The sequence below is a fragment of the Motacilla alba genome, chromosome 1, assembly GCF_015832195.1.
Source record: "Motacilla alba alba isolate MOTALB_02 chromosome 1, Motacilla_alba_V1.0_pri, whole genome shotgun sequence".
NCBI classification, from domain to species: Eukaryota; Metazoa; Chordata; class Aves; order Passeriformes; family Motacillidae; genus Motacilla; species Motacilla alba.
The window spans coordinates 34085568-34149086 of NC_052016.1; the positions used below are offsets into that span (position 1 = coordinate 34085568).

The window sequence follows — 63519 nt, forward strand, 5'->3', positions numbered from 1 at the left end:
AGGAGGAGAGCAAAACATCCCCCTCCAACCTATTAGGCCTCTGAATCAGCTGATTAGCCAAAGTAGAAAGCAGATTAACCCCAATTAGGTGAAAATGTATCAACAATTATATTCAGTAAAGCTCTGTGGATAGGCTTCCTAGGAGTCTGGCTTTGAACATGCATCGCAGGGACCTTCCATAGCTTACACTCACAGCTTCTTACTCCATCACCTCCTAAATTGTACCACTGCTTAGAGCCCCTTCTGTGTTCTCCCACAGCTCACTGCTGCAGGCTTGCTCAGATCCTGCCTGCACTTGCTTCAGATGTTGCTTTGTTCCTCTACCTCTCCTCTCCTCCAGTCTCTGCAGCCCTTCTTCTCTTTCCCCATCACTCCATGTGCCATCCCAAGGGCCTCTGGACTCCTGAGCTTTGCTGATGAAAAGTATGGCAGAAGGTCCATGTCTGTGGAAAGTTTTTACTTCCCATATGGAAGGATAGAAATCCCTCTCATTACACTCATCTTTGCTCCCATGAGATCATCTATCTCCCTGCTTCTTCCATCTGGCTTTCCAAGCACAGTAACTTCTTCACTTGCATGAACCTTTAAGCTCTCTGACTCTTCAGAAGGCTGGAAAGAAAATATGGCTGATTTGCCCAGCTCTGATAGCAGCTGTACAGTCTCGTATTTATGTGCTTCCTTTCACTTTAGGAGGCCCCACACTTTCCTGCATGGTACACAAAACTTTCCCTCTGCCTCTGGGAGGCTTATGCTGCTGTCCGGCAAAGCGCCAGTTCAAACAGCCCAGCGGGGAGATCTGATCAGGAAGAAGATACTGAAAACCCTCCAGTGAAATGCCACCAGAACTTTCCAACTATAGCTGGAAAACAGCTGTGCTTCCTAAGCATGACTGGGGAGGTTGGTGTCACCTCTCAGAGGTTTGCCTAGCCAGCACCCCCATGTCCTATGTGCTCACTTAACTGGATCCCTGATGCGCTGAAATAAGCCAGAAAGTGGTTAGAAAATTGTCAGCCATGAGGAATGGGAAACCTCTCCAGAGGCAGAGCAGCTCAGCTTTTCTCTTTACTGTGGCAGTGGACACTGAATAGCCAGCAGAAGAAAACCTCACAGCTGTTTTTTAAATGTTAAAGGGTAAAAAAAAGGGATTCTTGACAGTGTGTCACATTCATGGACTGGGACCACAGCTGACAGGAATCAGGGCTAAAAATAGACATCAGTGCTAATGGGCTCAGAGCAGCCTTCGGCAAACGAGTCCCAAGGTGAATTATGAAATCTAACACGCGTTCTGTCCCTAACAAGTGTGGTTTCTATTGAGGCTTATTTACTTTGGTCTTCATACCTGCTGGACATAGGATACGAGGGTCAGGTTTCACAACTAAATGGAGCTGGGCCTGATGGGGAGACAGCCAAGAAGCCAACAGTAGCACTGTTGTGGAGGATGCAGCTCCACACAACTCAGCAACAACACTGGCCAAAGGAGTTCTGGTGGTGACCCTTGCCCAGACGAACTGACCCAGCTCAGTTGTGACTCCCCTTGGTGACTTGGCTTCACACAACCTCCTGACACCCTTCATACCTACAACACCTGCCAGTCTATCCACACGTATCTTTGGTGACAGGTATTCTGTGGTGACAATCTGATAGTTTTCATCCAACCAATGCCCTGCATTACCCATCCCTATAAATCTGGGCTGGCTGAGGCATGGTGACAGGGATCCTTTCTGTTGAATAAACATTGTGTAGTGCTCTTCACAGCTTTGTCCCATGTGTGGGAGAATGAGCAGCACCTGACCCAGAGAAAAAAACAGAGCAGCACAGGCATGAAGCTTGGCTGTGCAAGAACTATTGTCTCAAAAACTCAGAAAGTATTTTGAACCAACAAGTTTATACTTATCTGCCCTGTGTATGGCATGGCTGGGGTGTGTTTGATCTGATGGCAGGTTTACCACATTGTCAAGCTACAACCTGAAATGATTGAGAATAGTCTTTCCACAGCTCCGTGCTGCCCCAGCAGGCAAAGCTGGGCCCACGGGCAGAGGAGAAGGGAAAGGGAGTGCTCCGCAGACAGCTGGGCTTTTTCTTTCCAGTTAGGGTATTTTCTGCTGTTTTTAAAAGTTGTATCTACAGCTAATCAGGGACATTTTTCTGTTTCTTTTTAATATTTTTACCCTTTTACAAAATACTTTCTAAAAGCAAGTCTGTACCACAGCCAGTCTGAAACATGGCTGTCTCCAGCCTATCCTTATCACACGTGCTTGCCTGCATGCTCTTACTTCTCTGCTCTCACAGGTTTTTTTTAGGAGGCAATTAATCCCCAGAGAGATTAAAATAGAAATGAAGGGAGTTTTTCCTTGGAGCGAACATTTCCGAGTGACCTTCCTTCTCCTCCACAGTGAAAATTGACCATCTTGGACAAATCATTCCCAAAGCAACAGATACTACTTGAAGGCTTCCGGCAAAGCCTTCTAATTACCATAGGCCAGGGGTCAGGAACAGCTCAGCTGCACTGCTGGCAGTTGGAGAAAAGCTACTGGGAACAGTGTGATCACCTGGAAATAATGAAGGTATGATAGGAAAGAAAATTTAATACTGAGATGACCACCCTCAGGATCTGCTGGGGAAAGTCTATTTTGGTCACAGGCAGAGCAGTCAGGGCAGAGTCCTCACTACCTCCTCTGGAAGCAGTCACATAGCTACAGTTTGCCCAAGCCTTCCTCTTTTTCATTCTGGATTTCAGTGTGGTTTTTGTAATCAGCTGCCTGAACTCATCCACATCTTTAAACCCCCACGCATCATTACTGGAATCAAGGAACTTGCACTGGTGTCAGCAGGGTCATGCCATGGGTGAGACCCCCAAATTACAACCAAATTTGGAAGAAGCACCCAGAACCTCTTCCTGCCTTCGTTGCCTTATCCATGAGTTACCCTGCACATGAAGCTCTCCACCCAGTGCTGCATGCATGTGGTTGCTGGATTCTCAGCCAACATCCAGGAACCCCTCTCCCCAGAACACACACACACACGTGGTGTGTAACAACCGTGTCAGGAGTTTTCTGTTTGTGTCGTCCTGAAGGACTGTCCTGTATTCACTCATATCAGTGGAATATTAACACCTGAACACTCAGGTAAGAACTAGCTGTTTAAGTACATGCCCACAGATGTCTTACAGCCACAGCTGTACAAATACAGCTACATAAATACTCTTTTACCTGACCACCTTTCAGGCTTGAATAGGCTTGTCCTGCTGTCTAGGGAGAGCTCAGCAATGCTATTGCTCCCAGGATGTCACTGGGGCTTGAGCCCCAGCAGCTCAGCATCCCAGCTGTGCCCTAAGGGAGATCAGGGATCTGGCTCTGGATACCCTCCAGCAGCAGTCTGGGAAAGGGTGCAGCAGTCCCCTGGGTCAGGGACATTGTATGTCCAACAACACAGGGAGAGACATGTATTCTACTCAGGGTTCCACAGAAATTGACTGAATTGCCAGCAGATCTGAGCAGCAGTTTAGGACATGCCTTGTTGGGCCATAAGTACGTGATAGATCACAAAGGGTGGAGAAGCAAAGCCTCCCAAGCCAGTCTTGAGAAAGATGCCCAGATACAGTCCAGCTTGAGAAAGGAAGGAGTAAATAAAATCCTTTTCTTTCACAGCTTCATGCCTATCAAATCTTGAGTACAAAAAGGGAGGTCAGTCCCTCTTTGAATTTCAGGCTAACATTAGTGATTCCACCCTAACAAGGCCTGTCCCACCTTACTGGGGAACAAAAGTCTCTTCAAATGCCATGTGTGTGCTAATGTTAGAAAAACAGCTCTTCACTCATCTGTGGCATGAGCTTCTGCACCCACTGAGTGTGCTGGTGACACAGCTCTCCAGTCCTGCAGAGGTGAGGGGTAGGTTTGATGGAAGGAGATGTACCATGGGCAAGAGAAGAAAAGCCCTTGAGCTCCTGTGCAATGTGTCTCACCTCAGTCCATTGGTTCCCCTTGAAGCTGTTCTTCCTCCTGGTGCCTGTTCCTGACATTTGTGTAACCTGGACAGTCATGGTGTAGGCTGAGGCTGTTCAGCAACCCACAGCTCATATTCCCTTTCTTGCCAAAATAAGTGAGGAAGGGGATTTTTGTTTTGCTTCACTGTGAAGCACTTGGGAGCAGATAGATTTTGCCATAAATTGCAACCTTCTTCTGCTCTGTGGGGAAAGCTTGGCACAGGAGGACAGAGCTAGCCAAATTAGAGGTATTCCTCTGTACTCACATCATTCCCAGTTCCCCAGATCTCCCATCACCAGCCAAGGCCATGCATTAGGGAACACAGGTCAGGAGGGGAAGGGGTTCTTAGAAGAAGATCAAATCTCAGAACATCATATTTGCATTCATTAGGAAGCAGTAAAGAAGCTAGGCAAGCAGGGCAATTAGAGATAAGGGTGAGCAACACACTGTTCCCAGACCAATGTCCTGCCTGCTGGTAAAAGTGGGGGTGCAGTGCGATGCATTCTTCACATTTTGTTCTCCCAGCTGATGCCAGCCCAGTTCTTATCAGATATCTCCATGGCCAATGATTTTTCATAGTGGATAATACAACTGAGCTGCATAGAAAATAATCATAAACCTCTGTCCAGGCAGCTGAGCAGAATGTTCCCTTCCTGGCCTTCAAATATTTGTGGCTTTACCTTTTCCACTCTTCTTCACTTGATCTGTTTCCTGCCCTGCACATTCAAGGCTCTGACCCACACCCCGAGTTACATGAAGGTAATGAACTTCAGACGAGATCTTTCCTCCACTCCTTGGATCCAGTCTGATCTTCTCTTCCACAAACAACACAGTCTTATCTTTATCTTGAACACACTCTTTGGTGGTTCCCTGCTGGTCAAACAAACCTTAAATTGCAGGGACAGTACAGCCCAGCATGCAGACTTGGAGCTGGGGGAGAAGAGCACAGCCAGAGCAAGAGCAAGGCTGCCACCAGTGACAACCATGGCAACAGGAGAGGCCACGTTTTCCTTCTGACTTCCCAACCCTCTACAGCAAAAGAATGCCTCCATCCACCCTCTCTAGTGAGGAAAGCTATCTCCATGCTCAAGGATGCTCCCAGCTTGATACTTTCCGTGAGAAAAAATTCTACAGTCTTGGCAGTGCTGGATGAGGTGGAGGTGCATCCGCTGCCCACCGCCAGCATTTCAGACTCAGCGTGGAGATCATCTTGCAGCCAGAAGAGCCGCCTCTGACAGGAATCCGACCTTGAGCACGCTGGCCTGACCTCCCAGCAGCAGTGGCACCCGAAGTTCCCTCTCGGGCGATTTTGGCCAAGGCTCAAGGATGCTTTTGCTGCTATTCTTCCTTTATGCTGAACTTCGTGAAGCTGGGCTTGGTGTCACCACACTGTGCAAGAGTGCAAGAACCCTCCTTGTTCTGCTCTGTGTCCAACTCTCTGCTAAAGCAATATTTGGGGAGCTCAGTTATGTGTGCCAAAGCCAGGGGAGATGAGGATGCAATTCAACGGCTTCCCTTTAGATTCTGCACTCCAGGGTAAGGAAGCTTTCCTTCCAGTAAGCACTCCCACCCTGGTGATAACGGTGACAGAAGCACACTCCTGTCCAGGTTAACATGTGATGGTACTGTTAACTCAAGCAAGGTACTGCTCTGTCTTCCACATGTGCATACCACAGCTCAAGACTCTTTCAGAACTCCCTGGGATGAGTCCTACAGATTAGGCAACAAGGAGTATGTTAATTTTGGCCAGGAAGTGCTGGCTTCAACTTACCCTGGGCTGCTCTGCCCTTGGCTATGCGCCCCAGGGGCTCCCCTTTTGCAGTGCCCTCACTGCCAGGGCACAGAGCACACCCTGATGGGGCTGTCAGTGATCCTGGGGCTGTTCAGAGCCCAAGGCTCTTTGAAAGAGATTTCTGTGTGCCATACACACATGCATACATATGCAAACATACACATTTATACAGACATACATATATCGGCATCTGTATTTACACACATGACATTACTCTGTCACATCATAGTTGCCCTGCACTGGAAAGCTTCTTGGCACTGTGATAGCAGAGTTTCTGGGAGATGAGCTGTGTAGAATGTTTCTGAGCTAGTTTAGGTCCCTTTTTGGGGTCTTTTTCAGAATAAGAAGGATAATTTCCCATTTTGTCCATTCCTCCGTTTTACTGGCAATGATAGGCATCAGCAGCCATCAAACCAAGTCTCTTCTATGCTGCGTGCTCTACCACAGCCCCGCTGAACTGGAGCCAGTCTCATGCACTATCATATTAGGGCATCAGCTGTATCCAGCCATGTTCACATTTCTGTGGCTTGCGTGGCTTGTGCAGGGCCCACAGGTCTGTGTGCAGTCATCCTTTGTCCACACACTCTGCTCTGCAGTGGATTCCCAGTTCTACAAACAGTTTCAGGACACTATTCACCCAGGCACAGCCATGTTTTTAGGGGGGATGCACTGTGTTGCTTGGCACAGCCAGGGTTAGTTCTGGCTCTCCAGCAGTCCTTGTTTTCAGTTCCAGCCATGGGCTGGTCTCTTCTAAGGGAGCTGGCTATGCTCCTCTTTTCCTTTCTCCTCCCCTAAAACTACCAAACCTAACAAGCACATCAGAGCCAGCCAGTGTAAGAAATAGGACTATTTCTTGAGATCTTTTTATTTGCACAGATTTTGTGCAGGCACTGACTGAAGCAGTCTTTGACCTTCCTCTGCTGCTTCCCGTAGCCCCAGAGCTCCTCTGGAGCTTTAAGACCTCCAGCCTTCTGCTCTGATGTTTTCTTGGTATGTCTGGCACTTTGTGACCATCAGAGATTACTCAATAATTCAGTTATTAATTTGCAGGACAGAGGCCCGCCTGTGGTCAATAAGGAGGCACCTTTGTGTTTATTACAATGCTAGCTCTGCCCATTCTCTGTCCCAAGAAATCCTTCCCAGCACCTCTAACTGATGGGAACTTTTCCAAACAAAAGCCTGTAAGCACAGGAGTGCAGTTCCCAGCTCCTTGCAATAGCAGGACTGTATCTGCCAGATGAAATCCTGGGCAACCAAGTCACATTGGCACAATTCTTCCCTACCTGACCAGAGAAAGATTTTTTTTCCTGTCTTCAGTGTGGATACTGGTTTACCCTTGAATTCACAAACAAGAGAGATCCTTGAGAGGTTTCCCAGCTCAAGCTGTACGCATCTCAGCTCGTCTCTCTATCTGTGGCCAATCTCTAGAACTTCAGAGAGTCAGCCAGAACTGCCCTGATTTTACAGGAATATTCACCAATGGGAAGCAGTTAAGCAAGTGGTTTACAGACAAAGACGAAATCTAGGCCAACAGCATGCCTTCCTCTGGACCATGCAGACAGTATGTATATCTGTGATGGAGAGGAAACTTCAGAGAGTGATCTTCACACCTGGATAGCAGTTCAAGGGACAAGGGAAGCTGTAGCTCAGCACCTGCTTCTGTGCACCAAGTGTGCGCTGCTACAGGTGCCACAAGGACACTGGCAGTCACATGACCCTGTGACCTGTCCCCTCTCCCTCACTCCACCAGCTGCCTGGGGCCCTGCGAGTGGGAGCCACAGGATCAGGACTGCGTTTTTCAGCAGACAGGGGAAGGCACCCTTTTGCCCAGCGTGGATGGGTGGCAAGGGCAGGGACAGCTCACCTCAGTTAGCTCCTGCACATGGAGCTCCTGGCTGGCTCTTGTTCCAGGGGTTATCTGATGGCAACACAAGGTCATCAGCCAGCAACCAAGCGTCACTCCACAGCCTGGCTTCCTTGCTTGTGCTCCCTGCCAAGACCAGCCTCCAGCAGGGACTGGCTGTGGCCTCTCTCCCAGCCCCAGAGAAAACTTACTGGAAGACCCTGATCCAGTGTCTCGCCAAGATCCTGGCAGCCTGAAGGAGTGAGGTGCACTATCCCACTCATTTGGGTGGACATGACACAGCTGATGCACACCAGTGGTGGTTTCAGCGGTTAACATTGTTTGTTTCTCTGAGAGCTGTGTTGGAAAAACATTTGATCTTTCTAGCAAGATAAATACGCAGCTGTTTCCTCCAAAACAGGAGATAAATAGAAGGGAGAGGAGTGAAAGTGTGTGTGTGTGTGCATTTGTGGTGCTTGTGCTACAGAGAAAAAGGGAGAGGAAATGAGGCTTAGCGCAAAATACAGGAAGGGGAAGAAAAACAGCACAAAGCAAATGTTGCATCTATTGAACGGGATTTGAATTGGTATCTTGGCTGCTGTTTGACTAACTTATGGTATCACTAAATCCCATTCTCCTCACAGGGAGAGAAACCCTGCAACTGTGCATTGTCAGTGTGACAGAAGAAACAGCAGCAGCTGATGCTGGTTGGGTCAGTATTACCCTCGGGCTCACAGACCAGCCTTTGTTCCCAGCACGGTGACAAAGGGCTCCCTTCTTTCCTTTACCTCCTGCGAGTTGTTCATAGGCGTGTTGGGACAGGGCATGTTTTAAGACTCTATCAGCTATGGCTCTCATGCCTTGGCCAGCTCCCATCAGGACCTCAGCCACCCCTGCCCCGTGGGAAGTGTCCCTCTCGTGCACCTGAGCCCTCCACAGAGGGGGCAGCCAAAGGCTCATTGCCTTATCACTTGGTGGAGCTGTGTGCTCCCAAGGGTCTGTTGGTACTAAACATGACCACAAGCCCTGAGCCAGAGGGTCCACAGGATACCAGGAACACACATGGTGCTCCTATCACTTCCTTGCTCAGCTCTCTGGTTACCCTCAGCACTCCTTGACTTGTCCCTTGAGCACTCTGCTCCCCCATTTTCCTTGGCAGATGAGCACTGGGGAAAGGGAGCTGGTGTTGGTGAGTCTTAGCTGATGTTCATCAGGGTGACCTCTTTCTCCCTACATGTGGAAGAAGAGATTTTAGAAGGTTTTGCCAGTGCCTGAAAAGGGGCAAGTTCTGGCTGTTAGTGTAACCCCAGCTGTGGCACATCCTTTTTCTAAAAGAGGTAGCCTCTCAGCCAGTGATTTTTTGGCAAGTGGCTGTGCCCAACATCTGGCAGAAAAAAAGGATGCAAGGCATTGTGCAGGGTGGCAGAGCTCTCCCAGACAAGGAACTCAGCTGGAAAACACACTTCCCACATTCAGCTACCCTCTGACTGGTGGGCTCTCTGCCACCTCACTGCCAAAGTGTGAAGGTCTCCCCTCCCAGCATCTCTCTGTTGCAAAGGGAGAACATGCACAGTGGTGCAGTATCTGAAGACCTGAGATGTGATATTGTACTTGCAAGACCATTTGATGTGATTCCTGCATTCTCTATCTGTGCACTCTGAACAGTTCTAATCTGGGCTATGAGAATGGCAGGATTATTATTACTATTATCATTATATTATCATCATCATCATTATTATTATTATTATTATTGGTCACATTTCTCATGCTCTTTAACTTGACAGCATAAGGATTTTGCCCTCATTACCTTTCTCAGGTCCTTGGTACAGAGGGTTGAACCTGCACAGAGACACACAGAGATACAAAATAGGACCCATGCCCTGATGCACACAGGTCCTGCCATGCAAAAAGACATATTTAGAGGCTGATACTCAGACACCCGCTTGCAAACAGATTCTGTGATCTTGCATGGACATGCAGAATAGTACATGGAGATAATGACACAGGCAGACATCTTCTAGTGCTCTACTAGAAATCAGAAGTGTCACTGTCCCCAAAGGGAACCTGGAAAAGGCAGTATAGTACATTAGTTGAGAAGCTGATGTTTCGGTGTCTCCCTTTCAGAAAACAGGGAAATAATTTTCAACTTCTGAGAGCATCAAATAGCAGCATAAGGAGAAGTCAACATAGGAGCCACTGCTTCAGCTGTAGTTCTGGTGCAAGAAAAGACCTCAGCAGGAACACCACATGCTGGCCACTGTGCCTGCACACAGGTCCCACCACTGGGAGATGCCTGCAGTCAAGTGATTCCAAATGTTTTTTTGGAAGTTTTGTTTCCAGGTCACGTTTGTACAAGCTAGCACAACCACAAGGAGCAGTTCCTTAAACAAAAGAAGAACATTTCTGAGTGGCAGCTGAATAGGTAGAGTTGACCACATCAGTCATGCGGTTCAAGGGGTTTGTGACCAATGTTCTCCTCTATCCTTATGCTTCCTGGGAGCTTATTTCTCCCCTTAGGGCTGTGTCTGATGCCAAGCAACACAATTCTGTCATGAGGCCTCCACAGGCAGCCCAGAAACACAGCTCAGACTCTCCTCTGGGGTTTGGATCATGGAGTGCTGATTTTTGACTGTAGGGATGAGCCAGGTGACTCCATATATAAGTAATGTAAGTTCAGGAGAAAAATGAAAAGGTAAGATAAAGGTTCTTTAGGTGTGCAAGACATCCTGCTTAACCCATATGTGTTTATTTCCCTTACCCCATGTAATACTGCCTAGAGGAGCTGTGGTAACATCCCCACCTGTGTCAGGGACTGCTCAGTGGTGAAAGCTGTGCCAAATATGCACATTTTTGGGAAAGTCAGCACAGACGCTTCTTCTGTAGGCTAACAGGAGCCACCTAAGCATCCAAATCCCAGGAGCAATAAGACCAGGGACTGTACTTCATAACTCATGTGAAGCTGGGCAAAAAACCATGACCTTGAATCCATGATGTTTAAAGAGGAGGTGGGGATTGACCTGCAGCATGAATTATGAGTTGCCTACAGCTTGGCTTAGCTAACATTTCCCACAACAGAGCAAAGGGAAGGACTTGAGCTTGTTTGAGATTGTTTGAGGGAGAGAGAGCGCTTGTCTCCAGAGCTGATTTTTATGGCATACGAATGAAAACAGTTTACATGTGGCTAGAAGGAAGCCTCTTTGTTATTGTGGTTCAAATGACCTCCTAGTATCTAGCCTCTATTTTAAGCAGGTGATGCGTATGTGTTCTCATGCCAGTACTCTTCAGCCTTTCAGCTGAAATAGCAGCTCCCTTTCATTGGGATTTACCCATCTGATGTATTAATAGGCAGAAATCATATGCTCTCTTAACATTCCTTTTGCTAGGCTAAAAAAAGCAAAGACTGTCTAGACCTCTACCATCACCTCTCTTTTTGTCCAGAACACTCTAGTGCCATTCTTTCCGCTTGTCAGAAATTTCTCTCTCCTTTTCCAACTTTTTGGAAGGCATTTTTCCCTTTCTCGATATCAGCGATACTTCTTTGTTTTGTCTCTTCAGTTAATATTTACATTTCTTCTCCAAGGTCATCAGTGAAGATATGGAATGAGCTTGTGCCAAAACCACTCCCTAAGGAATTTCATTAGCCCACAACTTTATGTTTCAGGATCTCTTAATAAAGCAATTTGTTACTCTCTTTTGAGTTTAAGTGAGTATCCCTGCAATCCCCTGCTTTCACAACTTCCCAACCACCCTCTATGAAACCCACATATTTTTCATATACCACATAACCAGTGCTTTAAAAATTATTTATTCTCCTATCCAAATATAAAAATAATAAAAAATACTCTACCTTTCATACAGCCACATCATTTTTTGTCTGATTGTCTATGCACTTCCATGTCTTTAATTATTCCTCTTTTGTTGTAGGATAGAAAGAAAAGCTGTTCTAAGCTCTTGGGTCTGTAAGTAACTACCTCCCCTTTTTTGTTGCTTAATTAAATTCAGGTTAAATTGTTGATACTAGCAACTGTCTGGTCCCCATCCAACCTCCATCTGCACAGGCTGATTGTATATCAGTGCTACTGGATTTACCACTCGATCTGTCTCCAGGAACCTTCTGATCTGAACAAACCTTGCAAATTTTGCCTTGACCTCTGATAAGATTCTTTGTGTGTCCAGAAACTTTTAACCATCAACTTGTAATCCCCTTCTTCTGCACCATCTTTCCAGGAAAATGAAGCAAAACTTCTGTTTTCTGAAGCATGCCTTGATCTTATCTGCACTGCACAGAGGTCTGATGCCTTCCCTGTTCTTTTTACCTCTACAGAGAACTTAATTCAGCAACTCTGGCAGCTATATCTCACCTGGATTTCTGCTGACTGACGTGTCTCTTTCTCTAAACTTTGTGACCTCTGCAACATAGATTTCTTTGCTAACCACTCCCATTTTTCACTGAGGAATTTTTTTCCTCAGTCAGCCACATTTTCTATACAGTCTTCTCCTGCTCTTTGTTTGGGAAAGTAAGTCAGCTATTGCCATAGTGAGCCTGAATACCTTCCACGTACAAATACTTAAGAATTTTAACTCAAATTGCTTCATCACTTCAGTCTTATAACTTCTCTGACCATTAATGTTTGGAGGTTGAAAAATCTTAGCTGTGGCCCCACGATATTTACTCTTCCATTTAATTGAAACCGAATCAGCCTGTGCCCAGTCAAGGTTAAAAGTTATCTTCTGCCACATTGTTCTGCAGTGTCTCACTGGCTCTCAAGACCAGGTCAAGCACAACACCAGCTGTGCTTCATTTGCTGCCTCTTTACTGAAGGAATGTCAGGCAATGCATCCTAGAAATCCAAGGCCCAGACAATGTTAGTAGCAATTTTTTCTCCATGTATGAAGTTAAAACTTGTAGTAATGGCAATCCCTGGTTCTGCATATCATTCTAAAAACATAAGGGGCCATCATGAATATCCATACACAACCTTGGATAACAGCAGCAGAACTACAGCTGTCTTTCCTCAAGGTGATTTGAACCCAAACAAAATCTGTTTTATCACCTCTGCTCCAGCTTTTGCCTTCACACTCAACAATATCATGCATAGGCAATACTACCACATGCTCCACTGGCTTTGCTCCTCTGAGCAGCACAAATCTTTCAGTCTCAGAGGTCCAGCCATGCCAGTTGTCTATCCAGCTCCTGAAAAACCTGGCATACACAGTCTGCATATTGCTCATGAGGTCCTTGTCTTAGCATTCAGGAACTTCCATTGTTTCTCCTAGTTTCCCATATACATTGGTTATATAATCTTGGATAGAGTATTGGTTTCCTGCTCAAATTAGGATTACACTCCTGCTCTCATATGTTCCTTTAGTCATCATTTTATCTTAATATCTATGCTCTTCCTTCCACTAAACATGAAAAGCCAGGATGGAAACCACACAAGTCTCACCTAAAAAGCCCAGACAAAATCCCAAGCCGTCCTCCTTATGTCTTAGTCTAAAGCCTGTCTCGGGTGTCTTGCTCCCAGCAGGCTGTGTTCTTCCACATGCACATTCGAGCTGCCAAGGAGGGTCCTCTTTCTCTGGATGACTTCAAAGAGAAAACACACTGCTGGCAGGAGTTCCCAAAGAATCTGTAATGTGTGAGCCATGGATTTGCCCTTCTTCTCTTAGGACATGGTTTACTGAGATATGTAAAGTGCCTTGAGCAGTATCTGCAGTCATCCTTCTTCCATTTCAGTGGGAATCTAGCTCCCTCATTTGTCTCAACATGAAAGGAATCAGTGGATTATTCTTTTTCCTGACAAGCACCTTTTCAATTCCAGATCCCCTTTGTTACAGGATTTGTCCTAAAGTGTTCCCACTCACATAGACCTGTTTTTCCTGGTGGTCTCTATAGCTTTGTTTTGTCTCTTCCCCTTGCCCTTTGCAGTGCTTCCTGCAGCCTCTTCTTTCCTGGTTTATGGACTCATGCTTTCATGGCATTTGACCTCAAGCCATCCCTATCTCTTCTTTTCATTTTCTTCTAGGTTCAGTTTTTCTCTCCTTCTTGTTGCTATTCCACAAGTTTTTTCTTGAGCTCCAAATGAAGAAGCTGCAGGGAAGAACTTGCATGTGCCTGACAAACTCTGCTCTGTTTGCTGAGAAGGTATGGTAGAGATGACATGAGTGCCTTCCTGTCTACACTGAAAATCTGAAATGTTGAAAAGAGATCTCAGATTTCAGCAGCACAGAAGTTGTAATCCTAATTTATATTTACCCAGATCTGAATTGGCCTGCTGATTTAAAGCAGAAAAGCAGGCTGTAGCAGCACAAGGCCAGAGCATAAAACAGCCATTACTTCAATTACAAGTAACTTCAATAACAAGTAATTACAAGCAATTACAAGTTTGAATGGAGAATCTCATTTTTCCAGGAGGCGGGCAGCTACTACTACTTGCATCGTACATCATGGTGACAGAGGTTAAGTTACCTGCCTGTTGTTGTTAACAGATGCCAGGTCCAGACACCTCTGTTGTCTGTCCCTTGGCACCAGGTAAGAGCTGCCAGGAAGGTGGGGAGTGCAATGTGCCTCCTTTGTAGAAATCTCAGCCTAACTGTGCTGCCTTAGACAACACAGGTGGAGGCAGAAATGATGGACATATCTTCAGCACTGTCATCCAGTGAGCCTGGATGAGCCTCCCATCAGAACCATAGTCCTGCCCACAGCTTGGGCACTGTTCGGCACAGCACCATTGGGTAGCATTCCTTAGGTGGAAAATGAATGTTTCCTCCACAAAGTTTCCATCCCAGATAGAGAGAGTTATGTTGTCTAAGGTGAGTGATATGATGCTCCCACTTACTGGGCTGAGGAGCAAATTGTCACAGCACAGCAAAGGACATTCTTGTCACAGGCCCATCTCACCTCCCGTCGGCCTTGCTCAAGGTCATGCTGCATGGCAGCAACAGGAATAGAGCTTGTGAATTCTAACTCCTTATCCCACTTGACCCAGAGCCAGGCTCAGCTGGGAAAAAGCAATATCCGTCCAAGCGCAGCAGCAGTGCCCGGGTGTTGTTGTGCAGCTCAGGAACAGGTTAACACTCGTGCTGAAACCCCCGCCGTGCACACAATAGGCAGTGAGAGGTGCCAGCTCTGGAAGCAGGAGACCTGGGGACATGCTGTGCTGGAAGCGCTGGGGCCCCATCCAGCTGCACCAGCACTCCCTCGCCCGTGGGACTGCGAGTTCCTCCCTGGGAAAGCAGCAACGCCCAGCTGACTGCACTCCAGCCCTGGCAGGAAAATGCCGATTTTATGGACGGTCCCCAGCTGGGGTGATTAAGGCTGTTCAGCAATCATGGTCCCACGGGTGAGCAGTGTGCACACCTCGGAGCACACTTGCACTCCAGGATGCTTTTTGTGCTTTTTCACTAAGTTCTGTGTGTTAGGGATGCTTTTTCCTAGAGAGGCAAGGGAGTAGCAGAGTGTGCTACCCCATTGCCCACCAATCACCTTCAGCTCTGCCCCAGAGGCCTGCTGGAGGAGGATGTGGGGTTGTTTACCCTCAATGAGAGCTATCAAATCTGTTAGCATGGACCTTGGAGAGCCTGAGGGATTTGGGCACCCAAACCCTAGGGAGTAAAATGTGCTGCTTTGACTTCGGTGGAAAAGGTCAAGCATCACAGGCTACCACCAGCTAATGAGAAATGAGTCTGGACAATTAATCAATACACAATCTCCTCCGCTAATCATATTGATGGAAGATGAGCTCCATCCCCCAGGAAGGGCAAAGGCCATTGAGCTAAGCCATTTAGCAGCATTTATTTATATCCTTGGTGGTTCAATAATTTGAGTCTTGCCCAATAGTATCAGGCCCCTGAGGGCTGGGTAATATTGTCCAGCTGGAAAAAAACCCACAACACAACAGGTATTATTTAGCAGAAAAATAGCCCTTTAATGGAAATGAACACTTTTAAGGGGAAATACATTCCTTTTCTCTACATTTCAACCACACCCATATGTACAAAAGTAATTCTGAAATATTCCATGTAAATGGTCATAAAAATATTTTCTAGGGGAATACTTAAAAGAGTTGTCAAGGTCTCAGGACATATATTACTCTCAGTTGCACCAGAATGCCTTTCTGTAGAAGCCTACCTATTCTATTAAAATAGAATTTGTCCCCCACTCATCCATCCTAAAACCATGCCTTTCTTCTGGCAGGCACAACCCATTTTGTAAGAATGCTGTCCCCATAGGTAAGGTGAATTCATACTTGTGTAACTAAAGCCTATGTTGAAACACATACACACCGAGGGACAAAGATGATGTCATAGCACAGCTGTTTCTGCCACACAGCTGGTTTCCCGGCTTCCCGATACAAATCCTGCTCTTTCTGAGCTGCAGCTTGTCCCTGCCTGGTGTGTGGTGCTTGGGCTGTCCCTGCAAAAGCTGACAGGGCCCTTCCGCTGCACTACGTAAACTGTGGAGAAAGGCACTGGTGCTCCCAAAGAAGCTGTTTACTTACACAGTTGCCTGCTGGTACTTATTTACAGAGTACTACTGACAGCCACCAAATCTGCTTGTATAGCTCTGGAGACAGTTCAAACTCTCTGTTCCCAGGCAAGTGATTAATGGTGTATGGAGAGAAGTTGGGACTGAGGATAAAACTGAGCTTTCAAAACAAGAGCCTCTGATCTCAAACTGAACAAACATTTCCCCTTGCCTGTGTCAGCTAGTTTGATTTCCAACAAAAGAGCAGATTGCTTGGGAAACCACAGTCACGCCAGTGAATTACTTTCCTACAATCCGGAGAGAGTTCTCTCAAGCACCCTGTCGGGCTCTCTCAAATCAGGTTGAAGGCAGAGCTCCCTCTGCAAGCAGCTAGTGCAAATGATGCTCAGAGGAAGGCGTCCCAGCTCAAACCTTGTAAGGAACCAGACAAACCTCTTCAGAGCCCCACCTCCTTATTAACCCTTAACTTATAAATAGTTATAGGGCCAACTTGTGCTCGGAAGATGCACCCAATCCTGCCAGCAGCAGATCCAAACATGAAGGCATCAAGGGAACAGTTAACTCACCCTTTGAAAGGACTACAGAAGCCAGAACAGTATTTCCTCACAGTTTGAAAACATCTCTGAACAGGAAAGAATTAATGGCATTAGCAAAGAGGTGCTCCATGCAAACAGGTCTGTGGCAGCAGCACAGAGAGTGCTGCGAAAGCAGGAGCCCAAGGCACAGTGTCTGGATGGCGTGGTCAGACAAGGCCAGACTTCCCCTGTGTCCCATCCACAGAATGTATGAAATGTGCTGGGTGATTAATAACAGCTCTGAAAGCCCGTGGGTTTTAGCCTGCGTGTACAGAGCACACATGCAATATAGACTCATAAATGTGCAATGCACACACACACACACACACACACCATTGTTCATGTACTCATGCTGTGGAAAGTGCATCCAGCCCGAAGCCGTTGCCTCAGGCACTGCCAATAACTGATGGGATCTTGCTGAAAAGTGCTCTAAGCACAGGTTCAACTCTGTGTGAGCTTCTTCCAGCTGAGCCCACAGAGAACGCTGCTATTGTAAGGGCCAGAGACTTCCTGCCATGCCAGCACACGCAAAGGCTGACGTTTCATAAGCCGCCTGCCATTGGGAGGACAAAGTCCCGTTGAGTGGGCATTGGCTCTGCCTCCCCTTGCAGATAGCAAGGGATCAGCTGAACTCGAGTTTGGCAGCGTCCCATGGAATGGCACAAAGCTAGCCAAGCATGTGAGGCAGGGCCATTATCAGTGCCCTGTTCCTAACAAAGTGAAGACATTCTCTTTCATCTCAAAGTAATATTTGTCCCTGTTCTTTCCAAGTAGAGGAAAAAAGACCATCTGTGCCAGATCCCCTGCTGTGATACATATCTCCTAATCTCTGGCTTGTATGGTTACAGGGAGGCTGCAGGGAAAACATGGGAAAACACTTAAACATCCGAATCCAGAATAACATCCTGAAATCAAGGTGTATGGTAGAAACAATAAATAAAGGTTCTTTGGGAAGGAGGGAAGACAAAATTACTTAATTCCATGTGTTTTCCCACCACAATGGCTAAGGAAGCTAAAGGTTTACAGAGGGCAAGTGAAGAAGGCTGGTCCAGTCTCTTTGAGGAGAAAAGGTGCTGACTGCCCAGATTCCATATCCTGCTATCTCCTCAGTTGCCTTTATCACCAGAGGCAGAAAATATGAAGTTCTAGGACTTTTCTCAGCACTTTAGTCCTGATTTAGGGCACAGACAAGTAAGCCTCATGAGTTAGCCAAGATACTGAGCACTGAAGGAACTTCTTTCTGCAGAGAGTAATCCTAATTCTGCATGACCATTCTGCATGACCATGAACTTGAACCTATCCATGAACTAAATTCACTTGAATTTCTACTTTAAAATAATCCACCTGTAAACACTGACTTAGAGCTAAGCTGCACCTAAGTGATGTGACATGTACTAGAGACACCTTGTTCCTGCTAGGATGCTGAATATTTTACACAGAGCTCTTCTGGGAAGCTGCTTGCATGTCTATTGGCCATGATGTAGTGGAGATGGTGAGAGTCCACAAAGCACTGAGCTGCAAGGTCGTGGTTCTAGGCAGGCAAAACAGGATGCCTGGTTACAGAGGGGTGTCTGTTCCTCTGCAAAGGTTAGACCAAGACTCCAACAGGCAGGGAGGCAGAAGAGAGGCACAGCTCAGGGAGTCACTGGGAACTATTTCAGAATGACCTGAGAATGACCAGACTGCCCTCACATCTTCAACCATGTGAGCTCTCAATAAATCCCAATGGAGAAGGCACTAGAGAAGATTTTGCTCTGTGTGATTGCAGCTCCCTGAGTCAGCCAATTGTGGAAATAGAGGCCTAACATTCATTTAACACACTTTGCAGTTAGCTCTTGTCCAGAACCTGTTGATGACACACGGCCTCTGCACTGCTCAGAGAGGCAGAGGAAAAAGAGAAGAAAGCTCCTGTATGGCTCATGCCGGCAGTAAAGATACATAAGTGGAAAGCAGGTGGACTACAGATACAAAGAGACAGGTTTCAAATCTGTCTCGGGTCTTTTGCACCTATGTCTCCCCTGAACTGGAGCTATTTCACGTCCAGCCAACTCAGAGCATAGGCAAGGAGCCCCCACTCCCACTAGCAGGTGGAAGGATGTGTCCTTGCTTGCTTCAGGAAGGAATGAAAAAGTGCAGTGAGCCTGAAGCAGGCCAGACTTTCAGCTGTGCCTTTCATTCATGTCCAGGCTCTCCCCAGTCTTTGCAGATATGGGCCCCTTCCTAACATCTCCCTGTGATGCTGGCTGGAGGAGAGGACGGGGAGCAGAGTGAAGGAGAGCTGGTGATAAAATGGACCACACAGCCCTGGAGTGCCAGGTGCCCTTTGCTCAACAGCTTTTCTTTCCCTTAGCAGCTTGCTAAACTTTGATCTTTGCAGGATACTACAGACCTCTGACACAACACCTGCACCCCTGAAGCAAAGGCAGTGTTTGGCTGGGTGACTCAGGAGGTGTGAGCAGGTGCCTCATCAAAGGGATATGTCAGGAATGCAGAGATACTCAGCACCACACAGGAGACAAAGCCCAACATCACAGCCAAGAGGTTACAGGGCAGGCTGGGCAGCTGTGTGCAGCCCATGGGGTCACCACAGGAGGTGACCACAGCACAGCACAGCACTGCTGTTGTGTGTGATACATGACAGGGAGTGGGACAGGCCCTCATCACATGTCTCACATCCAGCTGTGGTTGGGCATCAGCAGGCCTGAAAAACACCGCTAGCCAGCCTTGGAGCATGCACATTTCTTGACGACTCAGTCTACTCCAGGCACTCCTTCTGCATCCAGGGGAAAAGGGTCACGGCAGTCCTTTCACAGGGTGCCAGTGAAGCAGTAGGGAAAGAGCCAAGGTAAACTCTTGAAGAAAAGCAAAAGCCACCACAAACACAACTGACTGAGCCCAGCAGGAGCAGGCGTGTGCTCTCTGTTGTCCCTTTAAACAACATTCAGAGAAGTAGTATTATAAGCCAGTGGCTGCCTCCCAGGAGGCAGGAATCCTGGCTGCTATGGCCAACCTTGCCAGTCCCTTTACTTTTTGGCTTTGCCTAGGCCACATGACCTCTATGCTTCTCTTTCCCTGCTATTACAGCATGTGGCAAAGAGGAGGGACTCCTTCCAAAACCTTTGCCCTCTTTGAGAGGGCAGCAAAGGACCAACTCAGTTTGGCACTGGCCAGTGAAGACAGGGACAGCAAAATGCCAGTGTCAAGTATGCAGGCTGCCTGCAGAAGTGCTTGGAGCACAGATCCTCAGGAATTAAATCCCCAGGGAAACAGCCACTGTTGCCCATCTATTTACTTCCAGCCACAGAGCTCTGCCTCCACAGGGCCACTATGCTGACTGGTGAAAGGCTGAGACTTGGGCATCTGTCTCTACATGGTAGCTGGACATGATGGACACAAGCCAAATATTTAAGATACCCTGAGACCCATGGCCTGAGTCACTCTCTGCCAGTATCTCAGCTTCTACCCCTCAGCCAGGGCACTTCTGCAGCTGGTAGACCCCCATCTGCTGGGGTCTCAGCCCATGCACCCTTTTTACAACAGCACATGCCCTTCGTGGGCCTCCCATGTCTGCCAGGCTGAGCAGCCAGAGGGGAGAGACCCTTTCCCCTCTGTGTAAGAGAAAAAGCTTCAGAAAGGCTTCACAGCAGAGAAACCAGACTGGCTCTCTTCTATCCCCTCCCAGAGCTGAGATGACTGGCTATTTCAGCTAAGGGGACCCTTCCCTGGGTGGCTGGCATCTGGGGATCTCACCTGTAAGTCTTCATTTTTTCCTATATGTCAGTCAAGTGAAACTATTCACAGATGCTTTTTAAAGTACTGGATGCTATCTCACCAGAGACTGTCTTAATTTTGTTCCTGGTTGACAGCCTGCCAGGGCCTCTGCACCGCGTCCAGGAGTCAATATTTTATCTAGAAGTTCAAGGGAAGCTCGGTGGAAATTGTGCTAGCCTTGAAATGCCAAAGGTAACTCGTAAATATTTCCTTCCTTTCCTTCCTGAAATGTTGCTAGTAGAAATGTATTTTCTGAAAGGAAACAGCTCTAGATCTAGGCTAACAGCTGGGGAGATTATTCATAGAAATCAGTGCCCTGAGGCTCTGTATCACTTTCATCTGTCTTTCCAAAATCCCCCACCTTTATGGAGACCAAATGCATCACTCTTCCAGGGAAGTGAAGGGAGAGCAGCTCTCCAGCAGAGGAAAATGTGCTCATCCTGAAAAGGTTTCTTTGTTCTCGTTGCACGGGATCGTTTTTCTACTGTGCAGCAGATTTATGTGAGGAACAGCAGTGGCAGAGGGCATAATGATTCCATTTTGTTTAATAATTAACTCACATGGTCTCCGGGTGCCATGCGTTCCAGCAGACGCTGCAAGGCTGTGCCAGTGAGAGAGCCAAGCAGCAGGTGGGCAATAAGGAAAAACCCATTTCTCCTCCTGCTCGCTGATGTTGTGCCCTGAGCACTTCTGGGGTCCTGTTACCTGAAGTGTGCTGTCCCAACAGCTCTTAAAACTCCGCAGGCTCAGAGTATGTTACCAAAACAACTGATACTGCGGTCAATTTTTTCAATGGGGAATGTACAGCAACTACTTCAGAGAGCAAAGCCAAACTACGCAGCAAGAGTGAATGGAAGCCAAAATTCATCTCATTGCTTTTTCCAGCTGCCATCAAGAAGCTCTTGGTTGGTTTGCAAATGGCCAGGAAATGCTTCACAGTGAAAAGATACATGCTTCAGGAGAATTTGCTGTAAACTTTTCACCAAACTTGTCTCAAATGTATTGCTGGTTCCTCAGAACCAGATAATTTTAGGAGAAAAGATGTTTTCAAAGAATTTGTCAGATTGAAATACTGCTGAGGGAACCTCTTTTTTTAAGTATCATAACATTTAGATTTTTTTTTAAGAAAAAAAATTTACTACAGGTATACAATGCTTATACAATACTTCGTTGTCAATACAAAACTTAGTTGTTAAAAGCCAGAACGCTAGATATAGCAAGATGGTTCAAAAAATACCATTTTAAGGTTGCTGAAATATTTCAAAAAGGGCTTCCTTTCCCCTAGAAAAATGCCAATTATTTGAAATGTTACAGATCTAAACTTTTTCTCCAAAGATATTATATTTCCACAATACCTCAAACATTTGGGAAAGGGGAAACCTATTCCAGCACAGCTTGGCTTTTAGAAAACCAGAAAACAATAAAGTAGAATGGAATTCGGCTGGAAAAAACCAAAAATCTCAACCAGAATCCTTTCCTTGAGTGAAAGCAACCCTAATGTTATCAGACACACTTGCAGTCAAGGCTGAGGCAGCTGTAGTTTCAGCAGCATTTCCCTTCCAGACCAAACGCCTGACATGCCATCAAGTCCACATTGCCTGGGACCTGAATTCTGTTCCTCTATCTCTGTCTATTTTAAGGCATATCCCATACACGGTCCTTTCAGCTCCTCACAGTCAGGAATGTGGCTCTTCCTGGAAACCACCTGCTCAGGGAGACAGCTGGGCTTTTCCTGAGGGCCGGATCTGTGCCGCAGCCCCTCCCGGGTGGGCTAAGGTGTCCTCCTCACAGGGTTTCACAGCCTCAGCACTCGGGGCAGACCAGCAATTTTGGGAGGCACTTTGGTTTACGCAGTTACAGCTTGCTACCAGCCCTTAGGCATGAGATCATGGTACAGGTACAACCTGGCATCCACACTCTCCCCACCTGCCCAACACGAGTTTCCTTTGCGGGCCTCCTCTGCCCTCTGCACTCATCAGGCCGTGAGTCCCGCTGATCGCTGGTGCCAGGTGACTGCTGCTCCATGTCCTGTGGAGGCTGCCAGCCAAGCTTTGTCACCCTGCCTCTCCAATGGTCTGAAATGACCTTCAAGAGATTGGCTGCAAGGTGAAAGTACACTAGCAGGTTGAAACTGGTCACTCAACATCCAGGGATTAGAGCAAATGAGCAAACAAAGCTGGTTTGATTTGTCTGCAAGACATTCTTGTCTAAAAGTCAGAGCTGCAAGCCCCCAAGCAGAAGCTAAGAAGAGCCAAGGGCCAAGGTAACCCAAATTCAGATGACTGGAGGACTCTCAACTGGGCTGCCCGGGACAAGGATGAGAGCTGGTGAGAAGAGGGAGAATATTATTGCAGACCATGTTTAACTGGGTACTAAATTGTGGATGCCAGTCAGTGCTCTATCTGCTCTCCTACAGTCAGTCCCACAGAAATTCTGTATGATGGCATCATCCTGTGTTCAAAGAGGGAGAGAAAAAGTCCAAACCACTTCAGCAATGGACAAGTTCCAGAGGAGATCCTTGAAAATCCTCCCCCTTGAATGTCCTAGTAATGTTCTAGCGGTTCCTGAGAGCCCTCATACAGATTTTATCTGCCCTGTGACTGCTGAATTGTATCATGATACTTACCCTCCGAGTACCCAGTCAAGAACAGACTGGCTGGGGAGATGCACAACTGCACATTGGCACCCCACAATCATCAGGTAGTTTCTTAATTCCTTTGGAAGAGGGTTGAGTGATCTGGGAAGAGGAAAATGTGGAGGATCTCAAGAAACCTCAAATCCCTGCTTTTTTGCTCAGCAGCACCACATGCCTCCTGCAATGCCAGGTCTGTAAAGGTGGTGCCCAAGCTCAGGGCATAGTGAGAAATTATAGCTAAAGCTCTCCCTCTTCAGTCCTTGAACATGCAAAGGGTGGCTCCGCAATTCCTCCCAGGGCCATCCAGCTCAATGATGTGTGACTAACTCTTTCATTGACCAACGACCAACCACTTCCCTCATGTGACCTTACATAACTGTTCATCTATTCTGTTAATGAATGGAGCTTGAGAAAATTTCCATTGCCTAAGGCCCTTAGGGGAAAATGCGTGAGCACTGTCTCCACCTTTTGTATGCCGATGTGGGATTTTCCTATGGATTAACTGAGTACAGTAGTATTATTTTTTCATTGCTGTCATTGGTGACTGAAATGGTAAGCTAACTGTCGGGTGCCAAGGGGGTGGGGGGAAAAAAAAAAAGAGTCTCTGCCTGAGCCAGAGGAAACAGGAGACTCCCCCTGCCAGGAGGAGCAACAGGGACATCATTGCGTCAGCAGTGTGGTCAGGGACTGCACCTATTCCCAGGCAAAAGCTGCTCTGTTTACTCAGCCCTGAGCAGAGCCGAAACACATCCCAGCTTCTCCTCACTCCCTGCAAAGATCCAGCCAACCTGGCACCAAAGTGCCAACCTGCTGGTATCCCGGGGGCCAGACCCAGTCCTGGGGCTGGCAAACAGTTCTCCCTGGCCTGCCACGGTCAGGATGGAGCAGTCTGATGCTGGGCAGCAGCAGAGAGGAGTGAGATGCTCCTCTTGGGTATATTGGCATGTCAGAGGTACCCACCCCAGCATTTACAGCAGGTCGGAACTGGAAGGAAGATGGGAATACCCCAGTATTTCTAAAAGCCCTTACCAATGCTTCTGATTTTCCCATTTTTACCACTCACTGTGGTGCTGTCTAAAATGGAAATTATTTGTATCATGAAAGTCCTTCTGCCAGTGGAAGACTGGGCAGGGGAGAGCTCAGCTTCTCCCCAAGCAATGTCATGCAAAGGTGCTTGCAAGTGCTAGATTTTCAGTGATAGGATTCATGTTGGTCTCTGAGGATGTACTTTGGAACCAAGGAATATTTTGGATGTGAAATGTGGCCTTTCATGGTGTAGGCTACAAATCTCATGGTTTAGGAATGTTGCTGAAGCTAAGAAGGTGGATAGGTTGAACAAGACATGACTGGACTACCACGATGGATGGGAGTGGCAGCACTGAAATAATGGAGGATGCTCCTTTTTCAGTTCATGGGGAGAAAATGCAAATGTTGCTCAGGCTCCTGTAAAGCCTGGTCCATGCGCAATGACAAGTAAATATTTAACTGCAGAAAGAACATTGCCTTCCAGAGACTGAAGCAGTCAAGTTAATCAGTTCCAGACTGTATTCAAGTCATGGGTGTCAAGAGGACAATACAGGTTCAAAAACCTTGAGGATGATCAAAGTCTGCTATTACACCTCAGCACTTGCCATGTCTTCCCTGGGATGCTAAAAAGGAGCGTATTTTCACCTGCTGAGAAAGCAGGATGATGAACTCACTCAAAGACATGCTTCATAGGGTGGAGGAAGGGCTGAAGATGTGGCAAACAGTAGTTTGAAGGTCCTCTTGTTGCATCCAGATGGTGCTTCTGAAGCTTGGGAGAGGAGGCTGCTGCTGCAGCAGCTGGACTGGGAAAGCCCTCAGGCGGATCTGGAGACATTCCCTGCCCTAGCAGCCCATGGGATGTTCGCCATCAGAAATGACAGAAGTTGCCACTGATAGGAGTTCTCAGGCTTTGGAAAGTGCTCGGCCAGAACCTCCTCTTACACAACATATTTCCAGTTGTTCTTTTATCCAAGTATAGTTTGTTCTCATCTGTCTCTCCCTTACAAAGCCAGTCTGTTTCCTTCAGAGATTATGCAGAGAAGGTTGTTAGTACTCATGTCTCTAATAAAACAAGTTTCTACAGATATGATGCAGTTCATATTTTCCTATAATGTCTGCAGGGCTTGTGCTGCACTCCTGGAGCATTGGAAAGAGGTTTGGCTTTCAGCACCCTTTCTCCCACCAGTATGAGCAGTTGATGAGCTGGGATCTTGGCTGCTCTTGGCTGCTAATTCACCTCTGACTTCTGCTGCTGCTTTGGAATTGAGACATCTCTGTGGAGAAAAAACACTTCAAGAATATATTTATCTTTGGGTCCATCTGTCCTCTGATGTATTCCCCACAAAACCCCCTGAGGCTCAAGGCACATATTTTCAGTCCCCTGCTCCAGACACTATTCTCTAGAGCCCATTTTGCTTTAAAGGGCCTCATTTAAAGTTGGGAGGAGGGGGTAGGAAAGGGATTCAGTGTCCTAGTACATTTGGATGACTGAACATCTCTTAAGTGCTTCAGCCAAAGCACTCAACATTTACTATTTGGGGTGCTTTTTTGTTAACAGTCAAGAGTCATGTATTTTATCATGAAATTGCAGTCTTTGTGTATTATTCAAAGCTCAACTCCTCCTAGAGAAATGACAAATCAGAATAATGGTAAACTGAATTCTGGCTACATAACAAAAAAGCAAAAGTCTGTGTTGCTATTTCTCACTTTGGATTTAAATCCTCTGGACTGAACAGCCCTTACCAGGCGCTGTGTAAAGTTTTTTCCTAAAATAAGATGACAGGGGTCAGGGGCCCAAGCTAAGCTGATTAGCACAGCCAAAGCTGTATCACATTGCTACAGTGGGGTCATATGATTGATCACTGGGATAAATATTTAGAAAGCTTCCCAAGGGAAGAGGAATAGATGGGACTGGCCATAGGAACCAAGCAAAATGGGCAATTAGATTGTAGCTAACAATGGGTCTGATACCATTCACCTGTCATAATACAGATCAAAAAAGCAGGGGTAGCTCTGCCATGGGCATTGCCTCTGCCATCAGCTTCTCCTTCGAACCTGTGTTCTGCTCCACAGGACTCTGCATCACCTTCACTGACAGGCAGCTTTTTCAGCAGGTGGGACAGAGAGATATCACTGCAGCCACACAGCCCCCATCCTGCCAGGCTTTGCTGGCTCAGGGCACTCGTGCTCAACTTTCCCTGCAGCCAGGGACAGCCCAGTGCCCGCTGCGTGCTCATCAGCAGGGCAAGTGGCCTTTCCATGGGCTCTGACTTTCCCGTAGGCAGCGAGGGACCCTCCATGAAGGGCAGGAAGTTTCAAAGCGGCTCTGACAGACCCCAAAGCATGGCAGTATGTGAGCAGTATCTGGGGAGAGTGGAACCCAGCTCGACTCAGCCCCTGGTTCCTCCTCTAGGGCCAGGTTGTACCCCTTGTTGTGCTGGGCCTCTGTTAGGAGGGTGCTGACTGGCCTCAGGGACCAGAGAGGCCTCTGGGCCCCCTCTTTCTACCATAAATATTGGGCAACATCCTGGCCTGAGCCCAGGCTCCATGAGCACAGCCAGGGTCTGACTCAACCATAAACCCTCTCCCCATGAGGCACTCAGAGCCTGACATGAAGAGTTTCCCAAGCTCCCTCCATAACTCACAGCAACCAAAATTGTCGCCGGGAGGGCTGAAAGACGGGAGGGAGGCCCTGCTGCAGCCCCCAAGGAGGCTCCTTCATCCTGCTGAGACCTGGGTACCTAAAAGACACAGGAGCAAAGGCAAGGCATGGGAATTTAGAAGGATAAACATGAAGACAAGGAGGTTGTGGGCAATGGAAAGTGAGCACACAGCCATCCTGGAGAACCTGTATTATTAAACAGGTGTGAATGCCAGCTGCAAGCTGCTCTGGAGGGGATGGAGGGCATTTGTTTTCCATACACGTGGCTCTTTTACAAAACCTTTCCCCCATCAAACTTAAAAAATGAAGCTGCCAGAAGTTAACCTTCTCTTCTAACCCCAGTTTTACCAGCTCTCATTTCTTCGCTGTTTGCCTTTCCTGCCTTGTTGCAGACCGAGGTTGTTTGCCAGAAAATAAGACAAAGGCTTGTTGCTGCCAGAATCTGCCCTTCCAACAACAAGGAATAGCAGTAAGTGAGCAAGTAGGAACACACAGAGCTGTACAGAGGGCAGAAGAGAATGGCTCCTATTATTTTGGTAAGTTGCTGTTGACTTTGAGGCAGGACTCTCAGGGAAAGGTAACAGCTGGTGTTAGACAAATGATACAGGTAGAAAAAACACAAGAGCTTTTAGACACACAAATCCTTCTTCTGAGCTGAAGCAAAAGGTTGCAAATCTGTCAGCCTAAGCACAGATTGGAAAAGTTTCCTCTAAATCTCTCTCTTTGGGGAAAAAGGAGGCTTCATAGGAAAAGAACTTGCCTTTCTTCAGGGAGCAAAATGGACTGGATCCTCGATCCCAGATCTTCTGCATTGGGATGGTGCTTCCCCATCTGTAGAAACCATGGCTGTTGCTGAATCCACCAAACAAAACCTGTTAAGCTACTGTAATAGCACCCCCAGCACTTGTGAAGCATTGGCAGATGCTCTGCCCCACTGCATCACTGCACACGAGCAGTTTGCAAGTGCCACTCAGATACAGACTCGTGAAGTTGAGCTGTGATTTACACTGGCCCCAGACATTTCAGGTCAGCTTATGTAATTGCCTAATTCAGTCTTTGGTGCAAACATTCATTGTATTTTACAAAAAAAAAAAAAAACAAAAAAACCCCAAAAAACAGAAAAGAGCAGTTTTTAGGGAGAAGCACCACGGTTGAGCAGAGCTCAGGAACTTTATTAGCACTAGAAGAAGCAGGTGAATTACAGAGGCACAGCATGAAAACGCTTTTGAGCTGAGACATGATGGTGGTCAAAGAAACAAACTGTGCTCTGCCGGATTGCATGGTCAAGCAGCAGTAGTAAATTGACTAATGATGTCAAAATGGCCAAAGGACTGCTCTCAGGAACAGCAGCTGGTTTGAACTGCAGCACCATTTGTCCTTGGGCATATGCCTTGGCTTTGACATAGTGCAGTGGGGTTCACACAGGAGACTGCACTCAAGTATAATCACGTTGTGTGTCACAGGAGAAACCAGCATCCTGCGGGTGGCAAACTCTGCCCCCAGAGCCCCAGAGCTCAGCCACACAATTTTCCTATTGCACAGCACAGACACTTTCTGACTTGCTGTCTCAGACCTGCATCACCCTCTGCCTTCCCTCTGTCACTAAACTCTAGAGATGCTTCTCCAGTGACAACACTATTTTGTTCGGGAGGGAAAACCTAGGGCTGATCCACTCTGCTATCAACAAGCAGGTGTCTCAGATAGTAACAAAAGAACCAGCATCAATAATGGAGAGGGGAGAGAGAAATAGAGGTGCAATGAAGTGGAGAAAGGGAAGCCAATCAACCTAATGAAATAAGGTACAAGGTTAGCGAAGGGCTATTTATAGACTCCAACTGGCTCAGCCTCGTGCACTTAGAGGCTGGTTCAAACTGGCTTCTTAACAGCAGTAATAATCATTACCGAAAAGAAAGAGAAAAAAAAAAAGTGAAAGCTTGGAAAATTCACTGCCGGAGGTAAAGCTTTAGAGCTGGGTCTGGCTGGAGTCAGAAGTAACTGCATTACTGAGAGATTGAAAGGTTAATAGGAAACCAGCTGACACTGAAAGGGAACAATTAGAGAGGTTAAGGGGCTTAATATTAGATTAATGGTTGCCTGGAGGAGCAAAAGCAGAGATTTCAGGAAAATGGGAGAATGGTGTGCAGAAAACTGGTTTTTTCACAGATGAAGAGCCTCAAGTCTGCTCCTGCCACTCTCTGGATAAACTGGAAGAAGGTGGCTCTGCCATTCCTTGCCTGTCTTGCTCAGTCTCCTGTTTCCATCTTTCTTCCTCTTCTCCTGTCTATTTGTCTCTTGAAGTCTCTTTGGGTTTGTTCTCCCCAACGTAAGCACCGTCTGTGTGGTCTTATCATAGTGTTTTCCTTGTGTTCCTCCTCTGTCCTCTGTCTCCATAATGAAATAATGCTTAGTATTCCCGTGGCCCTTCATTCCTCTCCAGTGTGCTGCTCTCCAGAGGCAGGGGTGGTGGGAACTGACACTTTTATTTGCATTGCTTGTAACCAGGACTCAACGCTTTATAAGAGAAGAAAAACAAAAGGGTTGACAAAGATCACATGATGTATCTGTTCCCCAGCATATTCTCCACAACTAGATGGACAATAATAACGCTGGTGAGGTCCCTGACTACGTAAGATGAGTTGTTCTCCCTTCCTCCTCATTATGAGATGAGTAGCAAAGGATTTGGGATGGACTCATTGCATCTGTTCAGTGCAGACTCCCCAGCTGTAACATGTCCCATCCCATTTCCCCACGGTCACTGCAGGGACACAGTCAGTCCCCTGACAGCTCCCGTACCTCAGTGCCATGAGAGCCCTGTCACATAGCACCACCAGCTGCTGTTCAGGACCATGCTGGGAGCACTGAACTCCCTGCACCACCCTGAGCAACTCCTGAGACGAAGGGAAAGATTCTTCCCTCCTGCACCTTCGGTGGCTGCTGCACTCAAGGACCTTCCCAAGTGCATGTGCTCCTCCCATAGGACAGGGAGAACTTTTCCCAAGTGCCTGGCCCTTGATGGCTGCTTCTGTAGTCAAACAAGTGCAAGCTGGCTGGATCCATTTTAATCTTCCACTGCTTCCCACAGTACAGCCTCCTCTTTGAAAATCTCGGCTGCAAGATTAGAAAGCAATGCTCTCAGCACTTCCTCCTAGGGCTGTAAAAGCCAGGCTGGCACTCCAACACTTTGCAGGCACCCGACTGAAAAGTTTCCTCATTTGTGATAATGACAGAAAACGTCACAGCCTAGAGAAGTTATGGTTATTCATGGAATATTAGCCCCAAAGACTTGAAATGCAGTGTTCTGGCTTAATGCAAACCCATGGGGTCCTTAGGAGAAAAGACCAAGGAAGCTCTGGCTGGCATCAGAGGACAACTCAAGCTGTTTGTTTCCTATATCCATGACAGCTGAGCACTGACCTCTTACCAGCTGGGACATTGTTAATCAACAGAAAGAAAAGAAAGATGGCTAGAGAAACATTCACTGGATGCGTTTATCCTCAAGTCCCTCTTTCAAGCCGCCTCATCTGCTTCAAAGAAATGAGCCTGAAGCGACAGGTCCTCCCTGTCACCTTCCCATTCAACATAGGAGCCTTTCTCAGATCTAAATAAACCTCCCCTATGAGCCTGGCCAGCCACATCTCTGGAGATGCATGTCTGTTTCAAAAGATGTGATACACTCTGAGTACTGGCCTCTGCCAGAGCCTGGGGGTACCCATCACCTGCAGCCTGAAATGCCCCAGAGTTCAAAGCAGATTTCAGCTAAGGATCTTGAAGTGCTGTACAAACAGCCATTAATCCTCAAACCATCCCTGGGAGCCAGGCCTGTAATTATTTAGCTCACCATTTATCTCTGGAACTCTCTGTGCCTGTTCTCCCAGCCTGGGGATGAAGAGAGGTAAAACAATACCTACCATTTCATAACAAACTGCAAATTAAATCGACCGCAGCTCAGCCGTTAAGGGAAATGTTACCTTTTCCATAATCACCTCCTGCAGGCGAGTGCAACAGCTATTCTTTAACAGCTAGGTAAAATTTGACAAAAAAAAATTACAAGCTCTGAGTGAGACAGCCAACAAGTGGCAAAAGATTTCCAAGAGCAGAAATCAGGAATCCTACCTCTTGGTTTCTCGATTTATCAACTGAATTGTCTCTGCTCCACCCCTCGCCCCCCTTAAAAATGACCGCCAAAGGAAAAAAAATGCTGCCTATGCCCTTTATGTGACTTTGTAATAGATTAAGGAGCCTGTAGGATTTCAGTCCAATGGAAAAAGATTAAGCGTTTTTCCACTTGTTTTCTTACATTAGAAATGCAGGTCTTCTGGAGCCTAGAAGTCTCCAGTCTGTCTAGATCATGACAAAACTAGGACCAAACAAAGACAAGAGGGCAAGAACGGGGTGGAGAAGAAGACAGGGGAGAGGAGATCGAGCCAAACTCACAACGTGCTGTTTGCAAGCAACAACTGCATAAACACAGTAACAAAATGATGCACAAAATATCAGTAAGGAATTATGTGCTATTCAAGAGTTGATTTTCCTGCAGCTCCAGACAGGGTGTGAGAATCCACAGAGGTCAAACTCTGAGTACCCCAGGAGATCTGCAGAGTATGAAGAAGAGGAAAAAAAAAAAGAAAGAGATCCTCATACCTCTTTTTTCCTGCTCAAACAGAAGCTTTAAGTGGCCTGAGATCTCAAAGAATTCAGACCCAACACACAGGAATGAGGAGAACTGGGTAATAAAAGCAGATCAATGTCTGCCCTTTCTCTGCCTGCTGTGTTGGCCAGATTCATGCAGGGGAATCCCTGGAGAGGAGAAGTTGAAGGGAAGGAGCATGGGGATGGGTGGAGTAAACCAGTAAAACAAAAGGCAATTACAAAGTGAAGCGGAGACAAAGAAAGCGACAGAAGGACTGGGCTGGAGCAAATGTCAGCACACAGAGGAAATGGTCCCGCTTCAGTCCAAAAAGCAGAAAGGTCATTCAGACGGTGACAATGCTGTCTCTTCTCTGCCCTCTTCCTACAGCTCCCTCCCCTACCTGTTCCATGGAGGCAGCAGGATCCCTGCTCTGGTCTGAGCCCAGAAGGCAGTAAAGGAAAAATTCAGTCTGTTCGAGCTGTACCTGTTTAAACTACCTCTGCAGATGGGAGGTTTAATTAGAGCTAGTCTGCAATATTCAGGCTTTGCACTGCTTTAATAGCCTGGGATCAAATCCTGTATGACCAGAGGATGGAGGGAAGGGCAGTGAGGGGCAGGAGCGGGGGACAGGGGGACAGGGGGTGCTGCAGCTGTATTGAAAGAAGTGGAGTTGAACAGGTCCTGTCTAGATGTGGCTGAGGAGTACACAGACCACTGCTGCACAAAGGCATTTTGTTGCAAGTCACTGAGTACTTCAGGAGCTAAAATCCAATTCGGGAAGCAGAAGCCTTTCCTCGGGAAATCTGTTTTTCTAGTTCTTTACAGGTAGCTCCTCCAGAAACCTCCAAGCACAGAGCATTAAATAATCATCTGTTAAAATTACCTCCCTCCTGTCCAACTACCTGCCAGCAATGCTTCATTGCTATCTCTGTGTATCCTGAAACCCAGGAGAAATCCAAGAACTGTCTGCAGTAACCAAGTGTAAATCTTGTGGCGACCCCTTGCCTATGTCAGGGAGCTGGCAAATACACTCCAGACTGGTGCCTTGAGCTATAAGGACGCCGTTCCCTCATAAAAGGAAACTGGAAGGGATTGTGATGAGCTCTTTGTCAAATGCCACAGCAGCCAAGCAATTGCTGATCTTAGAGCGGTGCCTGCTGGCCAGTCATATCAGAAGCACTTGGAAATATTTCCACAGTGGACAAAACTGCAGTCAAAGTTCAGGAAAACATTTCCAGGGAAGAGGTGCGTGTCCTGCTCTGCTGTGCTTCTGCCAGAATCTGCCACCCACGTTCCCACCGGCTGCAAACAAGCTGTCCTAATTTTGTGAATCACCCTGGTATTTACTTCTATCAGATCTCCAGCCCCACATTGTTTCTTGTCTTTACTCATTAAGGTTTTATGATTTTCAAGCCAACCACAACGTAATTGATGACTTTATTATTTCTGTATAACTGATGATGTATAACAAGATAACTTGACAATGCAATTCCCTGTAAAAGTTCAGCTTCTCAACATTGTCATCTCAACAAGACCCTTAGCCTGTTTGGTGTTGGATGCTGAGAACATTAGGCACTTCACATCACTCAGAACTTTTGAAAAGCCTGACATTTTACAGACCTTTGCAATACAGAAACATGCTCAAAACAACAAGAATGCCACTTATGCAGGCTGGGTGAAACAGCTGCCAAAGGCACTGTTCTTTTACTGTCCTTATGACATGCTGGTCAAAGAAATGATATTGTGGGTAAAACAGCTCTGATCACAGAGTAAGTGTCTTGCATGCTTAAAAATAGAAAAAAACCAAAAAAAGATGAAATTAGAAAGTAATTATGTCCAGAGACAGCACTCTTTTGCAGTGCTCTTATGCCACAGTCACACATGTATAACAAGGTATTAAACTGGAATTCATCCTCAGCCTGAGGATCTGGAGACAATTTAGATATGAACAAAAGAAAACAGGCAGTGTATCTTGTGATTCCTGAACTTATGAGGGAAAATAGAGTTCCATCAGAAGATTGGAATTATGTCCCCCCAAGCCCACAGTTCTTCTAGGTAATGACACACACCTCTCCATACACAAACACACACAGACACAGAGCTCTACTCCTAAGGCAGGAGTTTAAAATGGTTAAGACTGGTAATGGTAGAGGGTTGCATCCATCTTCATGGGTCTTCCAGGGGCTGAGACAGTATAGCAAACTCTCTCTTGAACCCATGTTTTCCCACTGATGGCAGGTGGGGCAGCCTCAGATAAAGATTTCTCATTATTCACATTTTTTTGCTGTTTTGCTGCACTTGAACTGTCAGTTTGACATTTTACATCCTCAACATGAACAGGGCAGATATAGGTGGGAGATGGGCAGGCAGACAAAAACAACAATAAGGCTGCTAAATGCCTTTCTGGAGAACTGGATGTTATCTGTACATCTGTTTGAGCTCCCCCATGCTGTACATAAACCAAAACATTCAGCTGAATATGTATTTAAGGTAAACACTGGCCAAATGTCTGTGTTGAACTGGCAACTGCACAAATTTGAGCTGTCCTACTGTCTCAGAAGATGAAAGAACCCTCTCCCCACATCCACTCCAGCTTGGGAAATGGTCAGATGATATGATGTGAACATTATAACTCAAAAACATCTGAGAGAAAGTGAATTACTTAAAAATACATCTCCAAAAGCCTGTGGGTTACACAAAGTTAATGCAAAAAAGTCAAAATAAACGTTGAAGCAGATAATTTTTCTACCAACAACAGGAATCTGCTGAAAATAAAAGTCTATTTTCAGAACTGGGGGAATAAGAGAAGACTGCTGAAAATACTGAATTCAGTAATCTCTAGTCTTTCCGTGTTTGCCACTGCAATGAACTTCTGTACTAATTTATTTTGCTTCAGAAAGATGGAACTGAAAAACAACCAGATGATAAATAATTATTAATGTGGAGCACATTACTAGTGGTTACAGTGTTCCAAATCACCATTTGCATGTTACCACTGTGACACTGTAGTGATTAAAAAAAGCATATTATGAGTTCTGGTTAATATACTCCAGAATTGACCAGAGGACTTTTATACTTAATCAGTGCTGTTCAGCAAAACCCATGGTTCAGAGCCATGATGGAGCCTGAGAACTGTACTCTGACTGCATTCCATACAGTTATTTACTTGGAGATCATATAACAGTGATCCCAAATTAAGTATTGTTTCCCATGACCTTTTTGCCTGCTAGGTTGGCCACAGGAACAAACCAGGTCCACACCACTAGAAGCCAGTGCAGCTTTTCCCAGGACTCTGGTACACTTCAGAGTAGATGTAAAGGGAGATGTGATCTGCAGCATCCCTGAGTCACAACATCTTTTCACAGGGAACGAGTCCCCCATCCCTGTGGGCTGGTTCTCAACCTCAAAGTCCCTCAGCCAGTTCCTCATAGTTTTCTTATTTAATCCAAGCTTTGGCTCATCCTGCCTGCTGGCTTTGCATTACCCTAGTCCTGATGATATTGATGAGATCAATTCCCCAAGGGTACAGGCCCCTCTTTCAGATGTCCTAAAGATAAGTTAAAATATTGAATGTCTTCACCAATTTCTAATTTCTCTAGGGAAAAAAAACAACTATATTGGCCCTTGAAAACATCTACAACCAACCATCCCACATGGCAAATCACCCTCACAGTCGCCAAATGCCCACTGAGTAAGTGGGCAGCAACCTGCCTCCTACAGCTCTTAATGCAAAACAGCTAATCCATAGGTGATTAATCTCAAGGAGCCTTTTTCTCTCCCTCTGAATCAATGGCCTTCCTTGGGAAGCTTCACACTCCACATAGCAGAGGGAAGCTGGGAAAAATTTCCTGCACTGCTGGGTCTATGTCCTGCCCCAGCAGAGCAATGTCACCCAGACACACAGAGCTCCAGGCTGCCATTCTGGCGCTTAAAGCTTCTTGCCTCTTTTTCAAGAGGTGTCTCTCTGAGACAATCCTCTGGCTTAAATAAGAGACACCACCACCAACATCAAGGTGATTAGTTTAGTTAAATTAGTTGTTTAGTTTAGCTTAACATTTGCTTAAAACTGAGAATTTGCAACTGGAAGTGAAACATCTGAAAATGTCATTCTCAACCAGACCTAGAGGAAAACACCGGTATCAGTGGAAAGTGCAGGTATCTGTTGTCAGGACTGCAAGACACAGCTTATTGCAATATAAGGTCAGCATTAAAAAAGGTTATTCTGGAATTAATTTCTCTTTGTAGCCCTAAAATTGTCTGTTTTGCAGTACTCTGCACAGAATTTCTGTACCTTCTTTGCACTATACCCCCACCAATCACTGATTGTTCCATTCACTTACATTCCATCTTCCTGCTCCAACTCTACACTGTCTTCTCCCCTCTCTTCCCCAGGGAGCAAAAGAGGATCTAAACTGAATACTTGAAGTGCACTGATGCTCCCCAGTGCAAAGCAATGGTGAACAAATATAACTGGGTATGATAGAAGAGGAAAGCACGTTCTAAATTGGAAAGAAACTTGCAACTTATAAGGCTCAGAATTATTTTTTTCTAGGGAGAGAGGCACAGCGGATGGAAAAAATTGATAAGCTTTGAGACCCAGATATCCAACAGGGATAAAGAAGCAGCTGCAATTTTCATATAAAACTTCATAGATTAGAAATTTAACTGTGTCCTTGAGCAGGGATACACTGTTTTCTCCCATGACTGCACTTGTTAAGCCGCTCTGGCCAACATGATGCCCCACAATCAACTCTACTCACCATCTTTTAAGGAGGAAAATTCCCTTGAGGTCATGCCTAAGGCAAAGTTCCTCAGAATTTTGCTACAAGCTCATTAGGGTTCCTAGAAATGTTTCACATCCTTGTACCTGCCCCACAGTTCAAACTGCACCCAGACATGGCCGAGCAGACATACTCACCTCGTCCTTTTGCTTTGGGCGTCCCTAAATTATGCTGCTGCTGCTTGAAGAGGATTGCAAACCTGTGTTCCAGCAGCAGGATGCCACACACAGTGTGTGTCACCTCCTTGCAGTCCACCAGGCATAATCAGTCCCTGGTTTTAAGGCACAGATACAAGTCAGCTCACAAGGCAACCACGCTGCCTGCTGGTGTTCTGCTGCCCCAAGCTTTAGCTGCAGTCCTGCTCCTGGAAGCCAATCCTCTCACCTCTGCTTGTGCAGCTCCATATGAAGCTATCTCTGAGGCACTGATGAAGGCTGTCTCAACTCACAGGACTGCTTTCACACTGGAATTCTAAGAGATTTTTCCCAACATTTGCGCAGCCAATGATAATGGGTGGAAGATGCAACTTTTCCATCAGCACAGAGAGATCCAGCACAGTGTTTGCAAACAACTGAAAGCTGAGCATGTCAGCACAACACAAAGCTGCCTGAAGAACTGTGGGTTGAGTTTTGTGACCAAAATTCACACTTTCAGCTCTGCAGCAGATATCGAGCTCTGATCTCATTTATTCCGGGATTAATTAGGAGCGACATCTCCTGTAGGCACTGCTTTCATAGGTTAAAGCTAGTATGAAGCAAGGAGAGTCAGGACCAAGGAATCAATCAGGCTGTGTCTTGTGAGCACAAGTACTTAGCGGCAGCTTCTACTCACTGAGAGTTTGCTTATTAGCAAAAACAGGTCTTACCACCAGCATGAGGGATGTTGGAGGGCAGGCTCACTTCCTGGAATACAGTCAGCATTTCCTGGGTTCAAGCTGTTCACAGGCTAAAAATAGCTGCATTTTGAGTGAGCTTTTACTCTCTGCTATTGAAAACTGCCTGTTTTTCCATTCATTGCAAAGTAAGATCGGACACAAGCTTTTCACAGGAAAACAAAGTTTATTCTTCTTTAGGTACTGAGGGGACATTTGAAGAGAAGGACACAGGGAATGGCACTGCAAATACTGTCACCAAAACCAGCAGGAAGTGAGGTGAATTTATTTCCCCAAATGTCTGACTTCACATCCTTATAGGAAAAAAAGTGCCCAAATCTACCCCTTATAAACCCCAAAGAAACAACAATACCAATTTAAAAAAAAAAAAAAAGCTTCTCTGTTGCTTTGAAAACTGTGGTTTGCAGCTCTACCAGAAGTTTCTCATGCACAGAAGAACCTGTGCAAGGTAAAAGGGTGAAAGCTGGCAGTGAAAGACTGTAGAGCCTGTAGTTCTTGGTCTTATGTCAGCCTGCCATGTAAATGGATTTTTCTACTTCTCATCAAGCCCCAAAAATCCACAAACTATTCTGAAGACTTCCAGCAACTGAGGCTAATTAACTACAACTGCTTACTGTTTTTGAAGGTTGTTGCTTCTTGCTTTGGAAACAATGTCAGTTATACCAGGTGTCAAAGAATTTTCAAAACCACACTATATGAGACCTTTCTGTGTTGTTTAGTATGAAATTGCATGGGATGGATGGAGACCATGACACCAACTGGTATAGTTTCTGGGAGTAGTTTCAGCCAGTTCCACCAATATTTTTTTTACTATTATTTCTCACATTAATAACAGAAAATAAGACTTTGCCCAAGCAGGCAAACAAGCTACAGGTTAACTTTTACCACAATAACCACAAAAAAGGATATCTTTGCGTGGAGATTTGCTAAAAAGTTATTAAGAAGCAGACAACATTATCCTGATAAATTTATTGAAGGTGGAATGGAGAAGGACACTTGGGTCAGGAATAATGATCCCCAAAACACAGCAACCAAACAAACAAATAAAAAACCCATATAAAATACATCACTTTGGTTAAGATTATTTTGGGGATCAGTTAGTAACTTTTAAGGTTAAATAAAAAAAATGCATGTATATATTACAAAAAGACATTACAAAGTTTTTTACATCTTGAATTTTTTTTTAATAAATTACAAATATTTATATACATAGTAGCTGTAAAAGGGCTAGTCCTACCAAAAGTGACTTTTGAACATTTGTACAGTATACAAGCTGTACACTCATGCAGTACAGCTGCAAATAGAAGAAGAAACTGTGGGAGTGGAAAGGGCAAAAGTCAAAACAAGGGGAAAGCTGAGGCTTCTGATCTTCGGTTACCAGTGTCAAACCTTCATGATTCTTTACACATACCATGTTCAAAATTAACTAAACTGGCCTTCACCTTTCATAAACAGCCAGCATGTAAACATAATGAAAAACACTCCATAGCTTGATGTTCTGAAAACAATAATGCATGGTGGTTTTCTTCTTTGATTCTTTTTAAATTAAATTATATACATGACCTCAGATCTTAAGTTTTTGTTCTAGTCTCAAGCAATTAAAAAACATACTATTATTTCCTAGGAATGACTAGAAGTGAGATGACATTCTTCAAAAAATATGAAGAGCAAAGGCTTAAAAAGTCCTAAAAGTTAAAAAAATGTAAAAAGCTTTAGGAATAGCCCAAACCTGCTGTTAATAACAGCTTTGTTACAGTCCAACAACAAGCTGAAATGTAGTTTTATCACAGAATGAACCACTGTCAGGAGATGATCCACTTGCCAGGCATCTGGGACATAGCTTTGTCTGGAACCAAGACTAGAAAATGAAAACTTCCACCCATCTGGGCCTGCTGTAGGATGAAGGTTTTTTTCTGACTGTAAAAAGGTACTGATGAAAGAGTGAAAGCTGATCATTTTTTGATTTGTTCACATTCATGCAAATATATAAAACTTTGTAAATCTCTAAATATTAACTACAAAGAGGCTTTAGTGTGTTAGTAAAAAACCCCATTAAACAAACCATGTAACAAACCAAATGGTTTGTTAAAACCATATACAAAACAATTCAAAAGATTTTGCCTATTATTTGGCCTATTTGTCTTCACGTAGTAACACTAGAAAAGGAGGCTGTCTTTCCTGAGGAAAGAAAAATAGGCACTGGAAACAGTTCAGCCTGTCTTCAAAGGACTTCTTGATGAAGCTCTGACAACTTCATTGCTTGTGGAAGGGAAAAGGTAGCACCTTCTTCATCGCTGAATTCTACTGTTCTCCTCCATGTTTGTTTTAGAAACAAAGCAATTATTTGCTTATGCTTTAAGATCTGAAACAAAAGAATAGGAAAAGCACACAGGTAAATTACTATGTCTTTTCTTCTAGAAATTGAACTAGGTACGTGAGAATACTGCAGGCTTTAGATACCAATGAGGTGGTGTGAAGATGCACCAAGACACTGTCACATGACTCGTAACAATCCAGTCAGAGCAGGTACATGACCAATGGTATCTGATAGCCTCTAAACATTTTACCCAAATTATCTGTTTATGATTAAGCACATTCCTCTGCAGCTGGACCACATTTAGAACATTTATTACTTACTGCCAGTCACCTGCTAAGCAGCTGGTAACCTATGAAGTTGTTCTGACTCCATGACTTTGGATTACATAATCAGGCAATTAAGACACCACTTCTATTCAAATGTTTTATGTCCATGATCTCAGTATCAGCTGTGCATCACACATGCATGTGCTGCTGCTGCTATTTCTTCCACACAATAATGCCAGGTGTTATTGGAGTTTTCTCTTTGAAAATACAGGAAGATTGAAAATACAGCTCTTATTTGACAAAGAGACTGAAGGCCAAGGGAAGTTACAGTGCAGGAAGTTCAAGGCTACATGCCCAGCCTAACTCATCACATGAAACATGCATCAGCCTCTAACCAGGCTGGTTTCCAACAAAGCAGCCTTCTCACAAGCCCACTTACATCAGTGTTTCCACCCTGTTGCACACATAGCAACTCTGTAAGGGGAGCCACCTGAATGTGCCAGGACACCGTGCCCTTTGGTCTTTGCTCCCATTTTGATAGCACTACCCACCCCTTCCACTAATCTCTAGCTCAGCATCACTCCAGGATAAGATGTCAGGAGATGGTGTAGGAGAGCAGAGGACGGTGACATATGGTACACAACTCTGTAGATGATGACAAAAAGAAAGCTGTCCCTAGTCTGGTTCTCATAAGGTCCCTGGCTAGGCTTGAAGTATTTTTATGATTTGTGTGTTTAAAATCCAAGGAGGTTTACTGCTTTACCTAAGTGATGATACTAAAGAACACAACCAAAAAGCCAGGTGTGGGTGTGGGTGTGTGTGTGCGCTATTTCCTCGTGTCTGTGCAGTGAGAGGGTCTGAATATGAAGTAGGGTTCTGTCACTTTACAGCTTCAGGGATAAGCATCAGGTTTCATTATACCCCCCGCCCCCCGGCCACCAGAACACCCAAAATGTTCTGTCCTCACATGGTTTGCAAACAGAACCGAAGCAAGCACAGCTGCATCTGGTGCCTCAGCATGGCATAACAACAGACCAGTTTCAGATGCTAAACCTTTAAGGGTGATGCAGGAGCACAGTTGTTTAGCCCAGCAAAGCAGCACGTGACATGGCCCAGGAATAATACACCGAGTTGCTTCATTTGGCTTTCAGTATTACTCACTGTCAACTAACAGGATGTTACTCAGTTAGTACAACACACCACACCTTTCTCTGCAGCTATGCAGACTGTTCCAAGACCGTTTCCTGGTTTCATGACAGGTTCATCAGCAGTTTTGTCTGCATCACAGAGGTAGGTTTTTTATACTCAGTCCTAACTCCCTCCCAGCCTCCCATCCATCCATGTTTTCTCACATTCTGAGATTTTTTTTCACCCCTCTTTTCAACATTGTCTACAGGAAATACCAGAATTCACAGATGTGATTGCTTGGCTGGTAATTCAGCAGAAGTATGAAACGTGGCAGAACAAAAAACCCTGCAGCAGTAAGGTGCCACTTGCTTTCACATTGCTGTGCATTTTGAGAATGTTTAAATGGATTACCTGCACCAGCAGACTCCAAAGTGGGTGTGCACAAGGCAATCCATTGTGGTGCAGAAAAAAAGTATTTTTGCATCAGTAATAAAATTTTAAAAATATAAGTACTATTTATTTCGTCATTATAATTTTTAAACCTTTATTTTGTGCATGTTTTATAAGATATGTCATACCTGAGTATGGTAATAATTGTATATAACTTATAAATACACATAAATTGGGCGTGCATGCTCAAACTATTTTACTGATGTGGTACACAATCACAAAAGGATTGGTGATCAACCACCTACAATACAAAAATCAGAAATTTATATGAGAGGCCCACAGTTACACCACTCAAGTAAGGACTAAAATGACATTTTTCTCTTTTTTTCCAAGAAAAGAAAATTATTCGCAGTCAACCTCTGTGTCAGTCAGCACACTCTCCCAAGACAGAGAGCTTCACTCTCACATACCTTCTTTAGTGCAGGAGTCATCCGGGTGCCTCCCATTTTCACCTTCTGCATCCTGGCTCACTTCTGCAAGGACAAAGGCAATACTCAGACAATCCTGGACCTCACAACACTCTGCCTCTCTGCCCCAGATGGTTCAAGAACAATATGATTGGGATTTGGACCATTCATTTGGCAACAATAGTAACCGTGACCAACATGCCTCACTCCCATGGGATCACCATCCAACACCTCCCTTCTCTCCTCCATTCCTGGCTCTACACTGGCTTCACAATCCCTCACCCACCCTGGAAAGGCCAAGCACAGGAAACACTCAGTGCCTGTGGTACCACCCATTAGGTGGCATTAGGCAAAAGTCACGCTGAACAAAGACTGCTCCGCAGTCCAGGCACCACGTCCTTCATTCATATCACGGCCATCTGCACGGTTACCGCATGCATACACAATATAGAAAGGCTCCTGGAGAGCATCCAAAGGAGAGCCATGAGAATGGTGAAGGGTCTGGAGGAGAAGCCTTATGAGAAGTGGCTCAGGTCACTTGGTCTGTTCAGCCTGGAGGAGACTGAAGAGAGACCTCACCACAGCCTACAACTTCCTCGTGTGGGGAAGAGGAGAGACAGGTACAATCTCCTCACTCTCATGACCAGTGACAGGACTCAAGGAAACAGCATGAAGCTGAGTCAGGGGAAGTTTAGGCCAGATATCAAGAAAAGGTTCTTTCACCCAGAGGGTGCCTGGGCACTGAAACAGGCTCCCCAGGGAAGTAGGCACAGCACCGAGCCTGACAGAGTTCAAGAAGCATTTAAACAATACTCTCGGGGATATGGTGTGATTTTTGGGGTGTCATTGGCAGGGCAGGAGTTGCAGTCAATCCTGATGCATCCCTTCCATCAGATTCTATGATTCTATGGAGGGATCATGGCCAGCTTGCCTGCTGGGCCAGTAGCACTGACTGCTCCATAGAACAGGCACTTACCTCCCTGATTTACACCATTCTTAACTATCTGCTTGTCTTTCAGGGCCCTGTCATTCTCATTCAATGGTCTGTCTGAAAAGAGATCAGAGAACAACTGCAGTCCCTCAGGAGCACAGTCCATTGCTCCTGCCCCTCCCCAGCACAGGCCACTGCTCTGTGCAGCCCAGGGCTCAGAGCACACCTTCCCCTCTGCACGTTAAGTACTGCTGCGCTATCAGCAAAAGCCCTGCTTGAAATTGTTCTGTACACACATTTCAGAGGACATCATAGCCTTGCCTGCTATTTCCCATCCCTAGAGCGGTGACTGCCTGCTCCTCAGGTGCTGCTGGCTGGACTGCACAGAGGTGCACTAACTCCCCTGCCTGATGTTCCCGTTCTGTTCCGCAACAAAAGAAAGGATTCTATTTTCTGCATCTCGTGTCCAAACGGACAACCTTTATCTATGGACCTGATTTCTCTCTTGCCTGAACTGTGTGTTTCCCTCCTTTCTACTTTAACTCAGGTGTAAATTAAGCCTCCTTTTCCTATACCCATGTCTATGTATATGGAAACGGTTACACAAGTGATTACACAATCCTGCAGTGCACCACACCTTCACCATCAGCTACACAATCCGTTTCTTCAGATGAAAGAAAGCTGTTCCATACCCATTACAATTCATGCAGGAAGAATAAGCAGCTATAAGGAAGAATAACCAGGGACTTCTGAATTTTTTTGAGTTTCTTTGTCCTTATTGTCATCATTGGTGATTGGTTTTTTTCCTTTATAGGAAAGACTTCTGCCTTCTCCAACCCCTTATTATCAGCCACTTGTGGAAACAGTGGAAGAGTTAGTGAGTGAATGAATCACTAGTGCAAAAGACTGGGGAAAAAACTGACATTTTTTTCTCAAGTTGAACAGTGATGTTCAATTTCACTAGTCCTTTGGAGTTAAAAGAATTTCTAGAAAAAATACAGGTCCCAGAACTTCCTTGAAATTTACACTGACAGGACTAAGAAAACAAAACTGGAGCTTTGCTTAAATGCCTGATGAATGCAGTCAATAGACTTTCCTAAAGCATAAAGTGAGTGGAAGATACAGCAGGCTTTGTTCCTTAGAGAAGCGCATTTCTGGATGAAGTATCTCCCAAATATGAATTTTGCAAGCTGGTAAGCATCCCATCCCTAAATTGGTGTGCCGAAGCTCTTATCTTTCCTCCATGCTTAGTTCCTTGCGCCACAGATGGCAAAAGCAGCATCATTCTCACCATACCAAGAGGGAAGGTGAAGCCCCAAGAAGGTGTTGGCTCTGTGCTGTTTACCAAACACAGCCTCATGGTCTTTCTGATTTCTCCTCTTCTGATCTACCCATCAACATTTACTGTTCCTAGGGCAACAGGCTCTTCTAGGCCAACAGGGGAATGGCAAACTCTATACTCAGGACATACTAATATGGCTTGGACTGCAAAGGCCACGTGCAAAATTACTTTCCCCCTTCATGTTCGTCTGTTTTAGGGCTCCATCTCACTTGTTACCTGCTTCAGGCTCTTCATTCTCATCATGACCAGTGTGTGAAAATGCAGCTGCAAGAAAACAGAAATCCTTTTCCAGAAACATGTATGGAGGTGGCACAATAGTCTGCAAAATATGCAACTCAGTCCTAAAGTGACAACTTCATTATAACACTTTTTAAAGATATTCCTGAGAATCACTGTTATGCCACTTCAAGGACTCACAATTAATTTCAACTTCAACTTCCCTCCAGCAACCACGTAAGGTTCCAGACCATGACCAACATTGTTTATATCTATACCTACAACTTTACCAAAGTCTTGCCCATGTAGATCTATTGGTAAAGCTGCACAGATCTGCCATAAAGAGCCAGAGATAACTGAGAAGAGAATCTGCATCTACTTTTTTTACTTCATCTGTGTTGCACTAACACTGTAACTTTAAACCCTTGCTTTTGCAGGCCTTAAAGAATCTTTAATAGAAACACTCTAAAGCAAATTTAAGTGAGGTACCAAAATGAGGTTTTTGGGGGGTTTATTGGGGTTTTTTTCCTACCCATCCTCCTCGTTTTCTCACTTTCAGATTCATCCATAGTCTCAACTTCAGCGGGCTCTGAACCATGGGCTAAAACCACAGCTTTAACAAATGTGAGGTACCAGACTGAGCACGCACATGAAGGCACTGTGAGCTCAACACCAGGACAGTCCAAGAGGGCACTGAGCCTGCCACCTGATGGCAGGAGCTCTGGCCATTCCCCACTGAAACACTGTTTGGGCTGGTAACAGAGCATTTCTTATGAATCTTCCCCTGCTCTCCCCAGTCTGCTTGACTGCCTTGGGGGTTAATTTCATTTGGTTCCTAAAAACAGACCACAGTCCTGGCAACAAAACTCCTATATGTTAAAGCTAGAATATGATAGCCAAATTCACTCCTATGAAAGGGGCACAGACTAAAGGAGTTGCCCCCTTCCCTAGGGGACACTATACAGAGTAATTTTCACACCCCAACACACAAGAAGCCAGAAAACAGCGCAATCTTGCTGCAAATTAAGGAAGTAAAAGAACCCCAAAACACTCCAACAAAACACTAAAAAAAAAAAATCCACAACCAACCAAACAAAAATCCCCAAAATAAAAAAAAAAAAACAAAAAACAACACCTCAATGCAGATTAGAATGGAGCAGAAGCCCAGGCAGAGATCTGGACAGGAAGAGAGGAATGACAGATTGCCCTACAGTGGGCACATTTCCAGCCCTTAATCTGAGGCCAGCCCCAATTCTCCATTGTTAGATAGGTAATTCACCTCCAAAGACAGCTGCTGACCAGGAAAATCTCCGGCCATTCACTGTCAGTAACTTTGCCAGCCCCATTAACACATTCACTAGGTGCAGGTCCCTATAATCATCCAATATTGCACCTCAAGTAAGATTTTGACTCTGCATGTGCACACTTTGAAAATCAATTCAAAAGCTCAGACCCTGCAAAAAAGGAAAGAGCAAATCAGACCCCCTGCTCCAACCAAGAGCAGGTTTTTAGAAACATTAATACCCCAATACAGGTTTCTTACCTCCCTCTGAGTTAGATTGTTGTTGGCTGTTCCCAGGGTATAGTTGCTCATGTTCTCCTATAAAGAAATTTATTTGTTTTAGAAAGTATGTATTAATGACCTGGAAAAAATAACTACACTCAAAGAAAACTTACTCCTTTACCTCTCCAATGAAAGACTACACTGACACAGAATAAAAACTGACAAGCCCAGACCAAGCACCACTCTGATTTCCACACATCTGTGACACTATCTTACCTGAGCCATTCCCTGGACTGTTATTCTGAGCAGTCCTTCTTCCTGTTCCAAGATGAATTATACCTGCACACAAATAGAATATTCGGAGAAATTACTCAGAAACAAAGTTTTGCATCTTTGGAAGTTTGTTCTCAGCCTCCATCCATTTCATCCCCCTCTCCCACCCCCAAACCAAAAAATAATACACTTCACTGAAAACATGAAACTGATACTTGACTTGGAGGAAGAACAAGAAATGAAATAGTGTTTTGAGGGAAAGACAGTCAGTGAGAGATCAACAGAATGGGTCTCCTGCGACAGCAAGTCAGAACACATCTAATCAAATCTAAGGTGGAGCTTAACAATTTCTGATTATATGTCTTGTACTTAAAATAGCAAACTACTGCTGTTTTATTTTACCTGTGCAATGCTTATCCTACCAAGGTATAACAGGTTAATTTTCTTGCATGTTCGAACCCTTATTGTCTCAAGGGAATTAACTGAATTGTTTTGATTCTAACTGATGGTCTGTTTTAAGTGACATTTTCTGTGTGTTACACCAAGAGCAGTGTTGTTTAACACCACCAACATGAACAAGGACACAGAAGGCACCTTCAGAAAATTTGCAGATGACATCAAACTGGGGAGTGTAGGGGACATGCTGGAAAGCAGGCTTGCCACTCAAACAGACTTCAACAGCCTGGAAAAATATGCTGGCAGAAAAGGTGTGCCATTCAAAGGCAAACAAAGTCCTGAATCTCTTAAGTCAGCCTATGGACCACTAGGGGCTGGGCTCTGCCCAGCTAGGAAACAGCTCTGCAAGAAAGGACCTGAAAGAATGAACAAGCTCAACATTACACAGAAAAATGTGCCCTTGTGGTAGAAGGCTTCAAATACTGGGCTGTGTTAGCAGACGTGCAGTCAGCCCATCAACACAAATAGTTCCTCCTCTCTATTCGATATTTGGGAAACCACATGTGGAGTACTCTCTCTAGTTTTAGTCTCCCACTTAATATAAAAACACCATCTTTCTGAAGTTAGTCCAGCAAATGTCCACCAAGGTGTCTAGGGGCAGGAGCTGTGCAAGGAGGTGCTGAGAGAGTTTGGTTTGTTCAGCCTCAAGAAGAAGAATAAGAGGATGATGGCTCGCTGCAGTCTAAAAAAAACTACAGAAAACAAAGGAAACGCCTCTCAGAAAAAACACAGGAGGCAATGGCTAGCAGGTGCCAAAGGGTAATCCCTAACAGAAATAAGGACAATATCCTTCCCTACAAGAGTGATTCAGCACTTAAACACGTGCTGAAAGAGGCTGGGAAATTCCCACCCTCGGAACTATTCAAAGTTTGACTGGACAAGGCCTTAAGCAATCTGATCTAGCTTTGAAGTTGATCATCCTTTGAGTAGAAAGTTGGGTGAAACTTCCAGAGATATCTTCCCACCTAGTTTATTTTATGATTCCATGCCAACAGAAACTAAATGGAAAATGAACAGGAAAACAAAAGGTCCACATGCAATATATATCTATTTATGTCCTGATCAGAATATCATCAATTAGTCCTTCCCAGATGGGAGATGCCTCCAGTACTCTTCACCCTGCAGCCACCTCCAAGTGGTGGCCCCATCTGGAAGTCAACATGAATCTTCCATCCAGAGCAGGCACAGGATGAAGAAATATATTCCTTTTTGGGACTCTCTCCAAAACAAGGAGAAAAGATGGTGTGCCACTCTTTTTCAAATTAGAAGACAATTTAACACAGAAATCCAAAAACGTGGCAGAAAAAAATACAGAGCGATAGCCTATAATTACTATTTCTGATTAAACTGTCAGATTTACAAAAAAGATACTTGAATTCAGTGTAGGGATGGATTGAAAAACAAATACAGAACTCCAAGATGATGGCAACACAAGCTGTCAGGAGGCACAGAAGGTCCCATTTATCAGCTGACCACACTGAGTCATCAGATTGGACTCGGCATATGATATTCAGATCTGATAGAAGCCTGTCCCAACAGTAAATGGGATCTTGAGGGCAGCTTTAGAATGCTCTCAAAAAAGGCTGTGAAAACACAATCAGGTAAGAATGGGAGAGGCTACAAATACTTGGTAAATAGAAACACACGGTAAATCAAACACCCAGTCTGAAGGAGAACTGTGCAAATGCAAACTGCAGTGTTTCCTAGGACTCAGAGCCCAGTGTCAGAATGCAAGAAAGTACATTATTTCCTTCAAATCTAGTCATTTTTGCCTAAGTTGGACTTGTTTCTTGTACTGATTTTACAAAACATTTGATGGTCAGGAATTTTCACACATTCTACAGAACCTTAGATGATGAGTATAATCTGGAAGCACATAAAGCTCAGTTAGGAAGTGTTATGCATACCTTTCCTGCGCAGGAATTCTAGGATTACCACTAGGATAATAGTTGCAGTAATGAGGAAAATAAGAATATTTCTATGTCGTTTGTGAGAACTGTCTCCTTTAAAAAAAAATTAAAAAAGAAGAAATCATACTGGTTAGTTAGAAAGTAACTGTATGATACACTAGTTCAGCAGAGCTACAACTCCAAATATATTTTATAGCTATTTTTAAAAAAAGTAACCTCAATAAATTAATGCACCGGAGTCAGTTATTAGCAAACCCCTGAGCCATCTCCAGGACAGTTACATGTTAAGTACCTCAATTCTGTGAAGGCACATCACCACTTGAAAGGCAACGGCTATTCCAATTCTTGGCCTATGAAAGGCTGAGCCAGGTTTCAAACAAATGAAATTTCAGCAAATATCTTGTGTCGGGTTTGCACTGCAAGGTTTTGATGGTTTCTTGAGAAGATGCCAGAAGCTGCCCCTATGTCCGATAGAGCTAATGCCAAGCTGGATCTGCTGTTGGCCAAGGCAGAGCCCATCGGTGACTGTGGTAGTGTCTCTGGGATAACACTTCTAAGAAAAGGGAAAACTGCTGGACAACAACAGCAAGGGTGAGAGGGGAGTGACAATATGTGAGGGAATCTGCCCAACAGACACCAAGGTCAGTGCAGAAGGAGATGCAAGTGCTGGAGCAGGGATTCCCCTGCAGCCCATGGAGGTCCCCACATCAGAACAGGTGGGTGCCCAAAAGAGGCTGTGACCCCATGGGAAGCCCACACTGCAGCAGCCTCCTGGCAGGACCTGTGGCCCCATGGAGAGACAAGCCCACGGTGGAGCAGCTTTGCTGGCAGGACTTGTGACCCTGTGGAGAAGCCACACTGGAGCAGTTCATGAAGAACTGTGGGAAGGACTCATGTTGAGAAGTTCAGGGAGACTGTCTCCTGTGGGAGGGAGTCCACACTGGTTCAGGGGAGACTGTGAGGAGGCCTGCCCCTGAGGAGGAAGGACAATGTATAATGAGCTGACTCAAGCCCCATTCCCCATTCCCCATCCCCCTGTGCTGCTGAGGGACATCTGCTCAGGTAGCAATATTGGGAGTGAAGTTGAGTCTGGGAAGAAAGGAAGGGTTTCAGGGAGGTGTTTTAGATTTGCTCTTGTTTCTCATTATCCTGCTCTGATTTTAATAAATTAAACTCATTTTCCCAAAGTCGAGTCTGTTTTGCCTGTGACAGTAATGGCCAAATGACCTCTCTCTGTCCTTGCCTCAACCTATGAGGCTTTTATCATATTTTCTCCTTCCTGCCTCAGAGGGCAGAGGAGTGGGAGTGACAGATCAGCCTGAAGGCACCTGGCAGCCAACCAAGGTCAACCCACCAGATGCCTCACATCTAACAAGTCTCTCCAGTAAAGGAAGAATTCTGTACTAGTAAACCATGACTATTACTTTTGCACAGAAATGAGTGGTCAGTTAGGGACTGCCTTTCGCACCCTACAAAACAGATGGTTCCAAACGTATTCTCACTCTGTGTTTAAAGAAACCCTAAAAAGTCAAGCCTCAAGCTGAAGGCTGTACCAAAGCAATAAGCAACAGGAGGAAAATTCTCTTTTCTATCTTATACCTCTCCATGAAGGAGGAAGGAACAATGCTCATTGACTCATGCACATGCTAGATGAGAATTTTTTAAATCTTATTTTATTTATTATTTTATCTTATGGCTGCTAGATGACTCACTTGAAATGGCTGAATAGTTTCACTCCAATTCAGGGAGAGCAGTACAAAGAGGACAAGTTCCTAGCATTAATTACACAAGGCCCAAAGGTTCAGAAGAGATCTTCTATGACCTCCTAATCTTTATTATTACTCAATCAAGTCACGGCTAAAGGTTTTATTCTGTGGAGATCCCTGCAAAAAGTATCTTTACAGGGGGATCAAATGGTCATCCTCATACTTTTCACAAACTTTATACATACTTTTAGCTGACAAATTATTTCCGGTGTTTTTTACCCTTTAAATTCAACTTCCTGGGAAGTCAGGAGAAACCTTACAAAGGCCATGCTGCTTCCCAAACAAACTTCTCAGACCCGTGTTTGCAACATGACACATTATTTACCTTTTTCTTCTGGAAGGCATTGAATCAAAGAGATTTCAGAGCTTCTTTCAGTTTGTGAATATTTAATGATACATGTAGCATTGGTGGTAATATCAACATTCTTCAAAGGGATGGAAAGCTCCTGGTTCCAATAACTGTGTGGATTGTTACTGAGCTTCCAAGTGTAATTCAGAGACCTCTGGAAATTTGCTGTACAGTTTAATACAAGTTCACCATCACTGGTGCTGCAATTTATTTCAGGTTTTGGAAGAGAATCTAGAAGGAGAGAAAATATTCTGTATTACTTTAGTTTCTAAATTCCTTTTACTAGTTTCTAAAGCATTCTAATTATTTTCATTATCACTTTATAAACTATATAGAATTTCAGCACAGGACAAGGGCTGGAGCAATGAAAGCAGCAGGAGAGTGCATAGACAAAAGAGTGGGGGTATGTGCACGCATGCCTGAGAGAGAAATGTGTTTCTGAAAGTGACCTGTAAACCACCTGTTTGTTGTTCTCCCATTCCTAGTCCAAGAGTCCTAGTGGCTCACAGTACACAAGACTAATAGACACACTGGTCACATGTATTTCCCAAAGACTAATGGTGAGGCTGAGTAGATCTGCATAGTATGATGCCACAGATATTCAGACATGTGTAATATGCCTGCAGGAATGTCTTTAAAGGATACATAATGCCTGGGATTGCCTGGTAAGCTTGCTCAAAAAGTTTGCACTGAAAGTGCAGTGTGCCATCTACACGTGTTCCAGAAGTCATCCCAAGGTGAGTAATGATGGGCACACAAATGAGATGCCACCTTTAAATGAGATGCCACCTTTGAAAATCTGTTCAAAGTGGCTAAGCAACTTAAAAAATAGAGACAAAGAACAGCCCCCTCTGTTTCTGTTTGCTTCCTTGACAAATATACAAGGCCCTTTCTAGACATTTTAAAGTGAATAGTGGCTCACTTTCTTTATGCAGTTCTTCCAGTACTTACCTAACACAACAAGTACAAAACTTAACTGGTGATCTTTCACATAATCCCGGTACACTAACTCATACATGCCAGCATCATCCTTCTCCAAGTTAACTATAGTCAAGGATCCATTCTCCATAAGTACACTCCTGTTGCGGAGAGGTGCAAAATATGTCGGTTTGTTTTGATCTTCCCATTCAGCCACTTTATGCTTGTTTTTCTTCCAGATAATTTCCACTATTTTTTGATCTATTTGTACTGGAAAAGTAAAATTTTCTCCCACGATGGCAACTATATTCTTATAGTAGTCTTGTGCTGTAGGGGGTGGGAAAAAAAGAAAAAGTTACTTCAACAATTGTTTTATAAAACACTGCTTGACTAATGCCCTATTCAATACCAGATACATTCAAATTTAGGTTAGAAGCACATCACGAAGCTGCAAACTAAGGTACACATCAGTTAAGAATTACCCAAACCCAGGCTGTCAGCACAATTGTATGACAGGCATGGACATTCAGGTCCTAGGCAGAATAATCGCCCCAATGATCTTCCCTATACTAAGCCCCTCTATCCTCAGTATTTTCCCTCCGTTCACTTGAATTAGTCTTCCTGTCCATGATCTGGTGAAAAATATTAAATGAAGAATTGTCACCACCAAAATCTGTTTTAGCATCTTGTTGCAGAACGCCCACACTTAAGTTCCTGCTGATCAAATAAACTGTAATTTTTCCAGTTAGTAAAAAGCACACTTCTGACGCAAAACTGTTACTGAGTTCAAAGCACCTGCCATGAAGTCATGGGGGTATTAGGGATTTCCCTTGAAATGTCACTTAAGCAAGTTTATTTCACAGCCAGTACGTGTGAAACAGCATCCCATCCTCTGAGATCTTGCAGAGCTGTCAGCAAGAATGAAGCTGTTCAGAAACCTCCACTGCTCTCAGCTTTGAATCAATTACATTCTGCTAAAAATGCCCAGGCATTCAATATAAAACAAATAAACCTCAACAGAAGAGAGATAAGAGATTTTGCCCTGATTTTCACTGAAAACAGCTACATTTGTGAGAAAAAAACCCTCTCTTACTGATCTAACAGACAAAATGCTGCTGTGGGGAAGGGACCACAACCTTTAAACCATCAGCATCTCTGCGTCTCTGCTTCAGTCTTCAGCAATCACCTCCCACTTCTAAATAGCTCCAAATGGCTCTAGAACAATTGCAAGATCACTGCATGGCAGACAGGAACATAGACAAAAACACTTCGGTATTGAGTTCAAATTACAATTTGTTTGCAATTTACCCATGAAAGCACTCTTCTCATGCCACTGGAGTTGCATCTTCTTGCTGTCTGCACCTACACGGTCACCTTTTCCAGGCACAGGCATTGTAGAAGTAATCAGGGTAAGCTGTCAACTCCCACATCTTATCAACATAACCTACCTGCTTTCTTTGTATTCTACCCTGTTCAGGCAGATTTAAGCATTTTACTGGAGCATCTCTTTCCACCTATCTCAATTAATGATTTCCAGAAGAAAAAAGAACTCAGGAACTCCAGACTTTGAGTCTGGAGACCACAAGATTGCAAGACTCTGGGTAGGGTGGAACATATTTTGATCTGACAAAGCCTGGAGTCTTGTTAGAGACCTTTGATTCATAAAGACAATTTCCAGGAGTGCATATTCCTCAAGAAGTCATCCCTCGCTGCCTAAGGACCTATGGTATTCCTAGTATGGAGAAAACCTCCCTGCTCTTCCCACTGTGAAATTCTAGTTCTAGGTAGCTTTGGCTCACAGACACAACCAGGCTGTGGTGGCTTGACATCGGCATAAGCCAAACCACAGCGGCTGTTGACAAGAGCCTTCAGCAAGACAGCAGCTGCTTGCCGGGCCCTGAGAACACAAGCAAGGACAGCCACCACTGCCCAGCCAACCCCTTAAAACTTCCTACATCTGGGTGTTTAATGCCGCTGGCTGGGCTACGGGGTGTACCCAGGAGCTGCATCAAAGCCGGATAGCTCAGCTCTGAGGGGGGCTAGTCAGCCCAAGCTCTGGCAGTGCCTCCAGCCTGCGCCTCAGCAAGCCTTTAGTGATATTCAGCTCTAGTGATTCTCAGCTCATGAGTGATTTCAGCTCGTGGGCTTGCTAGGTTCGTCTGGGGCATGCAGCAGGCATTCGGAAGACCAGGAAAGAGAGGAGAGCGCTGTATGAGGTTCCAAGAAGATGTCTTTATTGGTCTTCTTTGTAGCTCTTCCACAAAGGGTCTCGAAGGGTCTCAGGGACAGCGGCTCTGGTGAGCCGGGCAGGAACAGGGGTTTATATAGGGCAAAGGAGGATTGAGAATTGTCCAATGGTAAAGGTTAAAGGAAAGTGACCTATAGCCTTACAGAGAGATAAGCAAGGGTCCGAGAGCGGGAGAGAGGGGCTCCTATTGTCCGGTCATCCTGACTCAGCATCTTGCCTGTCCTAGGCCTCTGAACGCCAAGGCACAAGGTTTGCAGGGCCTGCGCCTGCTACAGGTGTTGATCCAGGTAAATGCTCCATGTCTTTACTCTCTTTCAGTTAGTCGTAAGTGCTAGGCTGGAGTTATGAGAGCAAAGTTGCTGCTTCTTCAAGCCCAGGAGTGAGACTGAAGGAAAGCAGAGCTGAAAAACCCCACATTTTCCCTCCACAGGTTCTGCATGACACAGGGGGACACTGCTGTCTTCAGCACACTCTCTTCATGCTGGCTGGTGGAACAAAGGCTTGGCAGCAAGCAGCTGATGAGCTCCTCCCAAGGGCAGGCTCCCAGCAGAAGGACAAGGAAAAGGTTATTCCTCAAGGATAACAGTCATCTCCTCACACCTTAGAACTCCAATCTCTGGGTTTATTTCCGTGTTTCACTGGTTTAGTGAAAATGTGAAGAAGTCTCCCACTCAGTGCTGTCAGCTTCCTTTTTTCAAAGAAATCATACAGAAATATTGCATAAGCTCATAACCACTCATCTTTGAGCTTCTGGAACAGCATGTGTCATCATGTTTTCTAAATTCCGGAGAAACCCTTCCCCATATTTTCTACTTATTTTATATGGAAACATATTTCCTATTCCACAGCGGTGAGCAAAGAGGGAGAAGTGACAATCAAATACTCTTTCACACACTCTTTTTGGAAGGCTAGAACTGCCTTTTCTTTCATTTCTCTGCCTTCTCCCTCTCTTTCTGTTGTAGCCTATTATTCCGAGACAAAGTTCATACAACAAAATAGTGTTGTGCTAAGGCCTCCAGCAGCCTCTGCAGAAACCATCAGACTACCTGTTCCTGTATCTCCTAAAATCCACTCCAAACTTCTTCTTATGCCAAGTCTTTCTGTTCCTTCCTTCCAGTCAAGTCACATGCACAAAGTGGCACAGATGAAGAGGAGCTAACATTGTGTGTGGGCAAGCCTCTTCTGCAAACCCACAATCTCACCTTGGGTACATCATCTTCTGCTCTCACTTCTCCAGCAGCCAGACCCACACATCCCAGAGCTGTTCTCGAGTTTTAATACTCCCCAGACTAATTCTGACTCTTTCAGCATTTTAGCAGGCTAAAGGCTGCTAAAATGCTGAAAGATTCAGTTCAGACTAATATTCAATTCAGGCTGCTAAAATGCTGAAAGATTCAGTTCAGACTAATATTCAATTCAGACTAAGTAGAACTTAATACTCCATTTACCAGCAATAAATGCTTCATTACTGTATCTGTCTACTCAGTTTGACTTGCTTCACTATTTTTCTTGGAGCTGACATAAAGCCTAGTTATTTTGGAGAACATCTGTAAGCTAAGCCCTTTTTATTTTTAATGCTATCATTACTATTTTAGGTCTCAAATACCTCTTCGAAATGCATATAGCTATATATTAGGTCTATAGAGGCAGCAGCTAGGTTCCCCTATTACTGTTAAGACACTAACATTCCACCTGCTAAAAATGGGTGGAAAAGTCTTTACTAAGTAGTTTACGGCAAGGAACTATTTGCTTCAGGAGTAGGACTTTCTAAAGAGTAGATTTTTCTTTTAATTGTTGTAACTTCCCAACTATCCCCCTCTCTTCAGCTTTTTTAGAATTTTGAATTCTCCCCAGCAACTGTAATCAGCAGACAATAATGCTCCCTCCTAACCCTAAAAAACCCCAGCTGCAGAAAACCCTGAAATAAATGTTCAGTCCAGAAGGACTATGAAAATATTCACCAACCACAGTCCTCTGAATTTCCCCACAGGACACAAACACAATCCACTCCCCAAACTCCAGAAAGAAAGCACTTAGAGCCATGGTGTAAAAGCACAGACAAAAGCTACACATAACATCCAATGCAGAGGTGTTCTCCTGCACACTGCAGCACGTTCAGAGACATGTGTGTTGTTCTTCTGGAAAATATGGGGCTGCATCTACAGAGCTCTACCCCATCAGCAAAGGCAGACCCAAGGGTGGCACCTACCAACAGGCCTGGGTCCCTCCCTACCACAAAATCCATACCTACAGTCATATCCCTCAGCAAGGACCCAACAACAGGCAGCATTCCCACGTAGAGGCTACCCAGTCATTTTTAAACTATGCTGGTGACCAAAAGCATGGGCCTGACTTACCAATTCCCCCTTCTCCCTTTTTATGTCTGCCTGTTCCTGCAGTGGAATAGATATGCAGAGAGTACAATCTGCTGACAGATTGTACTTTACACACATCCCCAGTCCAAATAAAGAAACAACAAAAAAACCCACAGAAGGACTGTAATTCCCGGATGTGAGTCGCTGTGGGAGCACCAGCGCTCGTGCACGGAATGGAGCAGATATGAGCGAAATGCAGAAGAGCGAGAGTGAGAGCATAGAGGGGGGGCAGGCACTGATGTCTTCTCTGTGGTGACCAGTGACAGGACCCAAGAGAATGGCCTGAAGTTTTGTCAGGGGACGTTTAGGTGGGATATTAGAAAAAGGTTCTTCACCCAGAGGGAGGCTGGGCACTGGAACAGGCCAGGGAGGGAGAGGACTGGGAAGCACCACTTTTAGCACTGGTAAACTATTACAAAGGATCATTTAGTCCTGCAGATTATTGATTATTTACAGTCTCTAGGCTTTGCTTAGGGACAGAACTGACGTGCATTTAAGCCTGCCTTGAAGTATAAAAAAAGTAGTTGATTGAAAGCAGTCCAGAGACACTGGACCAGGTTTCCCAGAGAATGGATGCCCCATACCTGGCAGTGTTCAAGGCCAGTCTGGATGGCACTCTGAGCAATCTGGTCTAGAGGAAGGCATCCCTGCCCATAGCAGAGGGTTGGAACTGGATGATCATTAATGTCTCCTCCAACCCAAACCATTCTACGATTCCAAATCCTCTGGTCACTTATTCCCAGCATCCAGACAGCAGCACTTCCTATGCTGTACAAGCACATCTTCATGTAAGCTCTGTGATCAATGGCACTGGGAAAATAATCTGTCTTGGTAACTCACTACTTCAATCAGGCTCATTTTCAGCCAGATCATCTTTGCAGTTCTACTTACAAAGGATGGCACAAAGAGATGCCACAGACAGGAGCTGTTCCCAACCTGTGGCAACACCAGCTTGAAAAGACTCCAAATTACAACCTCTGTCCCTTACAAACCCTGTATCACCCAGCCAGCCCACTGTCACACTACCCTGAACAGGGCCAAAAGGCTCTCCTGAGGCTGAAAACAGATAGGAGGACCAGTAAGGAAAAAAACAAAAACAAACAAACCTACACCCATTTTTTTATGAATACCTTTAACAAACCCAGGACCAAAGGAGTCTGTGTATGCAATCCAGAGATGATCTTGGCTTTCTGAAGTCTAAGACCATTAATTACATTAAGGCAAGAAACTATCTGAAAAAAAATTTCACTCTCTTCATCCTGTAGTGTTAAATAGCAATGGCAAAAATATTGTTTCATTTTGGTTTTAATATGGCATAACAACCTCAGATCTCGTCAAGAGTTTTTAAGCAGAGAGCAGAGGTTTAGTTTGACTTTCTTTCCCCCTGTGTGAGGAATTTATAACTGATTATAATTTCTCTGTTTATTCAGGAAGATTCAAGAGTAAGGGGACAGAACAACACAAATAGGTGTCAGCTTCACAGTGCTGATAACTGATTTTTCCATTTATACTATTTAATATTGTGTGTGACATTTCTATTAGCAACACACAAAATAACCACATTCTACAAACAACCTGAATTTGTTAGGAGTCCAGATTTCCCCACACTCATCGCAATGCCTTGCAATTTATTTCCTATGACACCTCTCATGGAGTGGAGAGACACAGAAGAAACATTGAGCAACCCCAGTGTTTTTCTCGTTTTTGAAAATGTAGAAAGGAACATATATTTGTGCATACAGAGAAAAAAAAAAAGACAGGAAATTTGAAAATAATAATTTTTAAAAAGCAAGCCCAAATTTGTCAAACTGCCTAATGACACAGACACAAAAATCCACATTGAGGGAAGTTTGGTTTTTATGCTGGTCACTCTCAGAAGAAGTCTGAAAGAAAAATCATTTTTATCAGCTCTCAGGTTGTTAGTCTAAGCTCATGACTGGAGATGGCAACATCTGCTTTTGGATGAGCCAGGTTTTCTCAATTTAACTCAATTTTTATAAAGAATTTAAATTGAGAAACAAAGCAACCATTAATGCAAACATACAATGAAAATGGCATTAGGGAATAAATCTAAATATCCAAGAACTAGAAGGCAAGAACTAATACTGCATAAAGAAAGGGTTGATGCTCAGAACACTGAAAGAGTTGTGGGGCTTTCAGATGAGCCTTACTACAGATGCAGAATGCTTCCAGATGCTCTAGTTCACATATCCAGCTTACTTCCCATATCCCCTCTGCTTTTGGGGCAGGATCTTGATGCAGCTAAAGCAAGTTTGGTTGCCATCTGCAGTGCAACAGAACATCCTCACAAGTGTGGCTTGCACTGTGATCCCCCTGTTGGTGTGGTATTATTTATTCACCTCCCCCACAGGGAGGACAAAAAGATCTCTCTGTAGGCTCTTACACCAAACTAGGCCACAGATACCACACTGACTTTCTTTCCAGCCACAGACAACATCCAGGATCCCAAATCTGAACAGAGTTTTGTCTTGAACTTCCAACAACTGAACCAGCATGCTCTTGGTAGGTCTGAAATCAAAGTCCTTCCATAGGCTTGAGGTGAGGTTTTGTGCTGTAATTGACAAGTCTGAGGTTTCGTCAGATAAAAAACTGACTTGGCCTGGCATTGTGAAAAGCAGGAATCCCTATGTGGTGAGCAGAAGACACCAAAGCTACACTGCAACTTCTGGCTTCCACAGGGGAATGAAGGACATCACCCCTACTCCAGACATTCAGCAACATGACAGGGATAAGTGCAGTGCTTTGAATTTGGATGGAGAAAGGATTCTGGAGAGGAAAGCTGACAAAGGATGAGGATCTACCAACAGCATCCTGGTGTTTAGAACAGGTGTTTGCAAGGCTAGAAACTTGCAGGCCAAGTTGAACTGCTACTGATTTACTTCATGCACTAGATCAGTCTGACCTTCAGGGCCTTGATTTTCATGGAGAGATGATGGATTATTTTACCTTGTTAAAATTAACATGGAATATTTACACATAGTCAATACATACATAACAGCAATAATGCAAGCATACAAACAAGAACGTGGTGTGAAAATGTGGCTATTTAGTTTAGTGAATAACAATAAAGTGTTTGCATTCCCAGTCTCCCACACTAATCAACCACTTCAGAATCAAAGCTTTACAGAGAAGACCTCAGAACTAGCTACGTTTTTCATTAAAGGAGGATGTAGCCACAGTTACCCTCTCTAGCTATCCAAGCACCACCACCTCTTCCTTTCAATTGTAAGTTCTTTGGAACCTGAAATCTTTTTTCTCTAGGCAAATCTATATATAGCACGTGGACTGAGATAGAGTAGCAGCAGCACACCAACTTATATAACTCAAGGTAATAAAGTGCCTTGACTCACAGAGAAAGTTACAAGAAGATACTCAGTTAATCCTGCCTTAGTCACACCCATTCAGAACTCTCAGCAAAAGTGCTGCAGGTGAGATAAGAAACTTCAGCTAAGCCTTAACATGGGCAGACTCATGCAGGCGTGCAGTGTCCGGGCTTCTCCCCTGGTCCTCCCTGCACACCAGGACCCCCAACGCTGTCTTACAGAGCAGGATCTCTCCCATATCAACTAAATAAAGCAAATTGAAGACCGCAGAAATATATGAGGAGGAAATCACAGGGAGTTGCCCTGAACTCTCAGCAGCAGACTCTCAGCAGCAGATAAGTTCCTTTTTAAACAGGGGGATACAATAGCTCCTATTTTAGGCACATTCTTGAAATCCCCAAAGCAAAAAAAACCAAAAACCAAACCAAAAGTCCAAAAACAGAAGAAATCTCTTAGACTAATGATAAGGCCTTCATAGATTAAATCATGCTTTTTGGCCCATCTAGCAATAGCAGCTCGCTCTGATGACAAAAAGAAAGTTTGTACATCCATCTTCAATTTCAAAAATGAACAGATTTTGTTTATACTCCTCATGTTCACAGCCCAGTGCAAGGGCTATGCGTGTAAGGATTATGCTCCTAAGGCACAGCGGTGGCATTTGAATCAAGAAGGCATTTGATTAGTATTTCAGCCGCAGTTAATGGTAATCACTTACTTGTACCACAAAAATCGCCCACATCCCCACCCCAAGCTTCCCGTTAACACAAGTTTGAAACAAACGGGGCACAGGAATCTGCCGACAATAAGGAGGGGAGTTCCTGAACGTGCGGATGGTCGATGCACAGGCCGAGACACAATTCTGGTTTTAGGTGCGGGACGGAAGCAGCCGCCCGGTTGTGCCCGCCGCCCTGGGCAGGGCAGCGAGCGGCCGGGGACGCCCGTCCCGCCAGGGAGCCACTGTCGCAGGGCTCCCGAGGGGCAGCTCCCCGGGCACCTCGGGACCCCCGGCTCTCCCAAATCCCTGCCGCGCCCGGCCCCGGAACACGCCCGATGGAATGCCCGGGGAGCGGCGGCCGAGGGCGCCCCGCTCCCGCTGCCCCGCGCGGCACGGAGAGAGGGAGAGAGGCGGGAAGGAAAGCGGAGGAGTCGGGAAGGGTCCCCACCGCCCTCTCACATCTTACCCAGGAGGGACGAAAGGCACAGGAGCCAAGTCAGCAGCCAGATGGGTGCCCACACCATCGCTGCCCAGGGAGAAACCAAAAGCCGACAGCAGGCTCGCCCCGTCCCGCCCCAGCCCGGCCCTCTCCGCACTGCCTCTCTCGGCAGCTTCCGCTGGGAGGGCCCCGACGCCGCTTCTTCTGGCGGCTCCGGGACCGTGGGGAGCGGGGTTTTCAGCCTCCCGTGCGCACTCTGCGGTGTCGGATGCCATACATGGCCCTGGAGTGCCAGCGAAGGGGGTTTGTGGTTTGTGGGGTGCAGCTCCAGGAAGTGCTGGCGACAGAAGTTGTCGTGTTGCTCTTACATCAGGGAGGTTCAGCTTTGATAATCGAAAACCTGAAAGTAAATCAATTTAGTGTGGATGGGAGCCATGCAGATTTGGTGAAGAGCGAATTTCAGCAGGCGGCACGCAGCTCTGTCACCTCAAAAAATGATCACAGAATAGTTTGGGTCAGTTCCGACCCCTCTGCCATGGGCAGGGGCAGCTCCGGTCCGGCTCCTAACACTCCCTGGAGCCTGGTGTTTGACCACCCTCATGCTCCCAAAAATGTCCCCTGTTCTCTTCGAGGGACACCTGGTAATATCTCCTTTTGAGGGGTGGGTTCAAGGCTAAGCCTGGCCATGCTCTCCTGTTCCACCCAAGGTGAGGTTGATGTGAGGGGAGGTGAGTGAAAGAAAGAAGTAGAACAGAAACCCACTCTGACTTCTAGGGCTTTTCTTTGACACCAGCCGCTCAGCAGCCCATTCACAAAACTCAAACACACTTAGATTCTCTTTCATGAATGGATGACTGGCCTCTTGACACGACTGTTTTTGAGAAAGTAAGGGAAAACCACAACAGTTTGGAAAACATAAGTACTCGGCAGCTACTGAAAAATTGCTGCTCTGACAAATATTCCAGAGGCAGCTGTGGGTCAGCTTTCCTCTCATGGCAGTGAGCTGCTGTGAGTGGATGCTTCAACCTCCTTTGCCTGCATCCCACTCCCAGTGCATTACCCTGCCTGAGAAAAGTCCAGGTGCAGACCTTACAGCCCCAAAGCATGCTTAGCTCCCAGCAGCTGGTCTGTCTGTCCTGGGGAACACCAGCACAGCACAGTGCTGTGAGAGAGGCTCTCACCACAGGTTTATCTCTCACTCGGATTCCTCCCAGTACACTTGGCCCCCACTCACTGACGAGCAGCTGTGTTGGACTATTCACCACCCATTTGAGAGACCTCAGCTTTGCACTTCACACATCACAATCAGAAAAAGAAATTGGCAGCCATGGATATCTCTAAGCAGAGGTCCTACCAGAGTACACACTGAAGTTATTCCAACTCTGAGGGATTTTTTCCCCCCCTCCATCTAGGGGTTACTGTAAGCTTCTTTGACTCATAACTGAAGGCTGCAGCATGAGCTGGAATGACAACTGCATCTTGAGCTGAGCAATGCTGTCTCATTCAGTTCTTGCTAAAACAGAATAATACAGATCTTTTCTCCATAGCTGCATTGGAACACCCCAACAGGTAACTCACAAATGGAGACAGGCCCGTCCCTAAATTCCTTCTGCTCAGTGACAGAAACCCACATGGAGCCTTTCTGTCCCTTGGGTACATTTTCCCCTCTGTTCTTAATCTCTGACAAGTGTCAAAGGGAGCTCCCAACCCTGTAAAGGCTCCAAGTCACAGTGTTTATGCCAGAAATGTAAGATGGCCATCTTCCTGCAGCACTGTCATGGCAGGAACACATGTTCTCTGCTGCTGACTCATCCTCTTCTCAGGTAAAATGTCCTCCCAAGATGTCAGAGGCTTTGGATTGAACCTTGTTGCTGGGAGGATGCTTGCACAATACAGCTTCCTGTAGGTCATGAAATCTTTGAGGTTAGGAGAGAGAAATTTGAAGCAGACAGTTTCATTTTGAAACAGGTTATTTTAGGGTGGAAGGAACCACAGGAGGTCGCCCACATTCACTTAAGGCAGGCCTGTGTTCTTCCTACTGAGCTGCTCCATGTTGTAGAAGATGATTAGGGGTTCACAGGGCAGAAAAACTGAGAGAAAAACTTGAACCTGGAGGCTGGTGCCCTCACCTAGGCTCTTCTACTTGGTGATACATGGTAAGGATGCATTCTCCCTTATGCATACCTATACAGGCATACCAGGTGGAAGATCCATAAAGCAGTCAAAAAAAGGCTCAGATGGCTGTTTTTCCTCCTTTCCTGACAGAGTACCCAAGCAGACTTGCCCATGTTTTCCCTTCCTCAGTTGCCAAAACATCTTTGATGTTTACTTCCTGCTCCGTCATTGCTGGGACACACTTCTGAAAGCAGGGAGGTCAACTTGCTTTGAGATGAGAACTAATCCTGGTTCCTCTGTCAATCCTGGGAACAATACACAGGAGTCTGCATGCTTAACACAGAGCCATGGTTTCTACTTCACAAAAAAATGACAGAAAATACAGGAGCTCTGAGACCAAGTATTCCAGCAGTAGGGGGAATCCAGAACTTAATGAACACCGAGCTAAGCTCTGTGTGTATTTCATGCCCTTCTTCAAATGCAAGGTCACAGGGAGAGGTTTTAAATAATCATAATTTGCTTAGCTTACACTTGGCTTCCCCCAAGGCCTGGTGCTGCTGCCCCAACTGCATTGTTTCCAGTACCAAAAATTAGTTTTCCAGGCTGAGTGAATTTTCCTGTGATCAGATTTCCACTTGACCATTGGGTATTTGCAGTGCTTATATGCCTCTGCCAGCTGTTGCTTTGTGGGCGAGGCTTCGACACTTTCAGATCAGTTGGGCACTTTCAGCATTTTGAATGTGCAGACAGTACATTTTTTAAATTTTCTTTTTAATTAAAAGAATTTGTGCATAAAATCAAGTTTGTTTGCTTTCATTATCCCTAACATTCTCAAGCAAATCACACAGTGCTTCATGACTGTGTGCTGTAAGGGGACTGTTAAAAGAAATCTAAAGTGATTTGAAAGTCTTTGCAACAGTGCTCCCATTGCCATTATAATCACTCCCATTGGGAAGCAAAATAAATGGCATT

The 63519-nt window shown here is 45.2% G+C and overlaps 1 protein-coding gene and 1 long non-coding RNA gene across 3 annotated transcripts; both read right to left on the reverse strand.

Moving 5' to 3' along the window:
- Nucleotides 1-24617: 24617 nt before the first annotated feature.
- On the reverse strand, nucleotides 24618-31917 carry LOC119707735. The gene is made up of 3 exons (XR_005258836.1): nucleotides 31806-31917; nucleotides 26759-26854; nucleotides 24618-25387 (listed from the first exon to the last, which is right to left on the reverse strand). It is a non-coding gene; the product is annotated as an uncharacterized LOC119707735 (long non-coding RNA).
- Nucleotides 31918-38032: 6115 nt separating this feature from the next.
- Nucleotides 38033-60605, reverse strand: LOC119704531. Of its 2 annotated transcripts, XM_038145909.1 has the most exons (10): nucleotides 60460-60605; nucleotides 51345-51638; nucleotides 50370-50624; nucleotides 48276-48371; nucleotides 45916-45978; nucleotides 45679-45735; nucleotides 44136-44183; nucleotides 42623-42694; nucleotides 41650-41712; nucleotides 38033-39440 (listed from the first exon to the last, which is right to left on the reverse strand). In XM_038145909.1, exons 1-10 carry the CDS (start codon nucleotides 60515-60517, stop codon nucleotides 39427-39429), a joined length of 1020 nt encoding a protein of 339 aa, XP_038001837.1. In that variant the 5' UTR covers nucleotides 60518-60605; the 3' UTR covers nucleotides 38033-39426. The 2 variants fall into 2 exon arrangements, with proteins under 2 accessions (XP_038001837.1, XP_038001845.1); XM_038145917.1 differs by lacking the exon at nucleotides 42623-42694.
- Between the last annotated feature and the right edge of the window lie 2914 nt (nucleotides 60606-63519).

Bases quoted from the DNA above. Each gene is read 5' to 3' on its own strand.
- LOC119704531 (XM_038145909.1), bottom strand. From the start codon at position 60,517: ATGGTGTGGGCACCCATCTGGCTGCTGACTTGGCTCCTGTGCCTTTCG. The intron at 45,979-48,275 runs GTATGCATAACA...ATTTGTGTGCAG, and splicing joins AGAATTCCTGCGCAGGAAAG to GTATAATTCATCTTGGAACA. The intron at 41,713-42,622 runs GTAAGTGCCTGT...TTGTCCTTGCAG, and splicing joins GAATGGTGTAAATCAGGGAG to AAGTGAGCCAGGATGCAGAA.